Source organism: Nicotiana sylvestris, chromosome 5, assembly GCF_000393655.2.
Source record: "Nicotiana sylvestris chromosome 5, ASM39365v2, whole genome shotgun sequence".
Taxonomy (NCBI): domain Eukaryota; kingdom Viridiplantae; phylum Streptophyta; class Magnoliopsida; order Solanales; family Solanaceae; genus Nicotiana; species Nicotiana sylvestris.
Genome location: NC_091061.1, coordinates 12,053,815 through 12,115,171, shown reverse-complemented (window position 1 = coordinate 12,115,171; position 61,357 = coordinate 12,053,815). Strand labels below are relative to the sequence as shown.

Here is a 61,357-nt window from a genome sequence, read left to right as displayed (position 1 = left end):
GGGAATTTGGAGAGAGAAACATGGGGAAGTGAGAATATACGGTTGAGTAAAATTAGGAGACTAATTAATACCATTAAAATCCTAAAATGGTACATAAATGGTAATTAGGTACATAGAAGATAATTATATTAAAAGTTAAGCATGGTGGATAATATAGTTCACTATATGGCATAAGACTATAAAAATTTCAATACAAAATTGGCCGGTCGCCTAACCCAACCCAGTTTGCATTTGGAAAATTGTGCCCATTTGAAGAGATTTGGGCAAAATAAAATATTGGCCGGTAGTTTGAAATTAATTACATTTTGCTAGCTTAAAAGTGTATACATTTTGTATATTATATGTATATAAGACTCATATATACAAAAAAAAAATATATTTTGTCTGCTATTTCTTTTGGAGTGACAAAAAATTATACATTTTTCAAGGGATTTCTTTGGAAGCAAAAAACTTATGATTGTACGTTAATCAAAAGTTATTGTTATGAAACAAAATTTTGCTATCAAGTTCTTTTGAAAGCTGACCACCCTTCGGTCAATGTAGTTCCGTGCTTGATTTCACATACACACATATAAAATATTACATACTCTCACACACACACACACACATATATATATATATATTCTAATTTTATTAACATTCTTCTACGATATTATCTTATTTTTTGTTTGTTATTAGATGTATAAAAGGAACACATGGCCAATTAGGTTGTTGGGATGTCTTTGAGTTTCACTTGTTCCTTAACAACGTGGCTACTCTCATGCAATATATGACATATTTTTTATGTAGTGTAAATATTGTCATTTTCTGACCTAATTTCTTATCCCTATTTAAGGCTCATTGATGACTTTCTTGTTATATAATCCCAAACTTAACCGATAAACAGTTCCAATTTTTTATTTTATTTTGTTTTTTTAATACTCTTGTCGGTCCAGATAAGAAGTTTTTATTGTTTTTTTCGATTTCTCTTTCTTTTTTGGTTTCTTTCTGATGTCATACAAAAAACTTGTAGAATTGCATGTAGGTAGTAGTTAAGTAGATTACAAGGAACATTAATAATGTTTTTTTTTTTTGTTTTTTGGGTTTGTTTGTTCTACCATTGGTTACAAAGTCATTTGAATTACAAGATAAATATTCAAATGATGTGAAAATAGGACATAATATTACGCTAAACAAGAATGTTTTATAGTCATGACACTTCTATATATATGAATATACTACATCTATTTTATTGTTTATGAGATTAGAGTTTTAAGTTCTATATATATACTAAATTTTTATACTATTAAGTCACTTAAAAAATAATTACAAATTTCTACTATTAAAAGTGGAATTAATTTATGAAAAATAAGGTATAATACTTTTAACAACAGATTAAATTGCATTGACACAATGTAAAATGTACGAAAATATATATAAGTTAAACCATATGAATTATATATAGGTTAAACACTAATACACTAAAAGCATTAAATTAGCAAGATAATTAGCTTGTTTGGGTAGATTCTTTGTTTTCTTTTCCCAGCCATGTATCTTGTTATTTTTCGAAGTTGCAATAATAAAAAAAATGCATATTTGACTACTTAATTCAAATTTCATCAATATTGACAAGGCATCCTTAATTGTATCACCCTTTAAAATTTTATGTTACTCGGATTCTGCAAAAATGTTGCTGGCTGCGTGTCGGATCCTTCCAAAGTAATGCATTTTTGGAGGATCCGACATAGGTATGATAATATTTTTGGAGAATCCGCACAACATAGCTTTAAATTATTTTTGTGTTTCACCTTTTCTCAAATTTTGAACAAGTAATATATAGAGATGAGATATAATACTTCGTTCAATATATAATTAATCCTTTTATCAGACAGGTACGGAGAAGTACAATTTTTTAAGTCATTAACTCACTAAAAAAATTAGTTAAAGCTCAGAGTCAGTGATTGCCTGAATTTCAGATTACATAAATTTATTTTGCTTTTATTGAATAATCTATTATAGACATCCGTTACTTCAATGCTATAGATATGAAGTCATTAACTCCTAGTAGTTCAAAAATAAATATATCCTTTGAGTAAATATAACTCTCTGTACCAAGGGTTTTGATGGAATGGTAAATACTCCTTCATTCTTAACTAGAGGTCTCAGGTTCGAGTTTCTGGGTATAGAGTCGCCTTTGTTAGGAAGCGCTTTACCCACAATGTGAGATTTCCCGGCGCGAATCCGAATTTAGTCTGGCCTTAATGCGGATACCGAACCCCGGACGGAAAATAAAAAAACTCTGTGTTCTTCAAACTATAAATATCCCATTTCTCTCTCACCAATTCCACAGTCCATTACAAACAACCTCTTAGTGTTGCAAAAAAAGAAAAAATCCAAAACTTCTATTTCAGCTATTTTCTAGCGTTTTTCTTTTTCAATCTGTTAATTTCCTTTTCAATCAAATTTTGCATACACATTCTTTACTTTCTTGCATTTTCACCCTACATTTTCTTCAATTGTATCGTCACTATATATTTACTAACAATGGCTTACAAAAATGATCGTCATTCCAGCTACTATTCATCATCTCCTTTTCGTAGACAATTTGGGCACGAGGCAGGAGACTTCCACGAACTCATCGATCAAGCCCTATACGAATCAGATGATTTTCGTATGTATGCCTACAAAATCAAAAAATGCCCTAAACTCCGTAGCCACGATTGGACATCTTGTCCGTTCACTCATCGAGGGGAAAAAGCACGTCGTCGCGACCCTCAGAGATATAATTACTTGCCAATTCCATGTCCAAGTTTTAAAGCTGGGGAGTGTGTTAAAGGAGATGGTTGTGAACTTTGTCATGGGGTTTTTGAGTATTGGCTACATCCTGCTAAATACAGGACTCACCCATGCAATGCGGGTACTTTGTGTGAGCGAAAAGTCTGTTTTTTCGCTCACACATTAAGAGAGTTGCGCCCTGAGGTTAAGTACAACTGGTGCTACGTTTATTTGTACCCTTTACACATCCAACCTTATCCTGACATTTTAATAGAAAATGGACCAAATGGCGATTGGATGATTATTCCTTCTAATCCTCCACCATCACCACTACCACCATCACTACGGTACAATAGTACTACATTTTTTGGACATGGGAATTCGTCGTCAACTAATAATCATGAATTCTTGATCCTTTCTTCTTCTTCTACTTCTTCTTCTCGGCCTCAACAAAATGTTGAAAATACAACAAATTATGAGTTATTTGTCCCTTCTAAGTCTCATTCTCAACCAAGAATTGAACCTCAAGTTCAAAATCAGACTGAATTTTCGTTATTTTCGGTGAGCCATGCAAGGTTAGCTGAGGAGTTGAAGAATTTTGAGACTGGGAATTCTTCAAGTAGGGTAAATAATGTGCATGATTATAAGGGGAAAAGGCCTGTGGAATGGGAGAATCAAGATCAAGAATTTCCTAATATTAATTGGGTTTCTGATTTGTTGGTAGACGAAATTTGAGGCAACAACTTGTGGGCATATCTTATACAAGATGAATGATTGTTGTAATTAATTAAACGATGAATGATTATTAATTTTTGGAGATCATATTTATGTGTATACTTATTTTAGAACTAATTAGCCATTTTTTTTACAATGCCTTTAATTTGTTTGATTTTGGTATTGATCTTGTCGTTTCAAGAAATTAAAGAAATTATACTATCAATATGGTTTAACGGGGCAGGGCAAGTACTTACTATATTTTCTAAGCTATAAATAGTGATAACTTGTTACAAGTCAATTTAACCTGACGATATAAAAGAACTTTATAGCGTCAATGGCACATAAGTTAAATTTTAAAATAAAACCAATGATATTGCATGAGTCTAAAATAAACGGTTTCATTACAAGAATAAAACATGAATGTTTTTATATCTTTTTCACCAGGTGTATAGCATGCATTTTATATAGTTAGTGGCTCAGGATATAATGACATGTTGTAATAGCAACTAATAATGACAAGTGTGTTATTGAAATGAGAAAAGACTGTTAAGCATTCAAAGGGGAAGAAAATCATAGATGCCAGCTGTAGAGGCGAATTCAGAATTTAAAGTTTATTGGTTAATACAATAATCTCAAGATTTTTTTTATGGGTTCTTACAATGATCTCAATCCTTGTATATATATTGTTGATTCAATCAATTTATGTATCTTTTAATATATATATATATATATATATATATAATATATTGAAATAGTTAGCTAAATAATTGTGTGCTAGTGTGTAATAAGCTAGCTAATATACAACAGTTATTAGAGTTAGTTAAACATTGTTAGTGGTGGTTAAAGTCAGGCGATAGTCACGTGTGTATGAATCTATAAAGGCAACTCTCTTGTACTCATTCAAGCTAATGAGAAAACTTCTTGTTCCCCATTCCTATCGTTTGCTTCTAGAAGATTCTTCCATGCATGAGTTCTCGGTCACAACATCATTGTCGTTGTAGATCAACTCTCAATTATCCTTAATTTTGACATGGTATTAGAGCGACGATCGTGAGGAATCTGCATCGGCGCAAAGTTCCGGTGAAATCGAGCTGTTTTTCGAAGTGAAATCTGTAGATATGGGCGGAAATGAGGTAAGCTCACTTGATCACACTTATCCGCTATTTCTCCAAGCAGGAGATACTCTAGGGCTGATTTTAATTCCAATTAAGCTCACAGGGCCAGAGAATTATTCCTTGTAGAGCAGAGCAATGAAATTGGCTCTGCGAGGAAAGGGTAAGTTAGGATTTGTAGACGGATCTTGTGTGAAAAATAGATACAGAGGTGAATTAGCTGTACAGTGGGAAAAATGTAACGTGATAGTATTGTCATGGATTAGGAGTATAGTTTTGACTGAGTTGATTCCCGGTATTGTGTATGCCTCATATGTGATAAAAGTCTGGAATGATTTTCAGGATAGGTTTGACAAATCAGACCTTACTACAATTTATCACCTTTGGACTGCAATTGCAACAATGAGGCATGGTACAGACTCAGTGACTAGCTATTACACAAAAATTAAAAACCTATGAGATGAATTGGATGTTCTGGCCCCCACCATCTTAATGTGATTGTGAAGAGTCTAGGCCATTTGTAGAACACTTAAAGTCACAACGTATGTTGCAGTTTCTCATGGGCCTAAATGAGAGCTATGGTAATGTGAGAAGCAACATCCTTGCTAGAAGACCAGTTGTGACTGTGAGTGAGGCCTATGATGTTGTTACTCAGGAAGAAAGCCAGAGATCACTAGATGTAGTGAACACTCATATGGATCTACTAACTATGCTTGCAGGGAGGACACAAGGCTTTAAGCAGAAGGCTACAAGATTGGTGTGTGAACATTGTGGTTACAAAGGGAACTTAAAGGAGAATTGTTACAAGATTGTAGGATACCCTCCAGATTTCAAAATCAAGAAGAGAGCAAGACTATTTGGTGGAAACTCAGGACAATCGTTTGGTGGAAACTCAGGACAATCGAATGTGAGAGCACAAGCTGATGGAGGTTTCAGACCTTATGTCAATAATGCAGCTGCAGAAAGTCAGATGCAAGGACATTTCTTCACCGAGGAAGAATATTCACAGTTGGTGGATTTGTTGAACAAGCCACCACCAACTGATTGCAATACAAATATGGTAGCAGGTACTATTTCATTGATATCTACTACATATGTTTGTGAGTGGATAATTGATTCTGGAGCTTCACATCACATTACACCTTGCAAAGAGTTATTAGAGAGTTAACAATTTTGGAGAAGTAGCATGATAGTAGAGTACAAGTACCAACATGGAATAAATCATCCATAACAAGTGCATGCAGTACAGTGATCTTAGGAAGTCAAAAAATCACAAATGTATTACATGTACCAGACTTCAAGTTCAATCTGCTTTCAGTCTCGAAGTTAACCAAGGAGTTACTATGTTTGGTCACTTTTTCCCCTAATTTCTTTGTATTTCAGGGACTTTACAATGGCAAGGTGATGGGGATTGGTAGAGAAAATAATGAGCTTTACATTCTACAAAGAGAGTGGAAGCCTACTGTAGGTGCAACAATAACAAGGAATGATGAAAATGGAGCAGAACTATGGCACTTTAAACTAGGCCATCCATCAGTAGTTGCAATGCAACACATACCTAGTCTAAAGAATAAAGCCAATGGTATAGTGTAGGAGCACTGACTAGTATGTCCACTAGCAAAACAAGTCAGATTAAGCTTTCCTAATAGTAGAAGTAAGTCCAGTAGTATCTTTCAGCTAATACATGTTGATATTTGGGGGCCCTATAGAAAGCCTATATTTGATAGAAAGTAGAATTTTGTAACTATAGTTGAAGATTACAGTAGATACACTTGGATCTGTCTGATTCAGTCAAAGTGTGAGGTCTTAATTGTACTCAAAAATTTTCTGGTAATGATAAGAAATCAGTTTGATGTCACTGTGAAAACACTAAGATTAGACAATTGAACATAAATTTTCAACTATCAATGTAATGAATTATTCTCTTCTCTTGGAATAATTCACCAAAATAGTTGTGCCTACACATCACAACATAATGGAATAGTAGAAAGGAAACATAGGCATATATTGAAAGTTGCAAGAGCCCTGAAGATTACAGTTCCATCCCTGTCAAATTCTGGGGAGAATGTGTAAAGACTGCAGTTTACTTGATCAATAAGTTACCTACTGCAGTGTTGGATGGGAAGTCACCCTATAAACCGCTTGATGGTAAGGAGCCTAAACTGGACCATCTTAGGGTATTTGACTATTTATGTTATGCAAGTAATCTACCTATAGGTGACAAGCTAGCTCCAAGAGCTAGAAAAGTAGTACTGATGGGGTACTCTGAGACTCAGAAAGGATACAGACTGTTTGATCTAGACTCAAAAACTTTTTTTGTTAGTAGAGATGCCAGCTTCAGAGAAGAGATTTTCCCTTTTAGGTCAATGCTAGTTGAAAAGGAAGAAGGGGTGTTGTTCATGCCTCTCATAGACGTGACAAGCAATGTCAAACACACACAAGATTATAATGTGTATGATGATCAACCTCTCCCAGTTCAACAAGTAGATAACTTTGTAGGATTGGAGGAAGCAACAAAACTAGTTTCCAATGCTGATCATGAGATACAGACAACAGGCTTTACAAACACAGAAGACAATGCCACCTCTGCACAGTCTACGACATCTGCAGATCCTATTGAACCTACACAAGCTATATAACCAGTCGAAGAAGTCAGTATTGGTGAACAAATGCCTTATTGTGGCAGAGGAAAAAGAGTAACCAAGCTACCTATTTAGCTCAAGGATTATGTCATCACTGCAGTAAAGGCTACTATATGTTCATACTCCATTGCCAATTATGTGGGGTATGATCACTTGTCTTCAACCTATCAAGAATATCTCGACCTACTCTCAGCTTATACAGAAACAAAAACGTTCAATGAAGCAACCAAAGACCAGAAATAGATTGAAGCTATGCAACAAAAAATTAATGCATTGGAACAAAATTAGACTTGGGAGCTAGTAGACCTACCTAAAGGGAAGCAAGAAGTTGGGTCAAAATAGGTGTATAAGATCAAGTATAGGCCAAATAGAGAAGTAGACAAGTACAAGGCAAGACTTGTAGCTAAAGGCTACACTCAGTAAGAGGGATTGGATTACCATGAAACATTTTCCCCCGTTGCCAAGATGGTAACTGTCAGGGCAGTGATTAGTGTTGCAGCCTCACACAATTGGCCTATATACCAAATTGATGTCAATAATTTCTTCCTACAAGGAGATTTATTAGAAGAAGTCTGCATGGCTTTGCCTCAAGGGTTCCAAAACCAGGGGGTATAAGGTGTGCAAGCTTCTCAAATTATTATATGGTTTGAAGCAGGCATCCAGGCAACGAAACATAAAGCTAACGTATGGTCTTCAAGCAGCTAACTACATTCAGAGCCCCTATGATCATTCCTTATTAACCAGAAAAGAAGGTGAGGAGATAGTTATCATTCTAGTATATGTGGATGATCTCCTTATTACTGGGAATAGTGGAAGGTTAGTTGATCAAGCAAAACAAACACTACATAAGAACTTCAAAGTAAAAGATCTGGGTGAGCTAAGATATATCTTGGGGATTGAAGTTCTGAGATCTCAGAAAGGGATATTACTTAATCAAATATACCCTTGAGCTAATCTCTGGTGTTGGCTTAAGTGGAGCCAAACCAGTGAATACACCTTTGGAAGTAAATGCAAAGTTCACCACAGTAGACTATGATGCACATGTGGGAGGGATCAGAGATCCTGTAAGAACAGACATTACCTCATATCAGAAGCTCATTGGAAGATTGATCTATCTCACTATCACCAGACCAGGTATCAGCTTTGTTGTACAAGTGCTTAGCCAATTCATGCATCAACCTAAGGTCTCATATTGGGAAGCAACACTCAAATTGGTAAGGTACTTGAAAGGGTCACCTGGCTAGGGTATTCTGCTGAAAAACAGTCCATGCACACAATTAGCTGTATACTGTGATAGTAATTGGGTAGCTTGCCCAAACAATAGAAGGTCGGTGACTGGGTACATTATGAACCTGAGGGATTCTCTTATATCATGGAAATAAAAAAAGCAACACACTATGAGTAGAAGCTCAACAGAGGCAGAATATAGAAGTATGGCAGCTGCAGTTTCAGAGGTGATTTGGTTAACTGGACTACTAGAAGAGCTGAATGTATATGTCACTAAGCCTGAGAGATTATTTTGTGATAGCAAGGCAGCTATCCAAATTGCATCCAATCCCATCTATCATGAAAAAATAAAGCATATAAAGATAGACTGCCATTTTGTTAAAGGCACCATTAAAGATGGTCTAATATTGCCTGAGCATATCAATACCAAAGCTCAGTTGGCAAACCTTCTCACAAAAGCTTGGGGAACTGCTCAGCACCAGCTGCTTTTATCCAAGCTTGTAGTGCTCGATGTATTCCACCCTCCAGCTTGAGAGGGAGTATTGAAATAGTTAACCAAATAATTAGTTGTGTTAGTGTGTAATAAGCTAGCTAATGTACAACTGTTATTTGAGTTAGTTAAACACTGTTAGTGGTGGTTAGAGTCACGTGATAGTCACGTGTGTATGAGTCTATAAAGGCAGCTCTGTTGTACTCATTCAAGCCAATGAGAAAACTTCTTCTTCCTCATTCCTATCGTTTGCTTCTAGAAGATTCTTCTATGCATGAGTTCTAGGTCACAACATCATTGTCGCTATAGATCAACTCTCAATTATCCTTAATTTTGACAATATATAAGATTTGAGCAAAAACTATTAGGTTCTCGAGAACCGCATCATAGCCTCTAGATTCTCCACTGGCCATACAGAAGAATGGGTACAAGAGTTTCCATGTGAAATAAAATTCCTCTAACAATTTTTTCAAATATAAAGAAGTATAATTTTTTATGGAGCAAACTAATAAGAAAATAATATCACATAAAATAAAACGAATGGAGTAATATTTAAAGCAGGTATTGATTAATTTGCAACAATTATTTAAGTATCTCCCTGGGTGCAATATCGTCTAAAATAATGGTGTACAACCAATTTCATAATCAAAGTGTCAGATTTCCTAGGTTGAAGTTTATTATTACGGATTTGCTACTTACAAGATTAGCAGTTAGGACGGATATATATATATATATATATCATCCAAACCAAAATAAAGGTGCATAAGTCTCAGATTCAATTACAGTCTAATAAATCTGAGTTGGAATGCAGTTAACAGAAGGGCATACTTGACTAACAGTAAAGGTATTTTTCTACGAAAAAGCAAACAGAATGCATAACTAACCTATTTTTAATAGTTTAGGAGCATTTTTTTTAACCTTTTTCTAAAAAGAAATTGCCTTTTCTCATGGCGCATAAAAGAAAATTGTTATATACAAACTCCGGTCCGCTTTACGTAATTTTTGATTTTTTTTGTAGTCCATAATATTTGATTTTTTGAAATATCAAAAAAAGAATTAATTTCTTTCTTTTTTTCAAAGTTGTCATTGGAGTAAAGAGGCTAGGAATATATGTTATATTTTCAATAAATAAAAATTAAGGTTAATAATGCTAATTATATTATTAACTAGTATTAGTACTCGCGCGGATGCGTGGACACTAATCATGTTAAATATTTAAATTATTTGAATTGTATTAAAATAATCTTAAAATTTACACTTTCTCAGTAAATATAGATAAATACATGAAAAAAATTAACCATTTCTTCTATTGTTCTTTTTTGATACCATTACACCGGTGTCATTGGATCCTAAAAATAATCGGGAAGCAAAAATAATAACTCATATTTATGGCAAAACAATCAAATGTTGAGACAATGAATGACTCTTTGGATAAGACTTAACTCTTTTATTATTACTTGAACTCTTATTTGGTGTGTTGATATCTCTTAAAAAATATTTCTTTCTTAAAATTTCAGTTTCTAAAACATTATTTTTCAATAATAATTATTTTTATAATAATGTAATTGAAAATATTATTCTTAATTCAAAAACTATTTTAGTTGGCTATCTAAAAATATAAAAAATTCTTTAGCTAGTGAATTTTTTTACTCCATTTTGATATTTGACATTAACCATGTTAAATATCCAAGTTATTTGAATTATATGTAAATAAACTTAATATTTAAACCTTCTAAATAATTATAGATAATCGTCAGATATTAATTAAGAAATATTACATGAAAAAACTCTAACATTTTCTCAATTCTTGTAGTGATAATTTTATATTTGCACTATTCTCATAGGTGTCATTGGAACCTAAAATAACCATAAAGTGAAATAATAACTCATATTTATGGCAAAACACAAAGGTTGACATGATATAAACGATTCTTTGATTACGACGTGACTCTTATACTACGACTTGCACTCTTATTTGATATGATTTTATCTTTCAAAAAATATTTCTATTTTGAAATTTTAATTTCTAAAACTTTATATATATTATAATAACGATTATCTTTATAATGATGCAAGTGAAGATATTATTCTTAATTTAAAATTCACTTTAATCAGTTATCTAAAAGTTTAAATGATTCTTTGGCCGGATTTATTTCAGTATGACTCCACTTTAAATTTATCGATATCTCTAGCCCTAGAATTTGAATTTTTAATACCCTATATATACAAAAAAATTTGTTCTTTGAATCCTTAAATGTTAAATTAGTTGATTATTATTGTTATAAAATATTGCATATATTGTCTTAAAATTGTCAAGTAGTTTATTTTTCGACACCATACTTTGCTTAACCTCAATGCAAACTACTCAAATTGCATTCCAATTCAAATTCAAATATCATATCAGTTTGTTAGTAATAGTAATTTTTTAAAAACGACACATATTGTAAATTAAAAAAAATATGCTAAGATATTCTTATCTTATAATCTATGTGTTTGAGTTGAAAAAAAAATTTAAATCGATGAGATTAACTTTCAAATTTTTTATACTCAACAAAGATGAAACATAAGAAGAAATTTGTTGTCATCTTTTATTTCTTATTTTTATATCTGTCTAACATTTTTTCAATATTTATTTTCTTTTATCTTATTTTTCATGTCATTATTTATTTTGTTACAAAAAAATAATTTATTTCACTATAAAAGGATAAGTTTTAATAAAAAAAATTCTATATATGAACTTTATTTATATTTTTAGTCTTTGGTTGAAATTATTTCATATTTTTCTTTTGGCTTTATCTAATCACAGCCTAAATAGGTGCTCACCCGACCACTTAAATTAAAAAATGGAATGATGTGTAATTTATATATAATTCATATATAATATGTGTATAACGTATGTCGTCGGTATATCATCTATTTATATTAGCTATAAAAAGTAAACAATAAATATGGCCGGATATTATGTAAATATTCCATAAGATTTCGGTTTTTTGAGTTTATCCATGATATAAATTCTATTATAATAATTTTAAAACTCTCTACTAATATTCAAAAATATCTTATATTTTTATTATCTTTGAATTAAAAAAAGTAAAGAGTTTTTTCGAAATAATTTGTTTACATTTAAAAAAAAATATTTCACGTCATACCAATTTTTTCTTTATATATACTCTTTGCTACACTTAAAAGCCACTATAGACACTATCAAATAGAAACAAATTTCTTTCTTGCTGAGTTTGAAAAAAAAAAATCTTTCGCATAATCTAATAATTCAAAACTAATATTCTTCAACGAAAAAAATATTATACCCTTGCAATATTGGCTTGAGTATAGCTAACTGAAGGGGTTTCGGCTTATACCCTTCAATTCCGTGAATGTTAATGATAGCAATTGTATAGCCAAAGTTTTGTTATTTGTTTGATGTCCGTTTATGCAAATTGACTCTTCAAACAAATATTCTTCAAGAAGAAAAAAGAAACAACTTTTTTTTAATATTGATGATTTTATGATGTTTCTTTCTCCAGCATATATGTTTACTTTATTATATATGTAAGTAAACTTTTATTTGGTTCTGTAAACTCTTTTTTGTTATTTAAATAAACCTAGACGTGTACCCTATATATTACATTTATTTTAAAAGAATTTTATTTATTCAAATCTAGTTACAGTGTTTCAAAGAACTATACTTATAGGATTTTAAATGTGAAAGAGTTTTATAGTTATATGGAGTAGTTTTTTTCTAGAGGCGAAGTAGTATTTAAATAACTAGAAAAAAATAACAAAAATTCCTAACATGATTGCATATGATCATTAACCGGATTAAGTATGATAACATGATAAAAAAAGATAAATTTTATTTTTAATTTAAATTCAAAGTTTAGAACTTTATCTATAAATTCAAACTTATCTTTTAGTTCAAATTTCGCATATATATATATATATATATATATATATATATATATATATATATATATATATAACTAAAATAGTCAAATATAGAATAAAGTTACCATATACTATTGACATTTATTAGCTTGCCACTTGGCTTAACCATAATGTTAACTATATATGATAACTTTCTTGCTTTAATATATATATATAGATTAATGTTGAAAGATGAATTAAAAACATTCAAAAATCACTTAAAGTGGACCGAGAGTAATAAATAAGAACGTATTAATTATAATACACGTAATAATACAAAACATATTACGTAAGGATTACAAGAGTTAGAAGCCTGCACTTGCTTCCATGACTTCAGAAAACAAAAACAAAAACAAAAAAGAAGAGTAACGGTCGTTTGTTTTTGTGTATGTAGGGTCTACTTGTCTATACAACAAACAAAGATATGAAATTCTAGAAGTCTCAATCGGTTTAATTTTGTCTAATATGAGAACACAAAAACAGATGTCATACAAAGCCTTAAAATGAAAAATAAGAAATAGGCCATAAATCAATCATCTTAGCTTATATAAGATGCACCACTGTTGCCTCAAACTTCATCCACCAATTGATCTTAGGAAATTCTTGATCCTTCATCCCCTTTTTCATGGCTTAGAATCCCAGTCTAAAGATACCTTAGACTAAGTACAATTATATATATTGCTGCTATGTCTATCATTACCCTTTACAAATCCATCTCTAAAATGACCATTTTGGTCTATTTTCAATGAAAATATCAAGATAAGGTTGAATTTGTAAAGGTTACGTATAGACGTAGCACCAATTATATCTAGTCTCGAGAGGAGTTTGATTTAGAAAAAACTCAAATCAATGTTACTGGTGAGGTTGTTCCGCGTTCTCTTAAGTCGGCTTGTGTAGCTTGGTGATTGAACGGATAAGAGGTCCAAATTGTGGCTATGTGCCTTACTTAGGGCATATTTATGATTTTGTAAGAATACAACGTACAAAAATTAGTGGATTCTGATGAGCTTGATCGATGAGTTCGTGGAAATCACCTGCCTCTAATCCAATGGAGAGCATTTGGGCGAGAGGCAGGTGATTTCACGATCTCATCGAGATAGATTTACTCATCATTACACTGCTATAGGGAGGCCAACCAAATTGCTGATTATTAGGAAAAACAAGCTACAACTAGGTATGAGAGAGAGGGTCATTCTATAATTTTACAAGGTTTGAAATATACATATATGATTCTCACTTTGCGTTTTACACCCCTAATGTACCTTTTCATTTTGTAATTCTGCACCCTATCTTTTCATCTTTAATGATTTGCTCCCTAATTTATTCATTTCTTTGCAAAACTGTAAAAAGTGTTTATTTCATGAAGGTAACGTAGCAAGCACTAGTTAGACAAAAGACATGAACAATGAAGATGGAGGTGAAAATTCACTTAAATTGAAACTGTTTGAAAAATTTTGTACCTAAATATTCACCTTCTATGCGAAATTTTACTTTTATGTTTTTCTACCAGCATTTTTCCCCGGCTGTAGTACTAGTGTTATCCTTATGTTTTTTATTTTTAGGTCGTTACTCTTTTACATAAGGTTCTCTTTGCTTCGTTTTATTTGTCTGTTTATTGTTACTATTTCGTTTGCTGTAGTTCTCTATCGTAACTGCTCTGATTTTGTTGAATTGAATCGAGGGTTTTTTGGAACCAGCCTCTCTACCTTCACACCCAAATCCCGCTTGTGGGAATATACTAGGTATATTGTTGTTATTTTTATTTTTGTTGTTGTTGTTGTATTTTGTTGTTCTACCAGCAAAACGTCTCCTCCTCTTCTTTTTCTGCTTTCAAACTTCAAAGAGTACCAAAATATAGCAAGGAAAAGAAAACAAGAAATCTTCCCAAACAGGCTAATTATCTTGCTAATTTTAATATTTCAGTGTGTCAGTGTTTGACCTAATAATAATGGTAACCTTTTAACTTGTATAAATAGAAGTGTAATTTATACTATTAGGCTTGTTTGGTATGAGAAATAAGGGATAATTAATTTCGAGATTAAATTTGGATGAGTTTATCCCATGTTTGGTTGGGATAAAATCGCGGTATATATAACTAATCCCAAAATTAATTATCCCGGGATTGTAGTATTTTTTTTATCCCTATGAGAGAGTGGGACAATTAATCCCGAAGTAACTAATCCCGAGATATTTAATCCTGAGATAACTTGTTTCCGACCAAACGACCCTGAATGTTGGAGCAGATTGTCTATCTTATTTTTTGAAAAGCTAGTTTCACGTTTTATAAGTAAGTATTTATAGTTATTTTTTAAGATCAACAGCATAAAAATTCTTTTACACTGTCTTTTTTTGGTAATTAAACTATTCATGCCTTGCGGTTGGAAAGAAATACCAGACTCTTTAACAGAATAAAGAAGACTGAAGAAAGTATAGCCAGAGAAATAGCGTAGCGTATGTGTGCAGTGTAAGAGCTGTGCTGCTTAGATTCGTTAGGAAGAATAGAGCTTGAGCTAGTTTTTTGTGTTGGATTTTTTTTCTCTCTATAAACAGCTAGCTGTGATATAGCTTTATTGTAATTTGTACATATGCACTTGGTGATGTGCTAGAATAGTTTTGCCCTAATTGTTCCTCATTTTTTAGTATTTTAGGCCCATAAAACAGAAATTAAAAATGATTTTTAATTTTTTGTATGCTAATGTTCACGCCATCTTTATGAATTCGGGTGACGGGCTCCAAACCGCCTAAAATTTTATGTGCTTTTCAACATCCACCTAATAGTCATTGATTCACCATGAAAGTTCCTTATTTTTTGGCGTTTTAGGGCCATAAGACAGAAACTCACGACGATTTCTGATTTTTGATGTGCTAACGTCCACATCATCTTTATGAATTCGGGCGACATGCTTCGAATCGCCTAAAATTTTGTGGGCTCATCCAAAACTACCCAAGAACAATAGTCATCGCTTCACCATAAACGTTTCTTGTTTTTTCGGGGCGTTTTAGAGCCACTAAAATAAGAATTCACGACGATTTTCAATTTTTCGTGTGCTAATTTCTACGTCATCTTTGCGAATTCGGGTGACGGACTCCAAATCTTCTAAAATTTTGTGGGCCCATAAACAACCTAATGAACAATAGTCATCACTTTGCTATGACCGTTTCTCGTTTTTTGGTATTTCAAACCATAAAACAGGAATTCAGGATAATTTTTAATTTTTTGTGTGATAATTTAGTCCACACCATCTTCATGAATTTGGGGGCCGGCTCCGTATCGCCTTAAAATTTTTAGGCCCATCAGAAGTGATCTAATGAACAATAGCTATTGATTCTTCATGATTGTTCCTCCTTTTCTGGCATTTTAGAGCCACAAAATAGGAATTCAAGGCAATTTTTAATTTTTCGTGTGCTTATATTTATATCGTCTTCATGAATTCGAGCAACGAGCTCCGAAACGCCTAAATTTTGTGGGACCATTAGAAACGACATAATGAATAATAGTCATCGGTTCGCCATGACCGTTCCTCGTTTTTTGCGTTTTAGGGTCATAAAATAGAAATTTTTGACGATTTTCAATTTTTCGTGTGCTAACTCCACACCATCTTCATGAATTTGGGCAACAGGCTCAGAATCGCCTAAAATTTTGGTGGCCCATCAGAAACAACCTAACGAACAATAATCATTACTTTGCTATGTTTGTTCCTCATTGTTTGGCATTTTAGTTCCATAAAACAGAAATTAAGGACGATTTTATTATTTTCGTGTGCCATCTTCATGAATTCAAGCGACTGGCTTCGAGTTGCATAAACTTTTGTGGGCCCATCAGAAACAACGTAATGAACAATTGTTATTGCTTGCCATGACCATTCCTCATTTTTTGGGATTTTAGGGCCATAAAACAGGAATTCATGACGATTTTTAATTTCTTGTGTGATAATGTCCACATCATATTCATTAATTTAAAAGACGGACTCCGAATTACCCAAAAATTTTGTGAGCATATCATAAACAACCTAATGAACATTAGTCATTGCTTTGTCATGGTTGTTCCTCATTGTTTGGCATTTTAGGGCCATATAATAGGAATTTAGGATGATTTCCTATTTTTCGAGCGCTAATGTTCACGCCCTCTTTTATGAATTTAGGCGATGAGCTTCGAATCGCATAAAATTTTAGGGGTCTATCAAAACCGATCTTATGAACAATAGTCATGGTTTTGCCATGATTGTTCCTCATTTTTGGCATTTTAAGACCATAAAACAAAAATTATGACGGTTTCTAATTTTTCATGTGCATTACACACCATCTTCATAAATTAAGGTGACGATCTTCCATATCGCCTAAAATTTTGTAGGCCCATCAGAAACGACCTAATGAACAATAGTCATTGATTTTTCATGACCATTTATCTTCTTTTTTTTTTGATATTTTAGGGCCATAAAAAATAGAATTTAGGAAAATTTCAAATTTTTCGTATGCTAATATCCGCGCAATTTTCATGAATTCTGGAGACGGGCTCCGAATCGTCTACAATTCTATGGGCCCATCCCAAACGAAGTAATGAACAATAATTATTGCTTTGCCATAATTGTTCCTGTTTTTTGGCATTTTAGGGTCATAAAATAGTAATTCAGAACAATTTCTGATTTTTCTTGTGCAATGTCCACGTCATCTTTCTGAATTCGGGCAATGGCATCTAAATCGCCTAAAAAAATTTGGGCCCATCAGAAACGACCTAATGAAAAATAGTCATCATTTTGTTATGATTGTTCCTCATTTTTTTGGCGTATTAAGGCAATAAAACAGGAATTCAGGACGATTTCTAATTTTTCGTGTGCTTAGTCCACCCCATCTTCTTGAATTCTGACTATGTGCTCTAAATCGCCAAAAATTCTGTGGGCTCGTCATAAATGACGTAATGAATAATAATCAATGATTCTTCACGAGTTTCCTCATTTTTTGGCGTTTTAGGGCCATAAAACAGGAATTCAAGACGATTCTAATTTTCGTGTGCATTAGTTCATGCAATCTTCATGAATTCGGGCGATGGACTCCGAATCGCCTAAAATTTTGTGGGCTCATTAGAAACAACTTAATGAATAATAGTAATTTCTTCTCCATGACTGTTCCTCATTTTTTGGCATTTTAGAGCCATGAAACAGGAACTTAGGATGATTTTTGATTTTTCATGTGCTAATGTCTACACCATCTTCATGAATTCGGGCAACGGGCATCGAATGACTTAAAATTTTATGGGTCCATCAGAAACGACATAATGAATAATAGTCATTGGTTTGCCATGAATGTTCCTCATTTCTTGGTATTTTAGGGCTAGAAAACGGGATTAAGGATGGCTTATAATTTTTCGTGTGCTAATGTTCAAAATTTGTGGGCCCATCTGAAATAACCTAATGAACAATAATCATTTCTTCTCCATGATCCTTCCTCTCTTTATTAAGCTTTAGGACCATAAAACATGAATTCATGATGATTTTCAAGTTTTCGTGTGCTAATGTCCACGCCATATTTATGGATTTGATGACGAGCTTCGAATCGCCTAAAATTTTATGGGCCCATCAGAAACGACCTAAAGAACAATACTCATCGTTTCACCATGATTGTTCCTTATTTTTTGGCATTCTAGCGCCATAAAAATGAATTCATGACGATTTCTAATTTTTCATGTGTTAATGTCGATAAAATCATCTTGAATTCGGGCGACGGGCTCCAATTCGCCTAAAATTTTGTGGGTCAATCAGAAACGACCTAATGAATAATAGTCATTGCATCGTTCCTCATTTTTTGGCGTTTTAGGTCACAAAATAGGAATTCATGACGATTTTCGATTTTCCGTGTGCTAATATCTATGCCATCTTTATGAATTCGGGCGACGGGTTCCAAATCGCCTAAAATTTGTGGTCCCATTAGAAACGACCTAATGAACAATAGTAATTGTTTTGCCATGATTGTTCCTTCCTTTTTTTCGCACTTTAGGGCCATAAACAAGAATTCAAAATAATTTTTTATTTTTCGTGTGCTAATGTCCATGCGATCTTCATGAATTTCGGCGACGGACTCCGAGTCACCTAAAACTTTTTGGGCCCATCAGAAATGACCTAATGAAAAATAATCATTGCTTTGTCATGACTGATCCTTTTTTTTTGGCATTTTAGGACCATAAAACAAGAATTCAAGACGATTTCCAATTTTTCATCTGTTAATGTCAATGCTATCTTCATGAATTCGGGCGACGGGCTCCGAATCGCCCAAAATATTCGGGGCCCATCGGAAACAGTCTAATTAACAATAGTTATTGTTTCGTCATAATTGTTCCTTCTTTTTTGGAGTTCAAGTGGCATAAAATAGAAAATTCACAATGATTTTCAATTTTTTGTGTTCTAACGCCCACACCATTTTTATAAATCTGGACAACCGTCTCCAAATTGCCTATAATTTTGTGGGCCCATCAGAAATGACCTAATGAGCAATAGTCATTGCTTTGCCATAATTGTTCTTCGTTTTTTGGTGTTTAGGGCCATAAAACAAGAATTTAAGACGGTTTTCAATTTTTAATATTCACGTCATCGTTATAAATTCGCGCGACGGGCTCCAAATCGCCTAAATAGTCATTGTTTCGCCATTATTGTCCCTCGTTTTTGGGGCGTTTTAGGGTTATAAAGCAGGAATTTAGGACAACTTTCAATTTTTCGTATGCTAATGTCCATGCCATATTCGGACGACCGGCTCGAATTCGTCTAAAATTTCGTGAGCTCACCAGAAATGACCTAATGAACAATTGTCATGGCTTTGCAATAATCGTTCCTCAATTTTTGGTGTTTAGGTCACTTTCTATTTTTCGTGTACTAATGTTCACACCATCTTCATGAATTCAGGCGACGGACTCCGTATCACCTAGAATTTTGTGGACCCATCAGAAACCACTTAATGAACAATATTCATTGCTTCACCGTGGATGTTCCTCCTTTTTTCGTATTCTGGATCTGAAGAGAGGTAGAGATAGGCCAAACAAGTATTGAGAAGATGTGATTAGACATGACATAGCACAGCTCCAACTTACACAGGACATGACCCTAACTAGGAGAATGCGGAGGCGGATAATTAAGGTAGAAGATTAGCAAATAGCTTAGCTTAGTCTCGGATACTGTATATGTTTTCCATATTATATGTAGTATTATTTTCATTCTTGTATTATTTTAGCCCTCAATTTTTATTACTACCTGTTGTTTTCCTTGTGGCAATATTATTATTATTATTATTATTATTATTATTATTTGCCTTCATTATTTTTAACATGGCTTCTTCACTATTGTTTTTCTTTTTCTGAGAATTGCTTTTCTTGAGCCGAGGATCTATCGGAAATATCACTCTACCTCCACAAGGTAGAGTAAGGTATCTACATACACATTACCCTCCCAGAACCCACACCAAAAATATACTGGATATGTTCTTGTATTATCACAGAGCATTTTATTTGAAGCACATGATAGTAGGTACAACAGCATTACATCCCCATCTAGTAAACCCAACTTCTGATATATATTGCAGAAACTGAATTGCAAACACTGCAATTTGACCAGGAAACCCAGTGAAGTGAATATCAAAAGGGGAGAAAGAGTCCTACTTAAAATAGCAATTCTTTTGATTTGCACAGGCCAATACGGGTAGATACGAAGATTGGAGCTGGCAGAGCATAAAAAACAAAGGCATCACAATCGGAAAGGTCGCACTGGAAGCAAATCTAGCTTAGCCGAATCCAACATCTAAGTAGAACAGCAGCCACTCTTCTGGTTAACAGGTTGTCCACGTATCTGCACGGTGGGTGGCCTTGCATTGTTTGATGCCGGCTGGCTCGCCATCCTGTATTAAGTAATAAAAGGCATAAACCAAGAAGATATCTGACCAAATATATATTTTTGTATATATGTTCAAAGTAAACAATAAGGAGATGGTGATATCAACTAAATTCAGCTTCACAGGATGAAGAGATGCTATTTCACAGACTCTTAACTGCATCAAAACCAGACTAACAAATTAAAAATACCTATTCTTTATTTCAGCTGCCATTGCCATGAACGCTTGCTCAACATTAGTGGCACTCTTCGCACTAGTCTCCATAAACGGGATGCCGATTTCATCAGCAAACGCCTTGTATGTGAATCAAGAACTATTCCGGTCAATCGAGAATCATTACACTAAAAAGACAAAAGAACGAACAGAAGAAAAATCACTACCTTTGCTGTATCATATGAAACAGCTCGGTTGTCAGTTAGGTCACACTTATTTCCAACCAGAAGCTTGTTAACGTTTTCGCTTGCATAGCGATCAATTTCACTCAACCATTGCTTAACATTGTTGAAGCTTTCTTGATCAGTTATATCATATGTTATCTGCCAGAATATGTAAAGAAGTGGTTTGAGGAAAACAGAATTTACCAAGCGAAAAAATTGAAAATCAAATGATTGATTCCTTTAAAAGGGGTCAGGGAAACATACTATAATGCCATGTGCTCCACGGTAGTAACTACTTGTAATTGTCCTGAAACGTTCTTGTCCGGCAGTGTCCCACTGGCAAATGTAACACAGGCAAGGGCGTTAAATTCACTTTGAAAATGCATAATGATAGGAACAAAAGCTAGCACATAAATTCAGATCATGTACACTTGTAAAAGAATATAGCTCAGTTCTAGAACATCTGATCTCTGTATGACAGAATCTTAACTAAAATTGCAAGTAAAGTTCAATCAATTCATGGCAAACTACACACTACCCGGAATCCTAAAACAAAGTATTAACGGCTGTGTTCAAATTTAAAAAATTCATTCTAAAATTCCAAAAGAAAATGCCTGGGACAAATAATGTCAAACCTCAAACCAAAACGAAAGAAGACAAAAAGAATCATACAATTTGAAGTTTAATAGTCTTCCCATCTTGCTCCACTGTGCGTATTTTCTGCAACGTAAAATAGGAGCATCACTGACTGTAAGTATGTTATGTATGTAATTTCACTATGAATTTTGGCTTACAAAGTCAACACCAATTGTGCTGATGTAGCTGTCCAAATAAGAATCATCCTGCAGAAGAAAAGAATCAGTTAATCAAAACATCAAGATGTGGAAATATAACCAAGTTCCTTAAGACACAAAGCAAGAAAATATTAGAACATTCAAATTCAGTGCCATCATGCTAAACTTTATAAAATGTTTAACATGTCTGCTAAAACTATCAAAACGAACTGATCTTACAATCTATATTTAACTATAGAGCAGAGGCGAACCTTCGTTACATGCAAGTTCTTACTCTCAATACTTATAGCTCAAGTAAATGCACTTGACAAGTCAGTCCTTGACATTAGATAAAAGCCAAAAAAAGAAATTGTCACTATAAAAAAGGATAGCCAAGAACAAGTATGCACTTGACCTAATTGAGCAATGAGCCGATGACCATCACCACTAATTAGATCTGCCGGAATTGCATGATAAAACTGCTTAGATAGGATACCGAGTATATTAAGAGCAACATGGAGCTACTTCGGTCTGCTGCTATATACACTCCCACACAAATCAATCTGCACACTTTCCTAGTTTTACTGCTTATATCAGCCATTAACGGAATAAGGTAAATAACATTCAGCTCATAAGCAAGAGTAACTAAAAATACGCCAAAATTAAGTGCGATGAAATACTTACAGCAAATCTCAGGAGAAGACATGACTTTCCAACACCTGAATCTCCTATTAACAAAAGTTTGAACAAGTAGTCACTGCAGAAAGCATAAAATGCAACAGCATTAAGTTCCACCTGAGCTGAAAAGAATGATGAACTTGTAGACAGATAGATTGTAATTAAGGCAACTGTAAGAAAATAACCCACAGCTCCCCTGCAATAAAACTTCTGGCATTTTGAGGTCAAAGTGCAAACTAGTGAGTAGCAAGAAACAAGTGAAACATTGATAAATCCTGCATCCTTAGGAATCAAATAGAGTGAAAGTTCTCAACGAGCACCTCAACTAAGTCCAAAGTGATTAAGCTAATTCTTATTTTCTTATTATGTTGTGTGCCGGAGGGGAGCCTTGGCACAGGGTAAAAAGTTGCGGTGGCTGGTGTGACCATGAGGTCATGAGTTCAAGCCACCAAAACAACCTCTTGCAGAATGCAAGTTACGACTACGTATATAAGGCTGCGTACAAAAGACGCAATTTGGTCCGACCCTTCCCCGAATCCCGAGCATAGTGGGAGCTTAGTGCACCGATGGTTGTGTCTGGGCCAATTGATTATGGTTGTGTCCGGTCAACTTGTGTGTAGCTAGAATAATCCACAGGGCAGCCTACTACAGCCAACAAGCACGAGTGCCGAGTGCCAGGTAAACCAGTGCACATATAGTGCTTATATTCTTCCCCTTTTCCAGATCGATTGGGATATTATGCAAAAAGTTAAAACCAAAATGTTACCAATCAATCTCGTAAATCATCAAATTGAAAAGATCAGAGTAAAAGATCAATTCTACAACCTATAAAAAAGTAATTTACTAAATTTCATGAATCTGAAGGGCAAAACATTAAATACAAAATTCAATTGAATAATAAGCAAATTCGACAATAAAACTACCACAACCCAAGCAGAAATCAAGCCTTCAATCGCATTATACAAGAAAGACAAAAAATTTATAATAAAACAAACCCTAGAAATGTAATTCAAAGAGACAAAAAGGTATAAGAATTTACTATTCGGGATTCATGATTTTGCGAAGCTCTGATCCAAAGGGCGAAGGGAACGGGGATGTTTCTGTTCCCTACGGCCGGAAATCGCCGGAAAATGGGATCGTCGCCGGAAAATGACGTAGAGCAAGGTGTTTGATAGTGTGTGTGACAGAGATTTCAAATGTATGGGAATGTTGGGTAATATATATGTGGACCGACAAAAAAGGGATGAATGGTTTTGGTTTTGGGAAACTAACCTGCCTTTTCTTAATTTAACCAAATTATATGGACCACACATCTTCCAAAGTCCAAACTCAATATTGAATGTTATTTTTTCATTTTTAGTATAGTGATATTTTTTTTATATTTAAAAATAATTTAATTTAGATTATTTTTTAACTTAATGATACTAGGAAGGTGTGGCAATATAAGCTTAAGAAATTATTCTTTAATAAACTCCGCAATGAATTAAGATGGAGGAAGTAGTCATTAAGGATCTCATGTCTAGAAAATGAAAGTAGCAAAAATGAATATGATGAGATTGATGTGTGGATACTAGGAAGGATATGGTCAGGAACATAGATCTTTGGTATAAGGTGAGGGTGGCACCCGTGCAGAGATAGTTCATGCATGTGAAGAGGAGATGTACTGACACCCTGGTGAGGAGGTGCGCGAGGTTGAATATGTGAGGTATAAAGAGAGGTAGAGGGACGTCACTGGATAGGAAGTTGTGGAGGTCGGGAATTAGGATGGAAGATCTAATGTTCAACTCTGTTTACCTCAAAACAGGAGTAACAATTAAACTTGTAATGTGGTTATAAGAATACGTGATCTAATTCAATGTCAATTGATAAGTAGCTAAATAAATAAAGGAATTAAGTGATTTAAATGGATTAAACCCGTGTAATTGCAAGTTATTGACCTCGATCTGGATTAGACTCGAGATCAAAAGCCAAGAACAGTAAGAGCAACAATATCAGTATGAACAATCAGAACTATAAAAAGTCAAGAACGAATAAAAGAGTGTTTGTATTTCTCAATATAAGTGTAAGCAAGAACTCATGTATGATGATAATTGTGTTCTTGCTTTACAAATGAACAGGATCCCTCTTTATATAGTAGAGGAATCCTAAATAAGGTATGACTCTAATTTCGGAAGTAAAATACATGATTGATATCATTAACCGTTAATGGTTCTACCGATTCTGAGATTCTCGTCGGAATTGATGGCCGATCGCGGATATTGTGTGATTCTGTTACTGCAACGTTGATCTTGATTCCTCGGTCTTTACGTTCCTTGAGACCGAACTTTCTTCAATATATGTTCACTCTCAAGGCATACCCCCGAGCTCATGAAATCGGGTCTCCTTAATTTTTACAGTATACATATAGTCCCCGTGTTTCTTAAAATGGAAGAACAAGAAACGATTTAACCCTTGATTCCTCGATACCTTGGTCATGATGTCTTCCTCGTGACATAAGTGACTGATGTATCCGAAACTTACAGTCGGTTCAGTTCCCAAGGACTATTAATGCTTGTCAGTCGCTGGTCGGCCACTAGTGACACCGAACCATCGTTTGAGATCTATAAATACCAACTCCTTAATAGATTCAAACTTTACTTTGTTTCATCATAAACCCTTGAGTTCACAAACCTTCTTGGTTCCCTCTTATCGCCATTTACCAAACCACCATTGTTCCCACCGGAGCTGCCAGTTCTACACCTTCTTTTTACTCCCTACTCATACGTAAATGGCGAAGACCTCTAAAATGGTACTGCAGAAGGAGAAAGCTCCATCTTCTTCTTCTCGGCCGACCATAAAACGCAGGTAGAATCGGCCATCCATGAATACGTACTTGGTCCCTATGTCCTCAAAACTGATTTTAAGGTTGATAAACCTTTATCGGTGGCGGGCCGATGCGAACATATGTCGGTGTATATGTGTTCAATTATCGAGGGCCATGTCGAGGCCATGAAAAAGGACTGCAATTGGGATCCAGAGGTGGTGGTGCAAATTCCTACGCCTGAAGAGAACATCACCACACATGTGAAAGGGTTCTTGAGTGTGTACACTTACCCCTTCACATTGGGTCCCGTCGACCCCGTGATCTTTGACTTCTGCAAGAGGTATGAGGTCACCATTGATCATAACTAGGTCATAACTTCATTTTTCTTTTTTCTTTTGTAAGGCCCCGATTGGCCCTTTGTACATATATTTTTTGAATATTACGAGAAATTTTTCCTTGATGCCTTTTTTTATGCCTTCGTATGTTTAATTGTTTTTGTTGAAAAGTTCTTATTATTTTAGTTCAATCGTGGTCAAAATAAACCCTTAGGTTTTTTGTTTTTCTGAGGGCAAGTCCCCGAGTTACGAAGGCGAGTCCTCGAGTCCGAAACTCATTTGAGAACTCGTCTCGGGGATGGCTTGTTTTGAACTGGCAGGTGGGTTATCTCAAATAACCAAGCTCGAATAGTTTTAATATGATAGGACAAACCCTTAAGTTTTTATCAATGATTGTTAAGTTTTCGAGCTCACCGCTATACCTTTTATGTAAATATTTGAGTTGTAGTTAGTCGTTTGTTTTAAGCTCGTAATAATCGAACCCTTGGATTCGATTTGATCGAGAGTGAGGTCTCTAACTCTAATTGTATTGTCCCTTAGGCTTATTAGATCGGCCCTTAGGCTATTTTATATTGGCCCTTAGGCTCTTTTAGGTCGGCCCTTAGGCTCTTTGGGCCAACTCCGCCTCTAAAAACGACTATAATTTTCCCCTCTTTTTGGCTAAAAGACTTAGTGAAAAATTTTCTATGACTTAGCATGTGTTTTTCGTACTCGTTGGATTTTTCGAGGGTTCAACGATCGGCACCCAATTTTTCCTTAACTTGTTTGTGTTAAGATAATTTAATATCTCTTGAGGCTTTTTTGAAGGTTGATATTATCAAAGCCTTTAAACTATTTGAGGGCTAATTTTATTGAAGCCCTCTTTTATTTGCTTTACCGAGGGTAGCCTTATTTAATCGATTTTTCAAAGTATTTGAATGCCTTTAATTTACGGCGGAAGTCGGACGTCTCCGAGCCGCATTATTTCGGTTGTAGCCTTTATATGTAGTTTTTAATATGGTCGTAGCCTTCGGGTATATCTCTTGGACTTGTTTCCCAATAATATTTCGAACTTATTCGACATGTTAGTCCTCGAGTGTGATGGCCTTGGCCCGTTCATCGAGGGGTGCCTTTTTGAGGTCTTATGATTTCGAACTTAGATAGCTCGAGTAGGTAGTCCTTGAAAGTTCGTGGTATGTTTGCAGTTGGCCCTCAGGCCATTTTCATAAGTGTCAGTTTTGCATAATAGATCATAAGTACATGACTCGTATAATAGAAATTCTACCTCAAACACGGGATGTTTGAGAAAAAAGAGATTGTTTCTTTGTATTATTCATACATGCGTACATGTTTCATTGTCGGGACTCGGCTAATCTATATGGACACGGTTCATTCGACCGTTTGGCCCATTACAAAATTCTTCCTATTGAGATCCATTTACATAACATCCGAGGGTGATGCCCCCCAATATTCGAGGTTGATTGCAAAGAAGCCTTAGATACTGTTGAATTATCCCCAGGTAGCACATAGTTGTTGCCTCATTAAAAACCTTGCCGAAAAAACCCATTGGGAATAAAAACCAGTCTAAGGGAAAAAGAGTGCAATGCGTACTTTAAAACCAGAGTTCTCGATTTCTCGGACCGGATACCTTAGCAATAGTATTGCTTGAGGAGTGATATGTTCCAATTATTCGACAATGGCTCACCATCTATTGTTATAAGCTTGTAAGATCCTTTCCCGACTATGTCAAGGATTTGATAGGGTCCTTCCCAGTTAGGACCAAGTTTCCCTTCATTAGGTCTCGAGTATTGATGGTGATTTTCCTTAAGACCAAGTCCCCAACTTTGAAGTGTCAAAGATTTATTCTTCTGTTGTAATACCTCTCGATTTGTTGCTTTTGGGTGGCCATTCGAACGAGTGTTGCTTCTCGTCTTTAATCTAATAACTCGAGTCTAATATTCATTGCCTCGTGGTTTGATTCTTCTGTTCCATGTCAAAACCTAGTGCTGGGCTCTCCGACTTCGACTGGTATTAAGGCTTCGGAGTCATAGACTAAAAAAGACGGAGTTGCTCCGGTACTGGACTTTGATGTTGTCTGATATGCCTATAGAACCTCGGGCAATTTTTCTCTCCACTTCCCTTTGGCTTCGTTTAGCCTTTTGTTCAAGTTTTGGATGATAGTTTTATTCGTTGATTCGGCCTGTCCGTTTCCACTAGGGTGATATGGCATCAATAGTATCCTCTTTATTTTGTGATCTTCGAGGAATTTTGTTACCTTACTGCCGATGATTTGTTTGCCATTATCATACACTATCTCCGCAGGTATCCCGAAACGACATGCAAGCCATATGAAGTCAATCCCTTCTTTATCTTTAACTTTCTCGAGGCATGTGCTTCAACCCATTTAGAGAAATAGTCAGTCATAAATAGTACTCCCTCCGTTCCAATTTATGTGAATCTGTTTGACTGGGCACGAAGTTTAAGAAAAAATGAAGACTTTTGAAATTTGTGGTCCTAAACAAAGCAAAAGGGGCCCCAGAGTATTTGTGTGGTTATAAAAGCTTCTCATTAAGGGCAGAATTGTAAGTTTAAACTAAATTGTTACCAAATTTAGAAAGGGGTCATTCTTTTTGGAACAGACCAAAAAGGAAATATGTTCACATAAATTGGAACAGAGGGAGTATGAATTTAGCTTTACTTGTGGCTGATAGAAAAGGACTGACGATGTCCATTCCCTATTTCATGAATGGCCATGGAGATAGGACCGAGTGAAGCTGTTACGGGCCGGTGAATCATTGGTGCAAACATTTGACATTTGTCGCATCTTCGAACGAACTCCTTAGAGTCTTTCTCCACGCTATTCCAATAGTTATCCTGCTCTGATGACCTTACGGACTAATGACTCGGTGCCAGAATGGTTTCTGCAAGTGCCTTCATGGATTTCTAGCAAATATAGCCAGTATCTCCCGGCCCCAAGCATACTGCCAATGGACCATCGAACGTTTTTCTGTATAATGTTCCATTTTCGTTTAATGTGAAACGAGCTGCTTTAGTTCGTAAGGTCCTCAATTCCTTGGGATCCGACAATAGTTTCTCGTTTTTCAAGTATTCAACATAATTGTTTCTCATATCCCAAGTTAAGCTTATGGAATTAATTTCGGCGTGTCCTTCCTCGATTATAGACCTCGAGAGTTGAACGAAAGTCCCCAAGCCAATTTCGTCTTTGTGGTCCGACGATCCCAAGTCGGCAAGTGCATCGGCCTCAATATTTTGTTCCCGAGGTACATGTTGTAGAGTCCATTCTTTGAAGCGGTGTAAGGTGACCTGCAACTTGTCCAAGTACCTCTACATCCTGTCCTCTCGAACTTCGAAGGTTCCGTTCACCTGGTTAACTACCAGTAGAGAGTCACATTTAGCTTCAGTGACTTCCGCTCCCAAGATTTAACTAGTTCGAGACCTGCAATCATAGCCTCATACTCGGCCTTGTTGTTAGTCAATTTAGCAGTTTTAATCGATTGTCTAATAACATTGCCCATAGGCGGTTTTAAAACAATACAAATCCTGGATCTTTTCACGTTCGAGGCTCCGTCCATGAAGAGGATCCATACCCCCGATGTTGTACCTAATTTTTGCAGAAGTTCCTTTTCCACCTCGGGTACAAGGGTTGGTGAAAAGTGTGCCACGAAGTCTGCTAATATTTGAGACTTGATGGTCGTTCGGGGCTGATACTCAATATCGTAGCCACCAAGTTCGACGGTCCATTGGGCCAATCGACTCGATAACTCGGGCTTGTGCAATATATTCCGAAGGGGATATATGGTAATAACACATATGAGATGACACTGAAAATATGGATTTAGTTTTCTAGACGCGCTTATTAATGCAAGTGCCAATTTTTCTAGGTGTGGATACCTGGTTTCAACATTTCCTAAAGTTTGACTCACGTAGTAAACTGAAAATTGAGTACCTTGTTCTTATCGCACTAATACTCCACTTACCGCTATTTCGGAAACCGCCAAATATAGGTATAACTTCTCATCTGCCTTTGGGGTGCGGAGCAAAGGTGCACTCGATAAATACCATTTCAATTCTTCCAATGCTTGCTGACACTCTAGAGTCTATGTGAAATCATTTTTCTTTTTAAGTAAAGAAAAGAAGATGTGGCTCCAATCTGACGACCTCGAAATGAACCAGCTTAGGGCAGTTATCCGTCCGGTTAGCCTCTGAACGGCTTTTACACTATCCACGATGATGGTGTCTTTGATGGACTTGATCTTGTCGGGATTAATCTCGATCCCTCAATTTGACACCATGAAGCCAAGGATTTTACCCCAGCCGACCCCGAAGGCACACTTTTCAGGGTTAAGCTTTATGTTGTATTTCCTCAAGATTTTGAATGTCTCCAGCAAATGAGTCAAATGGTCCTCTACGCGCAGGGACTTAACTAACATGTCGTCAATGTAAACTTTTATTGATTTTCCTATCTATTCTTCGAACATCTTGTTAACTAGGTGTTGATATGTAGCTCCCGCATTTTTAGCCCGAAAGGCATTACATTATTGCAGTAAGTTCCGTACTTAGTAGTAAAAGATGTTTTTTCCTGGTCTACTGGATCCATCTAGATTTGGGTGTGCCCAGAATAGGCATCGAGAAAAGTAAGTACCTCGTGGCCGGCTGTAGCATCGATCATTCGATCGATGTTAGGCAAGAAAAAGAGTCTTTCAGACATGCTTTATTCAGGTCCTTATAATCTACATACATTCTAACTTTGTTCCCTTTTTTGGGGACTATGACTACATTGTCTAGCCATTTGGGATACTTGACTTCCCGAATGGACCCTATTTTAAGAAGTTTAGTTACCTCTTCCTTTATGAAGATGTGCTTAACCTCGGACTGAGGCCTTCTCTTTTGCTTTATCGGTCTGAACTTGGGATCCAGGCTCAACCGATGAGTTGTGATCTTTGGTGGGATTTCTAAATGGGACCATGCAAAGCAATCCATGTTATCAATAAGAAATTGAATAAGTTTTTTCCTGAGTTCGAGGGTTAACCTCGTTCCTAGGTATACCTTACGTTCGGCTAGATACTCGATGAGTATCACCTATTCCAGCTCTTCGACCGTTAGCTTGGTTGCATCCGATTCTTTGGGGATGACAAAAGTTCGAGGAGTGAGAAAATCCTCTTCATCATCTTCGATTGCCTGCTTATTCAATTCGGTCGAGGCTGGGGACGGTGATTGCTATTTGGCCGCTTGCTTATCTTTGATTCTTGACTTTTCTAAGGTCGAAGGTACTGATATAGGCATCACCTCATCGACTGCAAACATCTCTTTCGCAACGTGTTGTTCCCCATAAACTATTTTCACACCATCCACTGTTGGGAATTTCATCATTTGGTGAAGGGTCGACGGTACTGCCCTCATGTTGTGGATCCATGGCCTTCCGAGGAGCATTATACCTTATATCTACTTCGATATCATGAAATTGTGTGTCTGGAATGGTCCTTTCCACGTTCACTGGTAGGATTATTTCCCCCTTTGTTGTTTCACTAGCCATGTTGGAGCCGTTTAAGACTCGGGATGCAGGTACAACCCGATCTAGCAGGCCGAGTTGCTCTACGACCCTATACTTGATTATGTTCGCCGAACTACCTGGATCCACGAAAACATGTTTAACTTGAATTATATTTAGCAAAAGAGAAATTACTAGGCCGTCGTTGTGCGGTTGAGAGAGGCCTTTCGTCTCTTCGTCGTTGAATGTAAGGGTGTCTTTGGGCATATAGTCTCGGGTTTGTTTTTCTCTTGTAATCGATACTTTTGTGCGTTTGAATATAGGTCCTTGTGGGACGTCGACCCCCCCAACGATCATATGGATAACATGGTGAGGTTCTTCTTGTTCATTTTTTCTGTTGGCGACTCTTTCTCTGAAGTGATTTTTGGCTCTATTACTGAGGAATTCTCGAAGATGACCCTCATTGAATAATCGAGATACTTCCACTCTCAACTGTCTACAGTCTTCGGTCCTATGGCCATGCGTGCCATGGTATTTGCATGTCAAGTTTGGATTCCTTTGAGAAGGATCAGTTTGTATAGGTCTGGGCCACATAGTGTCTTTAATCCTTTCGATGGCCTATACGATACCCGAGGCATCGACGCTGAAATTGTACTCCAATAATCTGGGTGCTTCTGTGGGATCCGCATATTTGTAGAATCCAGTCTTGCTCATGAGTCCTCGAGAACCCTATCCTTGGTTACCCCTCTGTTCGTTCGGGGTAGAATTACATCCTGGATGGTTATTTCTTCTTTCTGAAGCATATCGATGATACCGATCTTTACTCGCTCTTGATTATCTATCAATATCTCTTTGGTTTCTTCTTGTCGACCGATTAGGATGCATTGAACCAGAGGGGACTCCCAGTTGATCGTCATCGACTCTAATCTTTGATTGATACCGGTTGTGAACATCTCCCCAAGTCACAACCGGGTACTCTACCAAATTCTATTTCAGTTGGCGCGATGCGATCGAACTCCACTCGTTTAATCCCTGGGTGAAAAGGCTGAACAGCCCAATCGTCGGTAACGGGCGGCAACTCCATACGTTCCATTTGGAATCGAGATACGAACTCTCTTAGCATCTCATTATCCCTCTACTGTACCTTGAAAAGATCTGACTTTCTCGTTATAACCTTTATAGCTCCATCGTGTGCCTTTACAAATGAATCTTCCAACATGGAGAACGAGTCGATAGAGTTCAGTGGCAAGTTGTATAGCTCTCTTCGACAGGGTCTCCCAAAATTTCTTCAGCAATACTGACTCAATTTCATCGTCTTCCAAATATTTCCTTTGATAGTACACGTATAAGAGGTAACATGCTTGTTGGGGTCTGAGGTCCCATTGTATTTCGGTATATCAGGCGTCCTAAACTTCTTTGGTATGGACTTTGAAGCCGCACTTGGAGGGAATGGTTTTTGCACAAACTTTTTGGAGTTTATTCCCTTTAGGATCCCCCGGTATCTGATCAACTCGAGAGTTATAAGTTTCCACCTTCTTGTCGTTGGCTTCGATTTTATTTTCTCTCGATTCTATTCTCTTAGTAAGCTTCTCGAGCATTCTCATTATAGCAGGGTCGGTTGTAGAAGTATTATCCCCTGACCTTTCAGGCACTGGCTCGGTATGATGAGTAGCCTCTTGTTCGACCCTATTTGGTGTCCTATGTTGATTTTACAACTGAGCAATGACGTTTTGTTGGGCTTGCAACATTTCAAATATAACTTGGAGACTGACACCTTCGTCTCCTCTACCCTGAGTACCTCGATAGTCAGTTCGATCCTTTCTGCGTACGCTTCCATTGGTGTCCCCACCTAAATCTGCATTTAAAGTAATATGCGAACTAACATCGACCGGGTCAACGGGCGATGCACCTTCGAGGTTAGCATGTGGCACCTCGATTCCTAGAGAGATAACATTCTCATTCTCTCCGTGGAGTCCGAGACCGTTGTCACCATGCGTAGTTGTGTTTTGTGAGTTTGACATGATTTAACTTGAAAATAAAGTTCTTGACAAGAAACAAGTGTAAAATAGTGTGTTATATACGAATTAACACTAAACAATCACTATTATCCTTAGTCCCACGATGAGCGCCAAACTGGTTACCTTGAAACACGAGTAACAATTAAACTTGTAATGTGGTTATAAGGATACGTGATCTAATTCAATGCCAAATGATAAGTAGCTAAATAAATAAAGGAATGAAGTGATTTAAATGGATCAAACCCGTGTAATTGCAAGTTATTGACCCCGACCTGGATTAGACTCGAGATTAAATACCAAGAACAGTAAGAGCAACAATATTAGTATGAGCAATAAGAACTATAAAGAGACAAGAACGAATAAAAGAGTGTTTGTATATCTCAGTAGAAGTGTAATCAAGAACTCATGTATGATGATAATTTTGTTCTTGCTTTACAAATGAATAGGATCCCTCTTTATATAGTAGAAGAATCCTAAATAAGGTATGACTCTAATTTCGGAAGTAAAATACATGATTGATATCATTAACTGTTAATGGTTCTACCGGTTCCGAGATTCTTGCCGGAATTGATGGCCGATTGCGGCTATTGCGTGATTCTATTACTGCAACGTTGATCTAGCCTGATCTCGATTCCTCGGTCTTCACGTTCCTCGAGCTCGAAATTGCTTCGATACAGGTTCACTCTCGAGGCATAACCCCAAGCTCATGAAATCATGTCTCCTTGATTCTTACCGTATACAAATTCTAAACATTACAATTGAAAGTGTGAGATTTTAGCTATTTACCTATTATCGTAGGAACATCTTTTCTTCTTGTACATCTCAGGCGTGTTGTATTCAGGTGATCTTAGCTTTTTCTTATACCACTTTTGTCACGACCCAAACCGATGAGCCATGACGAGTGTCTGAGTTCTACATGTTGGACACCCTAAGCATACGTTTGAGATGTAAACATGAAATAAGTGTAGGTCATGCATAACGTCTGTCAATAAACTACTGATTCATGTGAATAACATACGCAGGAAAATATGCCCAAAAGACATACATATGTATATGTATGTATATATATATATATATATATATATATACATATACGGTAGGGCAAGCCGAGAAGGCCACACATGGTTGTCTATAGACCTCTTATACAGTGTACAACAGTATAAAGGATGAGACTCGACCCCGTCATATATATATATATATATATATAAGTATCGTACCAAAACTCAATAGCAGCTCCGGATCAAATGGAGCACATCAACTCTCGCTGAGCAAGGATCTTAAGAAGAGGACCATCAGCCAGTCTATCTGCACATGGGGGCCTGAAAAGTTCAAGCGATATTTTCGTAGGTGTTTGCCCCCGATTCAATCGGAGGATCGAGTTGATAATAGAAACACGTGTTTAATTAGTCGATTTATTAGTGAACAAGAAAAAATATTATCAAGACGAAAGCCAGGATCAGCCACTAGCCTGAATTGATTGTAAAGAAAGAAGCCAAGAGGTTGCCAGACAAAGGGTTCCATTTTCAAGTTTGTTGTTAAAACAATTGCTCCAAAAGACAGAAGGGAGAAACTTCATTTTTATCATTTATATTGGTTAATTTCAGCAACTCAATTGTTCCTTTCAGATATGGGGTTTTTTCAATCAATAGAATTATTGAAATACTATCATTGAAAACTAACTTTTCTTTTAATCATTAATATTTATTACGCCTGCCAATATTTAAGTTCAATGAGTTCACGCTTTAAAGTTTTTAATATTGAATTAATTATATTTTTTAAGTTGTAAGTTTATTTACTACTTATTGTAATTTTTATAAATTTTTACGCATAAATTTATGCTCTATACCGAAAATATTAGGTTCATTTTCACATACCAACAAGCTTCATCGACCCGGTGTGTACATATTTAGTCTTTTTTGCTATGTATACCAACAATTAATATCTATTGGTGGAAAAAAGATATTACACGTGGAACTAACAGTACGGTGACAAGTGATGATTTCAATGAATGAAATTAATAATACAAGAAAGGTGCGGGAGAAACACCCATGAGACAATACAGAGAAGAGGACCGGGCATGACACCTATCAAAGAAGAGGTATGAACGAAGTGAATGGAAGTGAAAAAGAAGGGAAGATACATGAATCATAAGTAAATAAGGAAGGGGAATCTGAGCAGATACAAGGAATCTATAGCTATAAGTATGTCAGTTACGACTATCTATGGTAATGGTTAAAATAGCACGGGCTAGCAAGTTTTCGGACTGGTCATTCAAAAATAGCCAGCGTTTGCAAAGTCATTAAAAATAGCCACTATTTTGCTGCAACACGGAAAGTTCCAGTATAATATAATGGAGATCGGTGCACCTGTGTATAAACTTCCACCATATTATGCTGGAACTCCAACACGCAGAAAGTTCCAGGATAATATACTGGAGATTAGAGCACCGATGCTCCAATCTCCAGTATATCGGTGCTCCAATCTCCAGTATATTATGTTGGACCAGTATATTATACTGGAACTCCAGTATATTATACTGGAATATTTTTTCGGATTTTGAACAGTGTTTTCGTTCAGATTTATCTTTACATGAAAAGTGGCTAAATTTTGATTACTTTTGACACTGTGACTTTTTTTGATTGACCACTTATAAATCTGGTTGTTTTTGAATTTCTCTCATGGTAATAGGTAATCAATACAATTAAGAGAAGTTTTCATAAAGCACTATCTTTTAGTGGTAATTAACTATCTATAAATACCATTTGCTATATTACGGATTGTAGATACGTTTTCTGTTGTTATAAGATGTATTAGATGTATTTAAGCTACTGTATTCATGAATACAATAGCAAAAATAGGCGTGAATCAGGGAAGTCCAACTAATCAGTCATTGTATTCGACTGTATTCATAGTGTGAAACATGGGATTACAACTGGACAGATTATTGTATTCGACTGTATTTACGGCGTGAAACAGGGGATTACACTGTTTTAAAATGGAAAGTGAATCAATTAACATAATAGACTCCTAATATAACTCAACAAACTCAATTATAACACACAAATTTTGTATTTTCAGTTATAAAAAAGATTCTCAACCGAAAAATACCCCAAAATATAGCAATCTTCAGAGAAATTATATAATACATCTGAATACATAAATTATATTAATTAAAAAATATATATGAATACATTCATGGAATACAACGAGATATAATGACGTACAATAAAAAAAAGACAATGAATACAAGGAAATACTCGAGATACATTGAAATATTAACAGAAAATTCAAATTGCTCAGCCCCAAACTCCGTCGTCTATGTTCAAGGGATTTCCCCAGATCAGCAACATCTGATTTTCGCCGGAAAGCAGCTTGAAGACGGCCATACCCTAACCGATTACAACATCCAGAAGGAGTCGACTCTTCATCTCGTGCTCGTCTCCATGGTGGTGCTAAGAAGAGGAAGAAGAATCGGAACCGAAGAGGGTTGACGACGACAAAGGGGTTGGATACACTTTAATATAGTACTTCTTCTTCGAATAGAAAATAATTCCGTTAATTCCCCCAAACTGTTGGAACGCCATCAACCCAACAGATATCTAAAGGTAGAAATAAAGAAGAGCAAAAATAAGTAATTTTAGCTTTCAAAAACAAAAAATAAGGGTTGGGATGCTTACAATAACTGCTCGATAATTGGATCTGTCGAACAAGTTTAGAAAGGTGACTTTGGGGAGCGTTTGAAGGATGGTCAAATACTCTTGTAGATTGGTGTTGAGAGAGAGGGTGGAGAATCTGAAAAAATGAGAGAGAAAAATAATACAAAGATTATTTTATGGCTTAAGGGTAGGAGGTAATCATAAAAAGATATTTGACTATAAAAATCAAAAGGTAGCTATAGAATATAATTTTTCAAAAGGGTATTTATTTAAAATAAATAAGGTATCAACCTTTGCTATATGAGGTAAAAAATCCTACAATTAATGCCCATAATGAATTCAAATTAAGTGTGAAAACCGTTTTTGGTTGTACGCTCCCATATATATATAAGGACAATGAATTTCATTTGTACAGACAAATTTCGATTACTATTGAAATATATTCTATTATTCTCTGCTTCATCAAAGTTTCCAGCCTTGATTTTAGGAATTGTTTGTCAATTCATTTCTTATTTCTTTTTGTCAATTTTCTCTATCATTTTTATTATTTTTCTAAAAGACTATTGTGAAAGTGAAGTAAAACTTGATTATCAATAACCCATTTTCTTTTAAAATATAGGCTTTAACTAAGAAATTTATTTTTTGATTAAACATAACAGTCAAAGGGTATTTTCTTTTCCTTTTTCTTTTGCATCTAACAATTTAAGTTCATTCATTTAGTTTTTAGATACATTATATAGTGGTTCTTTCTTTTGGGAATAAAACTAGAGCAAACTGTAAACCGGATTGTCAAATTCAAAGCAACAGATTTCACAAAACTTGAGGAATTTTCCCCAAAGGCAATACACAAGGAGAAAGCATCATAATACGTCATCATCATCCTTCTTTCCTCAAATAGAACTTTCAAGACCTTATGGAGCTTTTAGCGGCTATGGAATCAGATGAAAAAGAAATTCAAACGGTCTATTTTTACGGATACAATAAGAAGCATTCTCAATCGATAGGTCAAAGACAGAAACATATATAGTAGCAGTAGCATCTCTAATCTTTGAGAAAATCAAAGTCTTTTCCATATAATAGCGTCAACCAAATACCGAAACATTTTAGCAGATATTGAAGAGAAATCCCTAATAACTTCGTCACTCAAAAATGATTTGGCAACAACAATCCTCAAAGCATAAATAATGAGAATTTGGGTACGAAAATAAGTGAAAAAGAAAACAAAAAAGATATTTATGGAAATCCATTTTCCATATAAGATGTTCGACGATTTTCATCTTTCTTGATCAAATCATCATCATTCAATTCTAGAGGTAAATTTGCAATATGCATGCCATCAGGATCGAGATCTCCATCAAGGTTTAGTCCTTCTATTCTTTTAGCAATTGCTTCCTCTTTCAATGGCGCATCAATATCTGTTTTACAAATAATTAAGAAGCAAGTTAATAGAAGTAATTAAAACCAAATACACAATTTCTCTAAAATAGAGAGCAGTACATAATTTGTCGGTCTCATGGAATTTGGGATGATCTCCTTGTTTTTTCTTTTTTCTGAGACACCCCACCAAGGGAAAAAGAAAAGGAGATTTCATTTTAAGGATCGAATCCGAAATCTTTGGTTAAAATTAGAGGTTATTTATAATGGTAGAACCATAATTTTCATTAAGAGTGCTAATTTTATATATAAGTCATAACCTTTGGTGGTTAAATAATAATATTCTTTGCAGTTTGTTATAGCTTCTCGGAAAGGTAACACTAGACCCTATAAAAACAGTATATAACAACGAGTTTAAATTTTAACATTCGACAATGTAAATTAATATGCAGGTCATCTTTTCATCCAATTGCAAATGTTTTAAACTACGCAAGCGTCTGTAACTTGAAAAATAGTGAGTAGTTTGTAGACCCAGTCAATTACTATAAGAAATTATAATACATTCAGACAAATCAATAGAGAATATTTTCATAAAGTGTTTAATTAGGGTAAATTTCACAAATGATCATATAACTATAATTTTTTTCCCACTAAAATCATATAACTTTGTTTTTTTCACACAACAATCATATAACTATGACATGTTTTCATTAAAGTCATATAACTTTGTTTTCTCACACAAAAATTATATAATTATGACCTTTTTTTTTTTACTAAAGTCATATTACTTTGTTTTCTCACACAAAAATCATATAACTATGATTTTTTTTCTTACCAAAATCATATAACTATTTTTTCTCATACGAAAAATCATAAAACATTTACTAACTCACACCAAAATCATAGTGATAGGAAAATATTATTTTTCAGTAGTATTTTCTTATTTTGTGATTTTTTATTTTCTTATTTTCAGCCTAATAAATAATAATCTAATTAAAATAAAAATGACTCAACCGGTCCTGGCCTCCCCGACCCAATACTCATATATATAAATTAAAATAATACTAAAAGTGAATAGTAAATCCTTCAGTCCTTCAAACTTAACCGGCCGGACGAAAGTAATTGCATTTGTTAGCCTAATTAGTTTCGTCCGGCCGGTTAATTTTATATTTTTTCCTTAAAATAGGAATGACCCAACCTAATGTGACCCAATACCCATATACGTAAGCTAAATAATACTAAAAGTAAATTCTTCCCCCCATAAAAAATTCAATTCGGAATGCATGAGATTCTGACAAAAAAAAAGGGAAATAAAAGATATAATTAGAGAGCACTTGAAATAAAAAAGCTATAAATTTGAATAAAAATTTCGAAAAGAAAAATAAACAATAAAAGTATCATGTTTTGAAGGATTTACTATTTACTTTTAGTATTATTTTAATTTATATATATGAGTACTATTGGATCGGGTGTGCCAGGTCGGGTTGAGTCATTCCTATTTTAAATAGATTATTATTTATTATGCTCAAAATAAGAAAATAAAAAAAATCACAAAATAAGAAAATACTACCGAAAAATTATATTTTTTGATCACTATGATTTTTGTTCCCCACATAATTTTAGTTGGAAAATTATTCTATATACAACAGAATTATATTCACTTATGGTCTTATAATCTTGTAGCCGTAAGTGCATCCACTCACGACGAGCTCTTGGTAATACTGTGGCCTTTAGGTGGTCATATCGTTCCTTCAAACTAGTTCATAATTGAATGGATCTTTTTAAGGTTAAATATTCACTTTTTAACCCTTCATCGAGATGATGGCGAAGGAAAATCATGGCTTTCGCCTTATCCTGACTTGATGCTTCATTTCCTTCTTTAATAGTGTCACTAAGACCTTTAGCGTCAAGGTGAATTTCAGCATCAAGTGCCCATGACAAATAATTATTTTCAAAGATGTCAACTGCCATAAATTAAAGTTTTGACAAATTCAACATAGTGAAAACTATCATAGAAATAAGTGAATTAGAATGACAAGAATTATTATCAATGAAAAATTCAGTGCAGTACATAATCGTGTATTAATATTCTATATCTATAATTATCAAACAAACAATTATGTGCAATGTGATGATAAATTAGTGTTTAATATTACCCACAAAAACTTTAGACATGTAAGTATATATCCATAGAATAAATAAGTTGAATTAATATGTATTAGTATAGTTTTGTTCTACTTAGAATACGTTTTAATAAGGTAAGTAGGCATAAAACTAGAGGATATCAATTCTGACAAGTTTCAACATTCAATACGATTCATCTAATAGTTAAGTCGTTAATTCTAAAGTCATTAATTTGTTTGTACGCTTAGGTGATAAATTTATTGAAGACACATTTAAACCTTTTGAAAATTTTGCAAGAATTCCTTCTAAATGCATATTCTGTTAGAATATTTGGATGTGGGCTTAATTAGTCTAATTATTGTAATTCAATTTTAATACTTATTTATTTATATGTAGGATTAAACTTCTTCATAGTTTATATAATGAGATAACAATTTAACTGAAACTTATTGTTTTCATACCAATGCAATTATTATAATCATATTCAAAACAAGTTATGCATATGGTAATTAAATTGCAGGTTAAAGAAGATCCTAATAGAAATGTTATAAACATAGGAATGTATACCTGAATCGGAAAAGAAACTGACTACCTCTTTTAGGAAGAAGATACAATTCGGATGAAGCAGATAACCTCAGTTGGTTAGAACCTCGTGTTGATAACGTATTAAGAAATGAGAGCAAAATAGAACAATATAGTAATAGAGACAAGATGTATAGGAGGAGAATGTAAAAGTTATCTTATTCAAGTATGTTTCTTGAGTGTTCTTCCATAGGCAAAGAATGTCTTATTTATACTATACAAGATACACCTAAAACTTCCTAAATACATTCTAGGAATTAATAGGTGCATCTATCCAAGTAGTACATTGTACAGAATGTATGGATAGATTAAATTAACATCCATATATATTCACTTTATTTATAACAAGTTATATGATTTTTGTGTGAGAAAACAAAGTTATATGACTAGTGAAAAAAAGTCATAGTTATATGATTTTTGTGTGAGAAAACAAAGTTATATGACTTGGATGAAAAAAGTCATAGTTATATGACTATTTGTGAAATTTATCCGATTTAATTAACATACTTATTAAATTATCATTGATGAAAATCTTTTTCTTTTTCCGCGAATCATTGAATACATTCTAATTGCTGAAACTTTAGTATTGTGTACATGAGTTTTGTGGTTGAAGCTTGAAACAAAAGTAGTTAACCATCAACACTTATAATCTAGTGTTATCCAATATCTATATGAGTCTCTCCACTACCTGAAAAATAGAAATTAGCGATGGAAAAACTTTTATAGCTAAACAGTAAATTTCATCAATAATCCTACTCCGCGATAGATTATTAAAAAATTCTATTAGCTACGAGCGATTTAGCAATAAATTAGCGACGAAACTCATAGCTAATTTTAATTTTTTTAGTAGTGCTCAGTTTAATTCTCACTATCCCCTTTCCTCTATCCCTTTTCTCAAATCTTCTAAAAAAAGATAACCAATACACAAAGTATCTCGGTTCATGCAGGATCCGGGATGGGCCGCATTCCAAGGGTGTAATGTAGACAGCCTATCTTAATGCAAGTATTAGTGGTTGCTTTCACGGTTCGAAGCCGACATGACCTATAGTTCGCAAGAAAACAACTTTTATCGTTGCTCCAACGTCCCTTTCTCCTCAAATCCTCTACTGTAATAAAAAAAAAAAGCCAAAAGAAAGAGTAAAGAATAGAAGATACCTGGATTAGACAAAAACCATAGGATAAATCCACACAAGAGCAAAACCAAAGGTATAACATGAACAGCATTCTCTGCAAATTTGGCACGAGATTTTTCCTTCTTAGCAATATCCGAAAGTGGTTCATGTATTGGTAATAATTCATTAGTTTCCAAAGACAAAGCTCTTAATGCTGGAGACACTTTTTGTGAGGGTGATGAATTTGAAGATGAAGAATAATAGCTATTAAAATAATCGTCTGAAACTCGAGTTGTACTCGATGATCTATACATCTTTAATTTTAGTGATAAGCTATAGTTTCCCTTCTACGTCGAATTTGTTAAATTTGAGATGAGTAAATGTTGGAAAAGAAGAAGAAGAAGAAGAAGAAAATAAGAGAGCCAAAAGAATGCCGAAATCAATGAAGTAGGATCTTGAACGGAGGACTTTTTCTAATGGAAATTTTGAGATTATGACAATCAATGTCAATATGGTAAATAAATAAAAGATAATTACGGAGTATATAGTTTAAGTATTACACAATCAAATCATTTAAAAGGTAATTTTTATTTCATAATATATTGATTGGTAGTCTAGAATATTGGTAAGTAACTTGTTATAACATGTTATCTTACCTTGATGAACATTTTAAATAATTCAGAATTAAATTAAAATTTTTATAGTTGACTTAAATTATTACTGAAATTTAGAATTTCAAACAAGATTTCTTACCAAAGCTAGAGACTTAAAATTATTACTGAAATTTATAACTTTAAAAAGGTGAAAATTTTATTTTGGAGGAATCTCAAGTATTTCTTACCAAAGATGGAGTTTATTCCAAAAATTATATCTTTTAGTTATGGTTAGAATGATTATTAGATTGTTTTAATGTACATTCTTAAAATTAAATAGGGAAAATGCATAAGTACCCTGACCTATAGTCGAATTTTCAACTACACACTTAAAATTTGTGGGGCTCCTATCCCCCACCCCCAAAAAAATATATCTTACCCTTAAAATATCACAACCACATCTATGTTGTGTGGTAGAATACACACGCCTCTTGTTTTTTACCACTATTTTTTTTTTCATTTTCGTTCAATCTTCTCCTTTCTTTCTCTGTTCTTTCTCTCGCCTCCATTATCGATAATCCCAAAAATCACCATTATCATATCTGTTTCACCGGACGCTATATCTTTATCATCTCCAAAAGAAAATTTTGATTTTCACCATTTTTGTTTTCACCAATCATCGTATTCGCGACCTTCATCCCCCCATAACCATAGAACTTTATTACATTAATACAAACATAATTCCAACTAACGCCGATCAATTAGAGTACAACATAAAAGAAAGGTAGATTTTAAAAAAAATTAAAGTCGTTGTCGCCGTCAGAAACAAAATTGTCGCCTGTGTTTTGATGCTCTCAAGTTCTAGAGTTGTCAAACCATCATTATCTTTATATTTTAATACAATAGTTGATAGTTTGTACTGAGCCTTTATTGTTGCTGCAAAAGAGGGATGTACGGGTAAAAATAAAAGTAGAGGAAGACGAAAATAGTGAGCTGGACTCCATTTTTCCGGGGAGGAGTTCGCCGGAGTTCTTGTGAGAATCCCTTATAGCGACTGGAAATAATTAAATGTGTTAGAGATTATTTTATTAATAAAATATAACTAATTGTAAAGTATCCAATTGTAAAAAGACATATGTAGACATTTAATAAAATTTTAAGGTAGTTTTATGCTTTCACATGCCTTCAAGAAAGTGAACACACTTCTTATGCCACCTCATATATATATATATATATATAGATTTTAGGATAGCTTATGCTCTAGAAATTATGAGAAGATCTTTTTAAATAAAATATATAATTATTTTCATTATCATTCGATTTTAAATTTTTTGGAATTTAAACTAAGACTAACACATTTGTCTATCCTAGCTACAATATGTAGCAGAGGAGCAAATGTCCAAAAGCGAAGATCTATGCAACATCAACAAGATATTTTGATCATAAATATAAGGGATATTGTTACCTTTAAATAAAAATATGAACCCCTAAATTTATATTGATTATGTCTGCTAGTTGTCCACGTTAATTTTACCTCTAAATAAAAATAGAACCTTGCATTTTAAAGGTAGCAATCAGCAATTGAGTTCAAACATAGGGGAATTAGATTTGCTTCTTTGTTGTGTTGATACAAGTTCAAAGCAAATCTCTTAAATATGACACATGGTATATTAATTCGGGATTCACAAGGAATATAAGACTGAAAAGTGCTGGTGATTTGAAATTTATCTTGGTTATAATTTGAGTACACTCGATCATTTTTTATCAGAAGAAATAAAATACTTGGTGAAAACTTAAAAAACATAATGCAAACTGTTCTTTTTAATCATATGTATTACTTTTGGACCTCTAATTTGGGCACGGGCTCAGTACAGGCTTACTACGACTAGTATGCTTAATAATTTGAAATACTGTAACGGAAAGGAGTCGGACCCAAAACTGAAAAATATTGAGTTTCTTTTGTTTCTCATTCAGTGTACAGTACACGTAATGGGCCGACTAATCCAAATTTTTGTTACATTGAAAGAATCATATTCATTGAAGAATAAAACGCTTCCAAACTAAGATTTTTTTCATTCTCAACCCTCGAAAGAATCATATTCGTAGCAGTAAAAAATGTCAAACAAAACTTAGCCACGCATGGTAACTGTTCTGGAAAAGGGCAGTTCGCTGCACTAAGCTCCCGCTATATGCGGGGTTCGGGAAAGGACCAGATCACAAGAATCTATTGTACGCAGTATTACCCTGTATTTCTACAATAACGTCTAAGGGTCCCCTTCGGTGGTCTAGGAAGTCTATAAAATGTCATTAATTCACATAACATGGAAAACATTATGCCTGTGTCGTCCCTCAGTACACTCATAAAAAAGGCTTTTCTACACATGCGTTTGCCAGAGTTTCACCTTCGATCGGACAAAAGTAAAACCATACATTAGACAAAAAGGAAAAACCAACACTGCTATATACATCCTCAGGACACAACCAGAATTATTGAACTTCATAGAACAGAAGCTCATTATTTTCTTTAAATTGTTTTTCGAACATTCATCATATTGATACATATATTTCACATGACTTATTTCCTATAATTATCATGGTATGCTATTAAATATCTATCCCTATATGTAACACGTATTAAATTCATAATACACTCCTAGAATTTTATATTCATACAAAAACACTTGTACTCATCCAATATGTTTACCCATGATGATATCTCTCCCCTGGATTAATCGATGGCGCACGACCACTATTGTAGCCACCAGAACCACCATTTTCTCCGCCAGCACTACCACCACCACCACCAGTACCATAGCCATAGCCAAAGCCAGTACCCGCCGATCCACTCCCGGACCCAAAACCAAACCCCCAGCCCCGACCGAGCCCATCAGGCGACCTGCCCGAGCCTGAGCCAAAACCCCCTCCTCCTCCTGGGCTAGAACCCCAACCCCAGTTGGAATCCCAGTTAGGTCCATGAGCTGCACCACTTCCTCCACCGGCGGAAGAAGATGTTTCCGGCGAGGTCGTCATCTCCGTTCCGCCGTTTTCGTCACCGGTGTTGAAGCACAGAGAATGAGGTGAGATCAAGAAAATGATCACAAGAGTGAAATGGAAAGTCTTTGGTTGCATTATTATTGTGCTAGTAACAATATTGGCTTTTTTTCGTTGGGGCAAAGTGCTAAGGTTTGTGCATGGATATAGTGGGTATTTAACTATTTATGCACCCGTGACACTAAAGAAGCCCGTGGGGCCTTATAAATGCACTTGTCGAAAGAGAGATAAAGTGCACCTTCCACTCATGATTTGCACCGTCCCTTCCTAACTTTTCCTACGTACACTACAAAGTTTTTTTTGCTGTATTGGTCGTGTGAACAATTAGTACATGCACTTTGTTTTTATGTTGACATACATTAATCTCCGTTCTAATTTATCTGAACCTGTTTTACTGGGTATGTAGTTTAATAAAAAATAAAGACTTTTGGAATTTGTGGTTCTAAACAAAACAAAAAAGGGTCCAGAGTATTTGTGTGGTTATAAAAGTTTCTCATTGAAGGTAGAATTGGAAGTTTAAACTAAATTGTTTTCAAATTTAGAAAGGGGTCATTCTTTTTGGAACGAACCAAAAAAGAAATAGGTTCACGTAAACTTGAACAGAGGGTTTAATAAATTAAAAGTGCTCCTTCCCAAGATATTCTTTATTTCAGTCTGAGGAATAAAACGGAACGTGACAATTTTTAATTAAGGGTGAAGAAATACTCCTTCCGTTTACTTTTACTTGGCATGTATACTAAAAATAGATTTTCATTATTTACTTGTCACTTTATTTTACGCATATCAAGAAGAGAAGATAATTTTTTTTTTATGTTATACCCATTATATTTATTACTCATTTCAAATTATTTTCTTAAATCCAATAAAAAATGCATCAATTGATATGAGTATCATGGTAAATTATGTACTTCATTTATTATTTTTTAAGGAATATGAAAAATTAAAACGTACCGAATAAAAGTGAACGAAGGGAGTACTATTCATCCATCACATCTTTGGATGGTTCTTTTGTCTTGTTCTAGTAATATAGCACGCTAAGCATATTGCTTTCTATGGTGCAGTCATAGCACTCAGTTGGATTGAAGATCCTTTTTGCATGCTTTGGGCTCTATCCGTATACGTGGAAGTAGTTCTAACCTTGTTTAGTGGATAAAAATTTGACTTATAACTAACTCATGTCACGAACAGATCCAAAAAAAGAAATATTAAAAAGAAAATTATCTTAAAAGGTTTATGTTGAAAAGTTATGGGATCTTGACACGTGCACAATTTTGAAAATAATATCTCAGATAGATATATTCATGGGATACCAATGATCTTATTACTAGGCCGGCAATCAATTATTCGAATGTCGTGTTGCATCCAAAAAGCAGAAAAGGATCTCAATTTTATATCTACTCTTTTGGAAACAACCTCTTCTTGGACAACCACTAAAGGAATTGGTGAAGTAGATTGGACTGCTCCTTTCTTAACCAAGAGGTTTCGAGTTCGAATCATGGGTATAGAAAAATCTCTGGTAGGGAGCATTTTCTCCCGAATGGGACCCTACGTGGAACAAATCCGGATATAATCAGGCTCCAATGCTGGTACGGACACCGGATGGAAAACCAAAAAGAAAAACCACTTCTTGGACAGGAATTGTGATAGAATATAGCAAAAAAAAAAAAAAACGATAAGTTGAAGTTGCCTAACTTATTGCTTTTGACTTGTTTTAAACAGTTTTTAACTTATTTTAAATACTTTATAGCTTTGCCACACACTTAAAAAAGCTAAAAAAAGTTTAAAAACGACCAACTTAAAAGTCAATCCAAACACCCCTAATCGATTAAGTACCATTGTACCAATGCTTCTACTTCTACTAACATACAAACTTTAAGTGTACTTACTACAATCCCCTCTGGTGTATTTGATAGTTTTCCATAATGTTTAGTACATGCTTATAAATATAGCAATATTAGCTATGAGAAGATGAATCCATGGAATTGAAAAATGGCAATTTTATTTATATGGTTGACTCAGGAATATACAGAATTCCAGGTTATAAAATTAGACCATTCTTACAAGATAGGAAAATGTTCAACTGAAAAAAGAGGAAAGAACATTTAGCTGCAACAGAGACAAATACAATTATGCTTCCCACCCTCTTAATTGTGTGGCTCGGGCAACACGATTCACCCCCAGTGTAAAGGCGCCCATTCGAAGATTGCAGTTATGCGACTTACACATGTTCTTGAGATTATGAAAGGCTCTTGTCATGTATTTCTTAAGCTCCCTATTGACATGTTCTTCATCCCACATAAATCCTTGAATATTCTGCACGCCGAGAAAGAGATTACAACTGAGATCCACAATTCAAGAGCCCTCCGATCTTAACATCGCGGGCAGAGAACAGGTAAATGTTTATGTTCTTTCAGACACGATGCAGGTTTGACGGAGAACTTATCTAAATACATCTTAATACAAGACTGGGATCGACAGAAGCTAACCATCCATAAACTCAAAATTATTTTATCTACAAGATTATACGGGATTAGCTTTACATTATTGTCAGGAGACTAAAAAGGGCGTCCCGATGCACTAAGCTCCCGCTATGCGCAGGGTCCAGGGAAGGGCTGAACTACAAGGGTCTATTGTACGCAGCCTTACCCTATATTTATGCAAGAGGCTGTTTTCACGGCTCGAACCAGTGATCTTCTCGTCACATGACAACAACTTTACTAGTTACGCCAAGACTCCCCTTCTTGTTGTGAGAAGACTCTCTTAACTATATAAAAATATGTGGAAAAACAACTTGACTTGATAGCGATTAGAGAATTTACTCTTACTATACCTTAGTAAAATATCATTAAGCTTTAAATAATATAGAGTCAACATAACCCTAAATGTAGATTTGGGGTGTCACATATAGATGATATTTACCTGAACCCATTCAAAATAGCTAACAGTCACGCCTCCAGCATTGGCATATATGTCGGGAAGTATTACAACTCCTTTCTTAGACAAAATCTGCATAAGGATAGTAATGTGTTATAAATTGTTACCATGTAGTCTTAACAGATTTGAGAATCAATTTCTAGGTCTTACCTCGTCAGCATCTGGATCAGTGGGATGATTTGCCGCTTCTACTATGTACTTGGCCTTGACACTGTCCGCATTTTCTCTGCAGAAAAAAATCAGAAAAGACAAGATCATAAGGACAAATTAAAACACTTCCACTAAGTACAAAAAGTTCTATCTGATACTAATATGGTCTTTAATCAGTTCTGAGTTGGCTTTTGTCATCCTCAGAATATGCTGCCTTCACACTGCCCAGTTAATAATTTTTGACTCTCGTTAACGATGCAAATTGCCAGTTTGACTTCGCCTCTCTATCCTCAAGGTAGGGGTAATGTCTGTGTAAATACTACCCTCCCCAGACCCCACTCGTGGGGATCATACTGGACTTCTTTTTGTTGTTGTTGTTGTTGTTAACGATGCAAATTCCAGGAATTAAACAATTTGGATTAATAAAGATGCAAATTTTGAGATGCAAAATGAGGTTTTGTACCTGTTCAAAACTCCTCCTAAAGCACAGGGTATAAGAACATCACAATCATGTGTAAGCAATTCATCTGAACTCATTGCATCACCGCCACTGAATCCAGCTAACGTCCCTGTTGCTTCTTTATGATTAAGCAATGCAGGTATATCAAGACCGTTTTGATTCTTGACTGCTCCTGTTATATCACTAACTGCAACTACCTTCCCACCTCTCTCATGAATAATCCTCGCTGCCCATGCTCCTACGTTCCCAAATCCCTTAACAATGCAAAAATACACATAAAACATCATTTCAACTGACGTTTGTGCGATAGCATGGCAGAGGAACGTAATGAAGTGTGCTCGAATTGAAGTAATGAGAGATTCTACCTGAATTGCAAAAGTCATATCCTTAATATGCTTCCCGTACTCAGCAAGTAAAGCTTCTGTAGCATAAACGACACCGCGTCCAGTTGCAGCTTCCCTACCCAACGAACCACCAAGATCCTGAGAAAAATAGTGAAAAAGGGTAACTAACTGATTAAATTCAGGACAAGTCCAAAATGTAATAGCAAAAGGGCAGCCTGGTGCACTAAGCTCCCGCTATGCGCGGGATACGGGGAAGGGCCGGACCACAAGGGCCTATTGTACGCAGCCTTACCCTGCATAACTGCAAGAGGTTGTTTCCACGGCTCGAACCTGTGACCCCCTGGTCACATGGCAACAACTTTACCAGTCATGCCAAGGTGCCCCTTCCCAAAATGTAATAGCACGTTTGGAATTTAATAGTATACTGCAAAAGCTTACAACTGGTTTCCCGGTCACAATCGCAAGAGAGTGACCATGAAATTTTGAGTACTCGTCCAAAATCCAGGCCATAGTCTGTAGTAGGAAAAGCATCACATAAGCACATTAGTTTGTTTTATATTCCGAAGCTTTTACAGAGAAGAATATGTTAACAAAGTTACATAAATAGAACTGTGTTACTAACCTGGGCATTAGTGCCCATATCAGGTGCAGGAACATCAGTATTAATTCCAATAAGGTCATGAATTTTCTGAGTGAAAACACGTGTAAGGCGTTCCAATTCGCTCTTACTTAACTCTTTTGGTACGCAGCCAATTCCACCCTTAGCTCCCCCATATGGAATATCGACTACAGCAGTTTTCCAAGTCATTAGTTGAGCAAGAGCATTCACTTCATCAAGATCAACCTTGTAACAGAAATTTAAACTATGTCAGCGCAAAGTCCATCTCTAGAAACACCAAACCGCTGAAGTATATCATACTGAGGCAACCAACACAACCAGGAAAATCAAATAAATAACTCCACGGACTGGAATTTTACATTGAAATACAAGAATATGGTATTAATACACACCTTCAAGCAATCTTGAATTTGCCTAATTGATAATGACAAAGGAAGACTCGTCGCCCTTGTTAAACTACATAGTTAGTGAGAAAATGACATTGTTGATTTCTCTGTCTCTCAAAAAAACCAACATCCGTTAAGACATAACTAACTTTTTAATGATTAAACAGGATTGCCTATCATCTTAGAATGCGACGAAGTTACTGGATTTTTTTGAATGCCCTCATACCTTATTTCTTCCAGACATAGAAGAAGAAACATTCAGGTTATACCTGAACTAAATGTTTATAGGAGGACTTAGACTGTAATTTTTTGAAGAATTACAGCTCTCGAGCTCTAGTTCAAGTACATCCTATGCTGCTCGAACTCTCCGAAAATGTCTCCGCATACGTGTAGGATCCTCCAAATCTGTACATCTATTATTCTACGTCTCTGCCATTCTTTTCGATGATTATCTAGAATTTAGAAGATTTCTAAACATTAGACAGCATTTACGCTGGATTTTCATAGATACTGCACTCACAAAACCTTGTCTGAACCACTTCTACTCATAGTTGGAATACCTATAAACACAAAAGCCAATTCCTTTGCATTTACAGATCAAACTTGACTTACAATACAAAGTGTATTATTCACTTACAATCTTTGCCCTCTTACATATACCTGTTTCTTTAAATGACATATCCGATGTTTATCCCGGTGCACGAAGCATTCCGCATTCACGCAGTGTCCGGAGAAGAGCCGCATCCTAAGGGGTATGATGTAGACAGCTTACCCTAATACAAGCATTAGTGGTTGCTTCCACGGCTCGAACTTGTGACCTATAGGTCACATAGAGACAATTTTACTATTGCTCCAAGGCTCCCCTTCATATCCGATGTTTTGTCCATACAAGTTTTTCCAGACAACATACTAAAGGGAATGCTACATTTGAATGTCAAAGCAACTACTGAGTTCAATCAGAACGGAATGTAGTTCATTAGATCTGTCTTTTGCCCAGAGGCAGTGGTTCGAATCCAGCTCCTGAAAAGACTTTTAGTCGCACAAATCTCTACGCCTTTGTAACGGATAATCGTTGCATTTTACTGTTCAAGCACAACTTTCCCAAGATTACTAAAAATAGAAACTTATTACTGTTTTAGTTCAATCAACTTGCATACAAGCAATAAGTTAAGCATTCAAATAAAGAAAGAATGTAAGGCAAAAAATAACCTCAGGATGGTATCTGATTCCTCCTTTCATCGGCCCACGAGCATTATCATGTTGCACTCTAAATCCAACATAGGAAACTAACGTTCCGTCGTCCTTGGGAATTGTGCATTCCACCTGATCAAATACTAAATTCATCAACCTATCTGCTCCATAGTTAAATTAAATAAATGCGTACATTCTCTAATAGTTTAAACTTTTATAAAGCAAACAATTACACATTTGGATCCCGTAATCTCAACAAATAATAAAACATCCATGTAATTGTTTTTAGTGAGACAGTCACACATTTCTAACTTGTTTCTTCAAAATTTTGTGAGGAACAAAAAAGATTAGTCATTTCTACCTTCTTCTAACCTTAAAAAGATTCAATTAGAACATGAAAGTCCGGTACACAAAGCATCTCGCCGCATTCATGGGTCCGGGGAAGAGCCACACTCAAGGGGTGTGATGTAAACAGGCTGCACTCAGAGGCGGATGTAGAGTTGTAACACCGGGTTCAACTGAATCCAATACTTCTGATGCAGAGCATAAATTTATGCATAAAAATTCACTAAAATTGTAAGAAATAGTAGGTTTGAACTCATAATTTTAAACATACAATGGGTTCATGGCAACAAAATTAAGGATTTAACCCATAGAGTTTAAATCTTGCATCTGCCTCTGGCCGCACTCAAAGAGTGTGACTTAGACAACCTATCCTAATGCAGTGGCTGCTTTCACAACTTAAACCCGTGACCATACCGTATCGAGATAACTTTACCGTTACTATAAGGCCCATTTAAAAGAAGAAAAGAAACAACTTTGCACTAATATACATCACTTAATTCATCATATGTTGTTACCTTAATTTCTCTAAAAGGGATCAAAAGACTCTTCTCAAGTTTTGAGTCCAACCCAAGAATGCGAGCTGCTTGGCGAAAGTTACGGTTTGTAGCTGCTAGAGCATTCATGGCTGCTTCTATATTACTGAAAAATCAAGAATAGTAGATCAAGATGGCCAAAATGACAAAAACAAAAGTCGGAACTGCTTGATGTTGATTCTTGAAATAGTAGAAAATTATTAGGCAAGTGATAGTCAACTAAAATTTGGGAACTTAGAAAAGTGAAAGGTGATATATATAGCAAATTTGGTCTCTTTCCAAGAATAGATATCATAATCTTATGTGCATGGTCCACCTTTTATGTAGCAAATTTGATCTTTGCCGAGGATTACGAGAAGCACGAGGTTTCCACCTTTCACCGTTAAGGTGTATCGTCCTCCTTTTTTTCCTCTCTTTTACCGAGTATTAAGGATATACTATTAGATTTAGGGCCAAATCTGTTTGTTGGACTTGTTTGTTTGAAATACAAAAAAATTGCTTAAAGACTTTTAAGTCAATATTAATTCATAAAGATATAAATTTAAACATTGATAATTTAAATTTATTGCTTTATTAGTATAATTTATTATAGCAACTTAATTAATGTATTTATCAAATATCAAGACTATAGATCAAATTATTGAAACATTACAAAAAGTTAACAACAAAAACAATAATAACACTTCAGTCCAAATTAAGGCGGGCATCCGGTCCGGCCCGGTCCCAAATGGGCTTTGGGCATCCGGTCCGGCCCGGTCCCAAACGGGCTTTGCAGATCGGGCTTAAATGAATTCGGGCTTCATGGGCTTTTGGGTGTAACCAGACCAGGATTGGGACTGTGTAGTAATGGTCTCGGGCCCAAACGGGCCTTGACTATTTTTTAAAATTTTTTTTTACCTAAGACAATTTCTTGTAAATTATATAGCTTATATATATTATATATACTATATCTAACTATATTTATTATATATATACTATATACATGGCTTATATGTGTATATATATATGTATATATATATGTGGGCCTAAGTGGCCTGACTTTTTTTATTTTATTTTTTATCTAAGGCAATTCTTGTAAATTATATAGCTTATATATATATATACACACTATATACTATATACATGGCTTATATGTGTATATATATATGTGTGGGCCTAAGTGGCCTGACTTTTTTTTTTATCTAAGGCAATTTCTTGTAAATTATATAGCTTATATATATATATATATACACACACTATATATACTATATACATGGCTATATATATGTGTGTGTGTGTGTGTCTATATATACATATATGTATATATATATGTGTGGGCCTAAGTGGCCTGACTTTTTTTTTTTATCTAAGGCAATTTCTTGTAAATTATATAGCTTATATATATATACACACACACTATATATACTATATACATGGCTATATGTGTGTGTGTGTGTGTCTATATATATATATATATATATATATATATATATATATATATATATATATAAGCTATATAAATTATCTCAAATCAACTTAAAAGCATAAATTGTGAGTTGTCTTATCGGTCTGAAAAACTGACCGACTGCGGAAAAACTGTTTCGTTTCAGAAAAAGTGAATATGTATAGCGCGTCTAATAATTTTAAAATAACACAAATTGTCTCAAATCAACTTAAAAGCATAAATTGTGTGTTGTCTTGTCGGTCTGAAAAGCTGACCGACTGCGGAAAAAGCTGTTTCGTTTCAGAAAAAGTGAATATGTATAGCGCGGTACAATACTACGTTTTGTGTGTTGTCTTGTCGGTATGAAAAGCTGTCCGACTGTAAAAAAGTGAATATGTATAGTGCTGTATAATACTATATTTTGTGTGTTGTTTTGTCTATAAATAACGGGCGTATTCTAGTTATTTTCTGCACTTAACAATAACCAATAGCAAATATTTTCATAAAAGCAAGATTTTTCTTTACGCTTTAACAAATGTCTGAACTCCTTTATGTGTCAAGGTGCGAGTGCGGCAAAAAATGCATGATGCAAGACCTTTGGGATGATGGTGAAGCTGGACGCCACTACTGGGCGTGTATGAACAAGTTTTAGGGTTCCCGACAAATCTATTTTCAATTTTGAGGTATGGATTGATGAACTCTGTCAGCAGGAATATTACAAAGAAAAGTTGCAGTATCTTCATTGTTTGTGTTTGAAACAGTGGGAAAGAGATCGACAATCCAAACGAGAAGTTGCGGAGTTGAAGGAGAAACTAAAAGAGGTGGAAGAAGAAAAAAATAAGCTGGAAGACAAATTTAAGTGGTTGGAGCAGAGATTACTAGGCGATCGTGACTAAACAATGACATGTACGTGTTGAGCGTAGTAGTGTATCTTTACGTTTTCTGTGTCATGTGTTTTCATTAGTTGTACTGAATTTAAGTTATGTTAACTTTCTATGTTTGTGTTTGTGTTGTACTGTTAAAATAAAGAAGAAACAGGCCTTGACTATTTTTTTAAATTTTTTTTTATCTAAGGCAATTTCTTGTAAATTATATAGCTTATATATATATATATATATATATATATATATATATATATATATGTGTGTGTGTGTGTGTGTGTGGGTTGGGGGGAGGGTCTATTTATTTGTTTAAATTTTTTATCTAAAGCATTTTCTTGTAAATTGTACTATATAGTTGTGACTTAAAAATTTGTAATTCAAATTTAAAACAAAAAATATTGTAAAAAGATATTCAAAGGAATGCGTTATAATTTTTATTATTATAACATTAAGAAAATATTGCCCAATCTTTCTTAGCCCCCCCCCCCCCCCAATGGAATGAGCACAACCAAGTTGCTAATACCACCATTGAGAAGAAAAAGAAACTAATCAAGATGTGCCAAAATACAAGTTACATATTAATTTTACATGGTATCTCTTACAAATTTCATAAATCCATCAAGGTCCGGAGGTCCGTTGGTGGTGGTGGAAAAGAAGCTCGTTCATCACCGCTTCCGGGCGAAGCTGCTTCCTCCGCAAGTTCAACTAGCATTTCTTCGTAAACTTCGTCTACCTCTGGTTGTGATTCAGCAAGTCCAAAATTTCTTTGTTCCGAACGGATCCAATCTCTGAAAAGTATGAGTTTTCCAAGATGCTCTATAATCACCGAGTTGTAGTCTTGCTTGACTGAAAGCGCTCTCCGATGCCATTATTGAAGCTTGAATGGTTAAAATGTCTTGGGCCATCCTTGAAAGGACGGGAAAGTATTTTTCTTTGCCCTTCCACCATTCTATAAGATTAAATGAGCCGTCGGGATTCTCCTGCTCAAGTCCCTGTGACAAATAAACTTCAAGATCATTTAGTTGTGAACAATCACTAGTAGTCCAACCTTGAGAACCCCTGAACTCGGTCCAAGAACTAAGTGCTCTTACTCCTGCAATTCTTTTAGATGATTGAGAACTAGAAGAAGAAGGAGTTGGAATATCTGGTCTAGCATTATCTAGTGCAATTTGATAAACACTATAAATAGTTAGAGCATTTATTTTAATTGAGGCTTGTGTGTCCGAAAGTGTAGAGAACTCCTCACGTGCAAGTGCTAAACCATTATAAGTAGATCGATACCAATATTGAGGACCACCTAATTTCATAGTAGGATTTAACAAGGCAGCAATACCATAAATAGGGAGAATAGGGAAAAAATATTAGTTTAAATTTCTTTCTCATAGAATCAATAGCTACTTCATAAATTTCCCCACCCTCTGAAAAATGAGCAAACAAATTTGCAAGATTTGCAAGATAAACTAAACAGTTCAAAATAGTAGGATAATATTGTCCAGAAAATTAATTTGTAGCAACATAAAATATTTTTAAAAAATCTACAAGCATTTTAACGTTAGCCCAATCCGCATTTGTAAGGTGCTCATCATCATCACTTACATGAGCATTAAACGTTGAGTTTATGGGGTTTCTATATTCATATGCAACAACTAAACTGTCATACATGTAATTCCATCTAGTTGGACAAGGTTTATGAACCTTTCTTTCTCTTAGGCCAAATTCATCGCATCTTTTAAAATATTCTCTAAGTCTACTTCAACAGTTTGAATAAAAAAGCCAATTAAGAGCCATTTTAACTTTTTCAATTTCAACATTTAAAATTTTTATACCATTACCCACAATTAAATGGTAAATATGACAAATACATCTAACATGAAAAATATTACTAAATGCAGGATTTAGTGTAGTGGTAAGCAAGGCTACAACATTAGTGTTACTAGTAGCATTATCCATTGAAATTGACATTATTTTATCACTAAGGCAAAAATATCTACAAATATCCGTAACCGTGCTAGAAATAAACTGTCCTATGTGCCGTGAATTAATTATTCTATAAGCAATAATGCGCTTTTGCATTATCCACTGCTCATCAATCCAATGACTTGTAACAATAAGATAATCACAGTTATTACCACTTCTACCTATATCAGTAGTAATAGCAACAGGAAAATTAATATGAGTAAATAAATAGCGCAAATATTGTTCATATTCATGTTTATATTTATAAATATCGCTCTTTACGGTTGTGCGAGGCCATCCTTTATAAGTAGGATTAAAAATTCTTCTAATATAATGCACAAAGTGAGGGTTAGAAGGAAAACTATAGGGTAAGCACATAACAGTAACCATTTTTGCTAATTTTTCCCTATCTTTTCTTGGGTCATAATATAAAATACCACCGGTAACAGTGTTACTTCCCGGTTGAAATTGATTTGGCCGGTACTAGGGTCAGGCTAACTAGGTAGACTTGTCCCCCCGGCCGTAGCTTTCATTTGATTATATTTAACTTTATCTTGAAGGTGTATCATTATGTGTCTCCTCAAACTCCCCCTCCCCCCGATCAACATAGTTAAAGGCTAACTCTTTGCCACAAGTTTTACACTTAGCTTTATTTTTTTTTATCTTATTTGAATAAAAAATGGCCTAACAAAAGATGTTCCGGCCCGTTTAGAAGGTTGTCTAGAAAAAGTAGGGGTAGTAACAGGGGGTCATCCATGGCATCATTTGGATTAGTTGGGTTAACTTGAGCAACATGAATAGTGGATGTATCATCATCCAGTTGCGTTTCATCTAAATCTATTTCCTGCTCATCTTCTTCATCTATAGTTGGATTAGGTTGTTCATATATTCATCATCTAAGCGTTCACCACCACCAACATTATGCACATATTGACTATCCATAAATTATAATAAAGTATTATCACTATCAAGAATATGAGCAGGTGGAGGGCGGGTATGAGTTTGGGTAGGGGAGGCCGGTGAATTAGAGGAGGAATAGATTGACCACTAGATTCACCACTCTTGGATTTTCCCTTATTTTTACTAAACATTTTTTTAAGGAATATGCCATCTTAATTATAATTATACAAAGTAATTAAATAAAACAAACAAAAATATAATATTAAAACTAAGAGTTGGAACGAGTTTACCGAATTGACGAACAACTTGTTGAAAATAATTATCGTTGAAGACTTGAATACTTCAATTCACCAACTTCACAATTTTTCACACAAGTTGCAACAATAAAGTAACCAATTTAGAAGAAAATTAGAGAGAGATTGATGATTTGGTGAAGAAAAATGAAAGAATGAGGGGGTATTTATAGTTAAAAATAGGGAAAAGGTGTAATTATAAAACGTTTGGGGTTAAAATAAAGTTTTTCTGTCGCGGGGGGAGGGGGGAGGGGAGGAGGGGAGGAGGGGGGAGGGGTTAAATGACTATTTTATAAATAGTCAACGACCATTTTGGCAGCCATAACGACTATTTCTTCAATAGCCAACGGTCAGATTTTTAAAAGAGATTTTTTTTAAAATTATAGCTGTTGGTCCCGTTTAGGACCGGTTGAACCGGCCCACTTAGGAGCCAGTCCCGGGCCCAAACGGTCCCGATCCTAACGGGCTTCGCGTGTGAATCGGCCCACATGAGCCTCAAACCCCCTGGTCCCGGGCTTAAACGGGTAGGCCCATAATACTTCTGGGAGTACTTCTGACCACAGTCCCTTAGCTTCTTCGAGTTTCTTTTTCATGATGTTCATTATGGACTTAGTGGAGGATTCTGTTTGTTCGTTGTCGTTTGGGTGGTAAGGAGTTGAAAGTATTCTTTAAATATGCCATTTTTCGAAGAACTCGGTGGTTTTTCTTCCCATAAACTGGGGCCCATTGTCACATTTCATCTCTTTAGGTAGGCCAAATCGGCAATTGATGTTTTCCATATAAAGGTGATTACCCCTTGCTTATGCACTTGGGAGAATGCTCCTGCTTCCACCCACTTAGATAAATAGTAAGTTAAAACTAAAAGGAATTTTACGTTACCTCGTCCTGGTGGAAGTGGTCCCACGATGTCTATTTCCCATTTAATGAAAGGCCACAGAGAAGTGACGGAGTGGAGGTGCTCGCCTGCTTGATAAATTATCGGGGTGTATTTTTGACATTGCTCGCATTTCTTCACAAATCCTAGGACGTCATTTTTCATGGTACCCAGCCCATATGATGCACCTGACGAGTGCTCGATCATCAGAGTGATTGTTGCAATGACCTTCATGGACTTCCTCGAGGAAGTATTGGGTTTGGTTCGGGCCTAAGCATTTTGCTAAGGGACCGCCGTATGTTCTCTTGTATAGGTCGTTGTGAAGGAGGCTGTACCTGGCAGCTTGCATTCTCAGCTTTTTGGCTTCTTTTTTGTCGTTGTTTGGGAGGGTGATGTAGTGCAAATAATTTATAACACAATTACGCCAGTCCTAAGTTAGATTTACAGATTTTACCTCGATATAGTCCAATGCCGAGTTAAGGAGGTTAACTACACTCTTATCCCCAGGGGTTACACTTTTGGTGGCTGCGGCCAACTTGGCAAGATCGTCTAGTTCGATGTTCTGATTTCGTGGAATTTGGTCGAGCTGGCACTCGTTGAAGCTGGATAACAATCTGCATATCTCAGTCTGACATTTCAGCATCCTCTATTCTTTGATTTGGAAAGTCTCACTAACCTGGTTGATTACGAGCTGAGAATCACAACGAAGCTTTAATCGCTTCACTCTGTACCTGAGTGCCAGTCTTAATCTTGTAATTACAGCCTCATACTCGGCCTAGTCATTAGTTATGTCTGGGCATCCTATGGATTGGTGAATTATCTTACCGGTGGGAACCTCGAATACGAGTCCCATCCTGGATCCGCATACATTGGATGCGACATCGATGTGCAGGAACCAAACGTCCTGTGTCTAAACAGAAACTTGAGTGACTTCATTTTCAGCCTCAGGCATTACTTTTGCGCTAAAGTCTGCGACGAAGTCGGTGAGCATTTGCGACTTTTTCGCTATACCTGGCTGATAAGTGATGTTGTGCTCACTTAACTCGATGGCCCATTTAGCCAGCCTTCCCGACAACTCGGGTTTTTGTAATATGCTTGTATATGGATAAAACCGGGGGTAATGAGTACCCCAATTTCTCGATAGGGCGAACAAAAAGAGGACATAACTACGCGTAGTGAAAATAAAAGCTGGGAGTCGCCTGTATCAAAGCCCAAACAAAACACTTGCCCCTAGAGCTATCGAATAACGAGACCTCAGGAAACATTGCCAAACGATCGCATACGATTAACAAAGGACCGTGGTATCCGTGCCCAACCAAATATCACAATGTGAATCTCGGTCCGTATCAGCGGTATATCAGTGGTTAGCAAAAAGGAAGATTTTTACCCTTTTTAGAATTATACTTAGGGCAAAACTCCCCTACTATATAAAAGGGAAGCTGATTATTCATTAAACACATTGTAATACGCATACAAAGGCAATATATATATATATATATATATATATTTTTTTTCTCAGTTTTAAAAGGATTGTTCCAAGCCCTTGTTTTGGTTCATAAGTTCTTCATAAGCATTGGTTCTGAACCAAAGGCGAGCTTTTTATTAAGCCTTTAACCGAGCCCGGATTCATAATCATCATTAGTTTGGCTATTATTTTATTTTTATTTGCTCATTTAATATCATTAATCACTTGTATCGAATTAGTTCACATATCCTTAAAACCGTGTATAAATTCAATTGTTATCCATTTTTTAGGGTAAACAGTTCGGTGCCCACCATGGTGTTAAAGATAATAGTGTCCGTTTGATACAAATTTTCATAACACGCTATATTTTATGCTTGTTCTTTAAGGTTTTAATTTCAGATCTACCTAAGGATGTCAAACTCTTAGTCTGCTTAATTCAACGTTGATATTGAGTCTGGCTATCATGGCGATAACAACAAGGTAGAACCTAGCTACAATCCCAGTTGCAGATCCAATCGATTCCAAATCACATGTGGACATCGATGCCAACATGCCGACCGATCCTGAGAACAATGTTTGCGGAGGAGCCCGACCAACGACTCGAGGTACACTAGAAGGTGAAAGTTACGGGATCAATATGAGGGTAATCTTCAAAATGTTACAGGCCTAATAGGAGGCGATAACACAACTACAAAATCAAAGCCGTGTCCCCAATAGAGTTGAGCTCGAACCATCCCGGCAAAGCACCCGAAGAAATGAGCAACTCACAGAAAGGCTGGGTGAAGCTGAATCTGGGACCAACCCCGAGATCATAAAGATACTTGAGGAACTTACAAAGCGGGTGGAATCGCGGGACAAGAAATTTGAGGCTAATGAGAAAAAAATGGAGACCTATAACTCCAGA

General features: G+C 35.3%; 4 protein-coding genes across 4 annotated transcripts; all 4 read right to left on the bottom strand.

Moving 5' to 3' along the window:
• Positions 1-20,317: 20,317 nt before the first annotated feature.
• Positions 20,318-23,753, bottom strand: LOC104222365 (ras-related protein RABD2a). The gene is made up of 8 exons (XM_009773594.2): positions 23,603-23,753; positions 22,570-22,642; positions 21,907-21,954; positions 21,785-21,832; positions 21,377-21,448; positions 21,116-21,271; positions 20,926-21,029; positions 20,318-20,741 (listed from the first exon to the last, which is right to left on the bottom strand). Exons 1-8 carry the CDS (start codon positions 23,614-23,616, stop codon positions 20,645-20,647), a joined length of 612 nt encoding a protein of 203 aa, XP_009771896.1. The 5' UTR covers positions 23,617-23,753; the 3' UTR covers positions 20,318-20,644.
• Positions 23,754-37,910: 14,157 nt separating this feature from the next.
• LOC104222366 (uncharacterized) lies at positions 37,911-42,426 on the bottom strand. Its single transcript, XM_009773595.2, has 2 exons — positions 42,099-42,426; positions 37,911-38,278 (listed from the first exon to the last, which is right to left on the bottom strand). Exons 1-2 carry the CDS (start codon positions 42,367-42,369, stop codon positions 38,097-38,099), a joined length of 453 nt encoding a protein of 150 aa, XP_009771897.1. The 5' UTR covers positions 42,370-42,426; the 3' UTR covers positions 37,911-38,096.
• A 2,922-nt stretch (positions 42,427-45,348) lies between these two features.
• LOC104222369 (putative glycine-rich cell wall structural protein 1) lies at positions 45,349-45,678 on the bottom strand. Its single transcript, XM_009773599.2, has one exon. It carries the CDS (start codon positions 45,676-45,678, stop codon positions 45,349-45,351), a length of 330 nt encoding a protein of 109 aa, XP_009771901.2.
• Positions 45,679-47,681: 2,003 nt separating this feature from the next.
• LOC104222367 (glutamate dehydrogenase A-like) lies at positions 47,682-53,063 on the bottom strand. Its single transcript, XM_009773597.2, has 10 exons — positions 52,978-53,063; positions 52,644-52,767; positions 51,802-51,915; positions 50,210-50,431; positions 50,026-50,100; positions 49,609-49,725; positions 49,247-49,497; positions 48,784-48,859; positions 48,619-48,705; positions 47,682-48,012 (listed from the first exon to the last, which is right to left on the bottom strand). The coding sequence occupies exons 2-10, from the start codon at positions 52,749-52,751 to the stop codon at positions 47,827-47,829; spliced, it is 1,236 nt and encodes a 411-aa protein (XP_009771899.1). The 5' UTR covers positions 52,752-52,767; positions 52,978-53,063; the 3' UTR covers positions 47,682-47,826.
• Positions 53,064-61,357: the final 8,294 nt, after the last annotated feature.

Coding starts and splice junctions, on each gene's coding strand:
- LOC104222369 (XM_009773599.2), bottom strand. CDS start 45,678: ATGACGACCTCGCCGGAAACATCTTCTTCCGCCGGTGGAGGAAGTGGT.
- LOC104222367 (XM_009773597.2), bottom strand. CDS start 52,751: ATGAATGCTCTAGCAGCTACAAACCGTAACTTTCGCCAAGCAGCTCGC. Junction 51,916..52,643: donor TCCCTTTTAGAGAAATTAAG/GTAACAACATAT, acceptor GTATTTGATCAG/GTGGAATGCACAATTCCCAA. Junction 48,860..49,246: donor TTAGGAGGAGTTTTGAACAG/GTACAAAACCTC, acceptor TTTTTTCTGCAG/AGAAAATGCGGACAGTGTCA.
- LOC104222365 (XM_009773594.2), bottom strand. Junction 21,955..22,569: donor GTCTTCTCCTGAGATTTGCT/GTAAGTATTTCA, acceptor TTTCTTCTGCAG/GATGATTCTTATTTGGACAG. Junction 21,272..21,376: donor GTGGAGCACATGGCATTATA/GTATGTTTCCCT, acceptor ATATTCTGGCAG/ATAACATATGATATAACTGA.
- LOC104222366 (XM_009773595.2), bottom strand. CDS start 42,369: ATGTATAGATCATCGAGTACAACTCGAGTTTCAGACGATTATTTTAAT. Junction 38,279..42,098: donor ATGGTTTTTGTCTAATCCAG/GTATCTTCTATT, acceptor TTTGTAAAACAG/ATATTGATGCGCCATTGAAA.